At 39.7% G+C, this 72,089-nt stretch overlaps 1 protein-coding gene across 9 annotated transcripts; it reads left to right on the forward strand.

The window, feature by feature from the left end:
* Nucleotides 1-6,374: 6,374 nt before the first annotated feature.
* LOC110884226 lies at nucleotides 6,375-28,574 on the forward strand. 9 transcript variants are annotated; one of them, XM_022131908.2, is made up of 15 exons: nucleotides 6,375-6,538; nucleotides 6,777-6,807; nucleotides 6,891-6,958; nucleotides 7,528-7,567; nucleotides 7,679-7,731; nucleotides 8,189-8,317; nucleotides 8,483-8,684; nucleotides 8,891-8,997; nucleotides 9,085-9,240; nucleotides 10,220-10,342; nucleotides 11,493-11,626; nucleotides 11,732-11,817; nucleotides 12,580-12,728; nucleotides 13,736-13,863; nucleotides 14,504-14,732. In XM_022131908.2, the coding sequence occupies exons 1-15, from the start codon at nucleotides 6,515-6,517 to the stop codon at nucleotides 14,568-14,570; spliced, it is 1,497 nt and encodes a 498-aa protein (XP_021987600.1). In that variant the 5' UTR covers nucleotides 6,375-6,514; the 3' UTR covers nucleotides 14,571-14,732. The 9 variants fall into 9 exon arrangements, with proteins under 9 accessions (XP_021987600.1, XP_021987604.1, XP_021987603.1 ...); XM_022131912.2 differs by lacking the exons at nucleotides 12,580-12,728; nucleotides 13,736-13,863; nucleotides 14,504-14,732 and adding exons at nucleotides 25,506-25,597; nucleotides 27,570-27,697; nucleotides 28,330-28,574 and having other exon boundaries at nucleotides 6,376-6,538; XM_022131911.2 differs by having other exon boundaries at nucleotides 6,376-6,538; nucleotides 12,637-12,728.
* Nucleotides 28,575-72,089: the final 43,515 nt, after the last annotated feature.

Below are 72,089 nucleotides of genomic sequence, written 5' to 3' on the forward strand. Positions count from 1 at the left end.
CTATTTATAGAAGTCCGGGTACATGAATAAACAATAGTTTATTCATGCAATAAGTCCTGCATAAAGTAGCAATTTGACATATTCATTGAATCCAACGTTCAAGTTGCCTTTGTAATCATGATATCCAATAATGTCAGTTGCTTCGGTCATTGGTGGCAGGATAGAGCTTAGTTTTAGACAAGTGGGGTATTCATCAGAATTTCTGATAAACCACTTCATCAGAAATTCTGGTGAACAAATCATCAGAAAGTCTGATGATCAGAATCGTCAGAAACTGATAATATTTCATCAGAAATATCATCAGATCCATCATAAATGACCTTCTCTGATAATCCAAATCAGCTCTTTATCAACTTGTGATTCTTTGAATTAGATGCTGGCATTTCAGTTGTCCTATCTGATCTTCTTCTTTTTGCTGTGATCTTCAGGACTGTTATCTCTTCAGAGATCCAGTTGATTGTGATTTTCTTCAATACTTACAAATAAAGTTTCCTAACATCACCCACATGAGTTCAATCAATTACACCATCCTCATGTAAGTTTAATAACAATTACACCATTATCACATTTTATACCAAGTTCTTGCATATACATTCACCTTCTAACTTCACTTAGACATTTCTTCAAACATGTGATGTGCATACTATTCTCTAAGCACATTGTACAAGTATCTTATTCCTACCTTCCTAGTTCATAACATCAAGCATCATGAACGTTTCTTTAGTCGCGGATTGCACATGCAATACAATTAGACCATCCATATAACACCCTCAACTTTCTTATTTTTGTACAAGAAATTTGTTATAAATTGTTCAGTTTCAAAACTATAGTTCCCAAGCTCTGATCGGAATTTCCTTCGGAGGTATTAAAGATCCATATGCCAAAAAGCTACAGTCAAAATTTCAGCTCAATCCATCGGTCGGATCTTCGGGAAAAACTTTACTAGGTTGTATTTTAACTAAAACGGGAATACGAACAACTTTGAAAATGGGTTCCAACGTCGAGCTTAAACAACTCTATTTCTCATTTTCACCGTTCAAAATGATCATATAAGTGTTATGAACCTTATATAAAAAATCAAGAAGTTTCAAAAGTTAGATTTCGCGGTGACTTGGTTATAAAATAACATTCTGGACAGATTTGATTTATAAAATTTTAACAACTTTAAGCAAGGATTTAGGGAAACTGGAGCTTACCATCGCGTTCGTAGCATCGATAATTGGTTCCAGGTTGAATCCCACATATCCGACCACCTCCGGCCACCATCGGCCACCACGAATCGTCGCTAAAGGCCACCACCGGCCACCCCTCTTTCTCTAGTTCTCTGTCTCTCTTATTTCTCTCTCTAACTTGAGAGAGAATTCTGCCAAAAAATGAGCCAAAAGGGGCTTTTATACATTGGACTTTGGTTATTTACATAATACTCCCCTCATGTTTGATTTTTTTAGGACAATGGGCTTTCAAGCTTGGGCGAGTCACGATATGAGGTAGCCGTATTTTCCTGAACTGAACCCGTGATATTTATCGACATATATTACTAGAATACATTCCGTTACAATATGTTGCTACCCGACAAGTTATTTTCCCTCATTAATAATTCCCAACGAATTACAAAATAATATTTTATAGAGTGAATTTCAAGGATTGTCCTTTATCTTTATACCCATTTTCAGGCGCTGTCCTTTATGTTCAAAATTGATGAGTTTTGTCCTTTATGTTTTCAAATCATAAACGTTTTTTCCTTTAAGCCTAACCCAGTTAGTTTTTTAGTTAAATTTGGTCATGTGCTTTGCACATGAGGGCATTTTTGTCAATTCAAATTTGGTCTCTTCCACCCATCACCACCTCCAATCCACCTCCATCACAACCTGCCACCACCCACCCTACCCTACCTCCACCTCCATCAACCGCCGTCTTCACCACCTGCCACTAACCGCCGCAACTACCATGTGCCACCTTCCTCATCACCTGCCATCACAGACTGCAACCACCTTTAAGTTATTGGGGGTTATACCTCATCTGCACCATTGTTGCGGCCACGAGTTGTAATTGGAATCCAAACCCTCGGGTGATATATCTTCACCCAGCTTGGTTCTGAAAAAACATTGAAACTAAAACTAAAATGGATGCTTAGAAAAAGCAAGTAAACGAAATTAATGATGTGGATCTCACCTTCCAATTCAAAATCGATGTAGTCCAACAAAATCATGTTCTCGTTGAGTTTGATATCGTTGATCTGTAGAGAACAAAAAGTAGGTGGGTGGTATTGTTAGAAAGTATTCATTTCAGCCAGTTGCCCAACTTTAAAGCTTTGCTTCTCCATTGTGCTACCTGCACATCAACAATCTCCCTGATGAGGAACAATTTTGTGAACAAAAAACTCCTAAGTGTATCACTGTTTTATTTTCAATTCAGTGAATGACAAGAAGAAATCAAACCTTGAATTTAGGGTTTATTTCAACAACTTACAACTCGCCACCCAATTCCAACTGGTATCTGAACCCAACAACTTTCAAACCAAACAAAAACTACACTTAGTTAACTGTTGCGGCCATGAGTTGTAATTGTAATCTAAACCCGCAGGTGAGGTATAACCCCAAATTCGAATTTAAAGGTTGTTGCAGTCTGTGATGGCAGGTGATGTGGAAGGTGGCACATGGTAATTGAGGCGATTAGTGGCAGATGGTGAAGGTGGTGGTTGATGGAGGTGGATGTGGAGGTAGGGTGGGGTGGGTGGTGGCAGGTTGTGATGGGTGGAAGAGACCAAATTTGAATTGACAAGAATGCCCTCATGTGCAAAGCACATGACCAAATTTAACTGAAAAACTAACTGGGTTAGGCCTAAAGGACAAAACGTGTATGATTTGAAAACATAAAGGACAAAACTCGTCAATTTTGAACATAAAGGACAACGCCTGAAAATGAGTATAAAGATAAAGGACAATCCTTGAAATTCACTCTATTTTATAACTTCATCTGAAACGGGATATTAGCCTAATATTTTATTCCATGCTATACATGAAAAGGTGTTACTCAAATTTTAAAATTCGAGTTTTGAGGTGTTACATTTAAAAATTCTTTCATGAATGGATTTTTGTTGCTTTATTAGTTAAGGGTGGGGGGTATGGTTTAGGGCTGTTCACGAGCCGAGCCGAACCGAGCGGACCTTTGCTCGTGCTTGGCTCGTTTACAAACCGAACCGAGCGGAGCGGCTCATTTAAAACCGAGCCACAAATCAAGCGAGCATTTTCCGAGCAGTAAATATTTCGAGCGAGCGGCGAGCGAAATTCGAGCGATTTGGACAACCGTGACGCCCGATTTAAATTTGCTAAGAGAAATAGTGACTAGGGCTGTTCACGAGCCGAGCCGAACCGAGCGGACCTTTGCTCGTGCTTGGCTCGTTTACAAACCGAACCGAGCGGAGCGGCTCATTTAAAACCGAGCCACAAATCAAGCGAGCATTTTCCGAGCAGTAAATATTTCGAGCGAGCGGCGAGTGAAATTCGAGCGATTTGGACAACCGTGACGCCCGATTTAAATTTGCTAAGAGAAATAGTGACAATGTAGGGTCTCAAGTTATTATGTCTTAATAAACAAGCACATTGCATGGCATAATATTATTCTTATGAATAACAATATTGTGGCCGACGAGTCGATGATCATGTTGCACGAACAATGACGTTGAGAGCAAGAGACAGTTGACTTAGGGTAACGGCATAAAACATTGAGGCGATGAGCAGATTGTCGTTTATCTGTTTAGGGTTTAACTTTTAGATTTGATATTAATTTTTTTATTGGCGTGATCGGGTTAATACGTATAGATATAGTCCTAATTTGTATATAGTTGACCAAAATCTAATAGAGTAGTATATATAAAACTATAAATTTAATTTATATTTAAGTATATATGTATGTTTGTATAAATATAGGGGTGTGTGTATATATGTGTAATTTATATTTGTGTATATACATGTTTATATATGTATGTGTATATGTGTATATATATACTAACTAAAAATAATAATTCGAGCCGAACCGAGCCGAGCGGACCTTTGCTCATGCTTGGCTCGTTTACAAATCGAACCGAGCAGAGCGGCTCATTTACAACCGAGCGTCAAATCGAACGAGCATTTTCCAAGCAATTTCCGAACGAGCATCGAGCGAGCGACGAGCGCCGAGCGGTTTGAACGGCCCTAGTATGGTTAATCACTCTAGGGTGTTTGAGTGATTCTCTATCCAATAATATTATGGCATGTCAACTCCCAATTCCACTCCCCATTTTGCACTCAATCACTAGTTATGGTTCAATCACTCTAGGGTGTTTGAGTTATATAGTTTTTATTTTCTAGAAATTAAAAACTATGCATAAATTAATAAAACAAATTTTAAACTAAATAAAAGTACTTTTAATTAAAAAAAAAACACATTACATTTAAAACTAAAAAATTAAACCATAATAAACCTAATATTTAGAAATTGCATGGCCAATTATATTTTTTTGCGATATCTCGTTTCCTCGCCAGAATAAACGGCAACATCTCAGGTGAAGCATGGTCGTGTGGCTCAGTAAATGTCTTCAAATCCCGATCATACATAAGTTGTTTCACCACCTCGCGTTGTTCCGCCACTAACGCTATGGTGTCTTCCTCGCGCATTTCTTTCTTATATTCGTCAACTCTATCGCCCGTGCTTTTTTTTCTTCTTTCATAAGAGTGTATTGAGCGAGCTTCTTGGTGAGGGCCTTTTTGCTATCGTTTGATGATGTTGCGGGCCTCTTTTCTTTCTTTTTTTGTCTTGTTGGTGAGGGGTCTACGTTTATGTCCGGTATATCGCTATCGAACTCAGTTCCCGGTGTACCCGTATTGTAGTTATCCGAACTGGACGACTTTCTTTTTTGTCCCGAACTTTCACTATCTTCACCCAACAATGGTACCGGTGCCCATTTGTCATGTTTACGAACGACCTCCCATGCCTCAATATGTTGAAAACCACTCGGATATTTGGGTTTGAAATCACTTAAAGCCCTATTCATGACGTCGAGGTCGCTACACCCACTACCACGAATACGATCTTACATAGATAACAAATATAAAGTAAAAAATTTTTTTAACATAAACAATGTTATGGAAAATATTTTTTAAATGTTCAAATAAAATATTACCGCTTAATGCCAAAGACCGTTGAAGTGGTTTATCTTAGTCAACATAGGCATCCATTTTGAACGTACTTGATGAACTGTTCGAGTACTTCCGCCAACCGTTTCGTTGTAATGGTCGAGAACTTTTTTTTCCAAAAATTGTCCCCTTTTTGTTGGTTTCCTTGTTTCTTGTTTAAAGAACCATGAACCCATGCCTTGGATAAGGCTTCTTCTTGTTTTTTCGTCCAAATTTGACGCTCCTCCTTGACTCTCTTTTGTTTCTGCTCACTTGCTTCACCAATATCATCGTCTTCATCCTCATATTCTTCTTCGTCCTTGCCACTATCTACATCCAAATGTTGTGTTTCGGGGACAACCTCTAAATCTTGGTCTTCATCGTAGATAGAAAGTGGACGCTCGACATTCTCTCTTATGATTGAATTGGCGGGGTCCTAAATGCAAATGGATCGAACTCGGTTGTGAAGCTTGGGTGTGAAAATATTTGTGGTGGAAAATTAGGTTGGGTGCTAAAAAAGTTGGTTGTGAAGTTTGGGGGTAAAAAAATTGAGGTTGAGAGGTTGGTCAATATCCGTAGGAAGTTTGAACCGGTGCACTCGGACCCCTAAAATCACCTTGTCTCGTTTGCGAAACCTTTTTTCTTGAATCCGATCCTCGGCTAGTAGAACCTTTTTTCTTGGGTTCACATTTGTTTTGTTTATCCATATCGTTTGTGGGTGTAGAAAGAGAGATGTTTTGAAAGAGTTGTGTGTTTTAAATTGATTAAAAATTGTGGGTTTTATATAAAATATGCAACGGTCAAAAAAATTTATGCAACGTACAATATGGCAACGGTCAAAAAAAAATAAGCAACGGTCAAAAAAAATATGTGCAACGGTCGAAAATGGCACACCTTTCTCATCAATCAAATCGGTGACTATACCCCGATTTCCCTCACCGAAAACCCACTCACCAATTGTCTTCATCACGACGGTGTGGTCACCGATCGGTGACTCCACTTCCCCGAATGAGTCCCAGCAACCATACGGCTTGCCCTAAGGCTTGTTTTCAAAACTTCATAGTTTAGAAAACATGTCCTGCGACAACGTGCGAGCACAAAGACGAGTTAAATAACATTACGCATTTACGCTTGATCTAAAATTTATAATTGTGGACCGGTTTCTTATTTCCAAAATGGGCACTTATGGGCTTTATTCTAATAACCATAGGCCCAGCCCAATTCAAGTAAACAAACTTTGTGCCGAAAAAATAGGTGATGTGGCAAACACCTACCGGTTAATCTTCCGATACCAAGGGTTCCGCCGTGAATCGGCGGAGCACCGTCGTTGTGTCGTACTTTATTCTTCTCACGAAGCAGAGATGTGGCGGAGCACCGTATTTCCGGTAATCTATGTTTAAATTTCAACTTACTTTTGTAATTAACAGTCTTTAATTAGCTTGATAAACTCAAATTTGAGGTCGTTTAAGTTTAATGTTATACTAAGCGATAAAAGTTATAGAATCACGATCTATTTTGTGTATTTTCGAAATTGAGTAATAATTAGGTCAAAAGGACGTTTGAATTTCGTTGAATTTTGAATTTATCGATGCGAGTGAGTAAGTGATCGTTTGTTAATTGCAGGAAAATGAGAATTCTGATCAGAGTATATCAGGTAATGTAATTGTTATTATTGTTATTTAGTCTTTGAGTGTTTTGAAATGAAAATTTGAATTTGAATCTGTTGTGTGGTTGAAGAGGATGATGATTTGAGTGAAGAGTTGGTAGAAGATCATGTATCACTGGGGAATCCAGCTGAAAAGAAGGTTAATATTCTTCTGTGTGTAATTGTTTTTGTTTTTAAACTGGTTTGTTAGGTTAACTACCCTTAGGAGTTCTGGAGTTGTAGGTTTAAGTAAGGTTAAACACATATGTTGTAATTTTGGAGGATATAAGATAGGTTAATTTTATGATTTGAAGATAGGTTGTTCTCATGTGGAGTTATTTGGAGATTCTACTTCTTTGATTTGACCACATTTTAGTTTGTTATGCACATAGTAGTCAAAGGCGCTCCTAGGCACCCAACGCGGTAACACCGCCTTGCGGCTATCAAGGCCCATAGGCGCAAATTCCGGCTGCGTTTTGCAATAAAAAAAGAACTCCAGTACTGATTACTGAAACAGCTAAAACTGGTCTGAAACCACCTAGGTTATACATACTAGTATACTACTGATGATTGCCAAAAGTGTCAATCTGTCATGCATACTCACATGTTCAAGCCTTATCTCATCTTACATGTATCCTAAGGAAAAAGAAGACTGTTCCATCATACAACTATGTGTGTGAGACTGATGCAAGATTATTTAGTGATCTCATTATATGGTCTATTGGACAGGGTGAAGTACAAATTCTTTCTCAGCTTGATATGCTTAGAGGTACTGGTTATGCAATCTTTGTTTCACTGTTGGTTATAATGCGTATAATTTGTCACTTGAAATTGTTTATTGTGTGTGCCCTTTAAAATTCTATGTCGTGATTTGGTGCAGCAGATGCTAATGAAGTCATTCATGAAAGAAATCAAACTAGTTTACTGTGTACGGTATGTCTGCCAAAATAACATCATTTCCTAGTGTAGTTATAAAATTGGCTTCTTAAAAAATCTTATATGCAATTTGAAATAAGTCTTATGAACTAGTAGAACATTAGTATAAGATTCTTGAAGTGGGACGATAGTCGTTTAATATCCTTTTTTAATTGCCATTTGTGGTCTGCTACGCCTTTGTATTCGGTAAGAGGTCTTTTCGGATATGTATTTTTTTTAAAAAAAGGAAATGGGTCGATTGGGTTGAAAGTCTCCCAAAATGTTTTTCTTTTTTTTGTGTATAATGTATTTTTTTGTAATCATATTAACTTGAAAATTATTTATGAAAGTTGGACAAATAGTGTTGCGGGCGACCGGACCTGTCCAACCTGCCCAATATTCCACCTCTAGTATTTCTTCTGGTTAATTACCACATGGTGTACAAAAAGTTTATTTTCTACCATGTTGTAATCAGAGGCAAATTGATACCTGTGTTGAAGATGATGTCGAATTCCCAAATTTTGTCAACAAGGACGAAATCACATGCATCTTGGGGGAAGCTTCTGCATGTGATTCTGATGAAGAAATTCTCTTTAAAAATCAGGTACACATGTGTGGCTTTTGGTTTAAAGTAGGAATCACTGTGGGTATGGAGGATTCCCAGTTTTATGTGCATCAAACCCATATATAATTAAAGCAAACATACCAAAGACTAAATCCATACCCCAAAACCAAACATCCCTAAAAGTGTTCGCTTTGTGATTTTAAGGGGACAGGGGACTGCATGCAGTTGAGTACAAGCTTCACTTCTGAGGCTGATAATGATAACTACCAGAATATAAACCCTTTTACTTCTGGCGGAAATAGAAAAGGTGTTTGCACTTGGCTTGCAGAAAATGCAGATATTAACGTGACTGATAATTGTGCTTCATTCCATTCTTTATCTTCCAAACTAAAGAGGTCATCTAAAGGTAACTACTTAAATTAACGATTCATATAAACGGATGCATGGATCTTGTTTATCACTGCTCGGGGTAGCAATTTTGAACCATCTACAAATGAAAGGGTCGATTTGAACCATCTCCCCGACCCGTCCCGTTTTGAACACAGTCACATACTGACAATTTATCTTAAATTAAATGACAATCTCTCATTATGCTTAATCATTTACTGCCAGGTGGCCAAGGCAAAGCCAAACACAAGTTTTCTATTCGAACACTGTCACATAACGACAATTTAAATAAAGATTCAAGTGATGTGTACGAAAGTCACACATCAGTTAAGGTCAGTTCATCATGACATCATGTGACGTAACTGAATCCAATTTTAAACGAAATCAAGTAGTCATCCCAATTTCCTGAAGTTTTCCAGGAAAAAGAGATGGATGGGATGACGAATTCTATGACGCCAGCTAGATTTCCGATTTCACATACTCATTCCTCGACTTCAGTAGCAGAGCTCCTTTTACGGGTTCAAGATGAACATGATCTACCTGAAGGAAGTACTATAAATGTAGCTCTTGTAAGCGTATATACTTCTTTGCTCTTCAGCTTTACATAGAGATGGCGATTTCGAACCGTATATATATAACAAAAGAGGGTGTCTTAGGAATAGTTCCTAAGACGCAACCTCTATTTCTATTATTTTTCTTTATCAAATTTTCAAAGATTCCATCCAACACATTGTTTTTTTTTTCTTTTTTGTGTATTCAACCCTTCAACTTTTAGCATTGCCACTTACACCCCCTTAACTTTCTAAAAACTTTGTAAAATGTCATTTTGATCCCCCCTTGATTTTAGGTGCTTATTTTTATGTACGTGGGGTCAAATATAATATGCTTTTGTGCTTATTTTAATTGTACGTTTTTGGATGGTCTAAGTTTTGTTCGGAAACGAGTTGGGTCAAATATAATACGTTTTCATTAGGCGGAATAAATTTAAGTTACTTTACGTTTCGACTCCGCTACAACGCGTGCTTATTTTAAGTACGTTTCGTTATAAATCCAAGTTGCTTTACGTTTCGACATAAATTTTCTCGGTAATGAGTCAGGTCAAATATAATACATTTTCGTGCTTATTTTCATGTGTGTTTTCAGTTGGTCTATGTTTTGACGTAAATTTTGTTCGAAAACGAGTCAAGTCAAATGTTTGACGGTATAAGTTCAAGTTACTTTAAGTTTCGATGCCGCCGCAACACACAGCGGGTCAAAATACTAGTTAAAGATATTTGCTAAAATGGATCAAATGTCAATAGTCACCCAACATGTATTTTTAATGCATACAGCCGGTTAAATCATTTTATTCAAAAGTTTATATATCATTATCATAATAATTTTGTTTTTAATAATATTATATAACTTATCAGCTATTCATAAAATAATGATAAAAAGTGATTGTGGGTAAAACTTAACCTGAACCATACTAAAATTTTGCCCTTTTTAACCCCGCCCATTTTGCACCTGTAACTTTATATATCACACTTTTATGTTATATTTTATCTACTGCAGTACGATAAAACAAAAGGCCAATCCAAAGAACGAGCTGTCAAGAGACGTGTATTGTCAACGGATCATAGTGACATCGATGATGACCCTGATTGTTTAGACAGTGATTCATCAGAAGATAACGAGGTCTGTAATTCTATCTGCGCTTCACCATTTTATTTCTTAATGAGTTGCAAATTCAACCCATATACCTATGAAGTGGTCGATTCTGGTTGTGTTTATTTCACTTGGGCCAGTTAAAAATTATTAGCGAAAAGAGGAACGGGTCAGACGGGGTAAAGCGCCCCAAAGTCTTATTTCAATGCATACAACCTTCTAGATCCTACTTTTTTAGGATTTTTAGATTATTACACTACAGCTACTCATTTGTAAAATATAAAAAACAAATTGGACAAAAGGTATAGTACAGGTAAACTCAACGGCACCTAACCTGTTGTGACTCATAATAAAAAGTGGCCCATTTGATGCGTCATTAAACCCACTCAACCCGCTCATCTTGCGACCTCTCTAGGGCTGCAAATGAACCGAACGAACACAAACAAGGACTTGTTCGTGTTCGTTTGTTAAGGAAATAATGTGTTCACGAACTGTTCATGAACGTTTACCGAACAAGATTTTTTGTTCGTGTTCGATCATTAAGGAAATGAACGTGTTCATGTTCGTTTGTGTTTGTCTATTAATTATAGGTACTGGACAAAAGCGAATGCAAACAAAGACTTATGAACGTTCATGAACATAAACGAACACAAACGAACGCTCATGGTTACACAAACCAACACAAACAAGCGGTCATGAACAAAAATGAACACAAATGAACATATATTAAATTTCGAATAAAATCGGCATCTTGCATCACAAACACAATGTAGATCCGCCCGAAGTATACTAACCCAATTATTATCCAAACATACTTGACATAATCTTGATCACATAATTACCATAAAATAATGTCCAAAAAAACACAAAATGTCAAAATTATCATATTAAACTTGAAGTCCTGATTTAATCCACCCAATATAAACTCGAAGTCTTCATTTAATCCACCCAACATAATAGTTAATTAAATAAGTGAAATAATGCTAATATTTAATGCACTAAAAATTCTTGTTCGTGTTCGTGCATTTATTAAACGAACGAACACAAACGAACTTCCCGCCGAACAGTTCACGAACTGTTTGCGGAACGTTTGGTTCGTTTGTAGCCCTACACCTCTTGCTTTTTTCAGGATAACAGTTTACCATCAAGTGGATAGTTAACTGTTTTGCTTTTATTCTAGTATAACCATCAAATTCAAGAGCTTATCATGCCAGAATCCAAACAAAAGACTATAGCTGATCAATTTCATGAAGCTTTAGGTGCTGCTTCTACAAATGAAGATGATCCCGTGTATGCAGCTCCTCAACGTACAGGGTGAGTGATTTTCATTATAATTACTTGTTGTCTTGAACATTTCTATTGTTTACACGATATTAATTAATTATATTTCATGCTTTTCCTACAATGCCAAAATTGTAGTTTTGGTTTATTTGGAAAGTTGAAGCGAGTGATGCAGAGTGAGAAGGAAAAAGATTCGATCTTTTTGAACAAGTTATGTAACGAAGGTAATTTAAAGCATACGTGGTTTTTGTATTGAGATTCGAGATTCTATTGGTGAAGAAAAGATTGTGCACAAAATTTAAATAGCATGGTGTATGCTTCTTCTGTTTGAAGTTGTAATAATCATATAATTAAATGTTCTAGTGTTTGGAAAATTCTGATTATTGTAAAAATTAATAACAAGTGATATGTCTATAAGACTTTTTTTTTTTTTTAAATTAAAGGAGGCATTATGTTAAAATGGAACAGAAGTCTTTCAAATTATGTTAAAAGAAGGGTAAGTTTTTCAAAATTTACGAATTAAATGCCATTTTTGTTCCTGAGGTTTGGCCAGTTTTGCGACTTTCATCCAATGGTTTGAAATCTTGCCATTTTTTTCTGGCTTGTAACCTCGTTAGCTCCGTCCATTTTTCTTTGTGAAGTCAGGGGTATTTTCGTCTTTTTTGTCAACTTAAAGGGCAATTCGGTCTGTTTCACTTTATGTACAAGCATTTAGCATAATTTACAAGCATTCGAAACAAAACAAAGTATGTAAAAAGATGGAAATACCCCTGACTTAACGGAGAAAAATGGATGAAAATGGCAAGATTTCAAACCTTTTGGATACAGATGTGGAAAACAAACCTTTGGATGAACGTCGCAAAACTGGCCAAACCTTAGGGACGAAAATGACATTTTACTCTTTATTTTACTTTTAGGTAATCAGTTTTGATTCAGAAGATATGAAATTGATTGTTTAATTAAACAATTTAATCAATCCGAAACAGAATATGTTTTATCTAGACATCTGGAAAGTGACCAACTTCAGGCCTTTATGAATTCAGATGAAGCGGGTTGTCTGGATGTGAAGATACTGTCGAAGACTCTTGAAGGAAAGCTGACTGTTTGTTTATGTTCTTCCGTTGAAGATGACGAGGTCTGTTAAACTGACTAAAATATATACAGGTGGCATGATTTACAGGCCCGGGCATGTGGGTAATGGGTTAACCATGTTTGGGTTAAACGGTCATTTAACTACTTTTAAAATGGGCCGGCTTGGGTTGACCTTGAAACAGTTTTTGTTCCCTTAAAAATATATATATATAACTTACGAATGTGTTAGTTATGATTACTAAAACAACATTATTACAATACGGGTCAAGTTATTCTACAAAGGCTTCTAATTGTAAGAAGTGTAAGAAGGATTTATAGAGTGACAAGTGTCCAATAACCTAAAACTAAACCCACTACATCACCACCAAAAACCTAAACACCCCACCCCACCCCACCACCACCCAAAAACCTAACCACCCCCCCCCCCACACCCCCCAAAAACCTAAAAAAAAACTAAACACCCACCCCCACCCAAAAACCTAAACCCCCACCCCCTCGGCAATATATATATATATATATATATATATATTTTTTTTTAGGGTGGGTGATGTGGGGGGGGGGGTTAGGTTTTTGGTGGTGGTGGATGTTTAAGGTTTTTTTTTTTTTTTTTTTTTTTTTTTTTTTTTTTGTAGTGGGGTTTTTTGTGTAGTGGGTTTTTTTAGGTTATTGGACACTTGTCACTCTATAAATCCTTCTTATACTTCTTACAATTAGGATCCTTTGTATTTGATCCTAATCCATTACAATATAATTATAGTATTCAAGTAAAACAATTTAGGAGTTTGTGTGCATTGAGCAGGTCTGGTTGACCAACAACTTCTGCTTGTGCGTCTATTTTTCATAACTAACTAATGTGTTTAATATGACTATATTGTTAAACATATAATAATCATCTAATATTATGCGTTGAACTACACTTTGGAGGACTTTTGACCTGACCCGTTTAAATTTGAGCTTATTTTAACCCATTACAGATAAAACATACCACCCGTGTACCTATAAACGGACCATAATTTTGTATGATTAAAGAATTACTGTGTGCTTCTGCAGAGTTCAACAAGTATAGATAACAATCTAAGCATTGTAAAAAGGAAGAATACGACGATCATCTTTAGCTCAAGAGTATGTAGTGACGTAGAGCTTGATGTTGGAACACTGGTTCGAATACACCCTCCCTGGTACGTTAATTGGTAACTAGTTGAAAAGGGCCGAAGCTGGCTGGGTCGGTTTGGATTTTCACGCCAACACTTTTCGTCCTTTTTTTTAGAAAACAGTTACTTAGCAAATAATAGTAATCTAAATCTTGTACTACATGGTTTAAGAGGTTTACTGCATTAAATGAGACTTGGGTGACATTCAATCATTTGACATATTCAATCTATTTGAGATATGGGTTAAAGCGGAGCGGAGCGGAGCGGAGCGGGGCGGGGCGGTTTGGGTTGATCTAACCTTTTTTGTTCATTCTAATAATCAAGACTAATCAAGTGTTTAATTGTAAGTAACAAAACTATTTTGTTTAGCTAATGCCCATTTTAAAAATCAAAACGAATTAATTATTTAATCTGTAAATAACAAAACTGTTTTATTTAGCTAATAATCTTAATAGTTTTAATAACTGATTTCAGCGGTTGAATGCACTAAAATTACACTTGGGGATTTTAAACCCATTTGACATATTCGGCCCGTTTGACTTGCAAGACAACCCAAATAAACGAGCTGAAAGCGCCACCCCTACTTGTTCAGCACCTTGTGTGTGCAATTCGAGTTCTTTCGTATTTTCATAACGTCAGCCATATTTTGTCTCAATTTTTTATTCAGGAAAGAGGTAAGCATAAAGGGGAAAGATGAGACCGCGATTTTATCTACATATTTCTCTCAGATTTGAGCAATACACAGAACAAGTAGAATTATTTACCGTGTAATTGTTGTAATAGTAGTTCTCTTTAGAATCAGGTTAGATCGAAAGTTGTAAAGAAATGGACGTGTTGGATAAACAGGTCGGGTTGACTCGTATACACGATCTATCTTATGTGGAATAATTTAGGTATGTGCAATTAGAAAAACAAGATACAGGCCACAGAGAATGAGCATAACACGACGTACAAGTCAGAGATGCAGCAAAAAGATGACAAGGTACAAGTCATAGATGCAGCATAAGGAAACTACCTTGGAATCGGATCGCATGGGAGGGAGTCGAGGCAAAGCATCTCGATGATTCCCATTTTCGTGTTACGTTTTCTATACGAAAAGTTTGCTTTGCTCCCTCTTCCTTTTTTATTTAACTTTTACATTGTCATTCGATGTAGAAGTTGGAAGAGAGTGGCTGGGTTGCCGGGTCGGGTTACAAGTATAGTTGGGTGAGTGACTTTTTATACGAGTTTAAGACCGGAACTACCAAGAACTCGTCCTACATGAAACCTGTTATTATTATCCCTATTTATAGTATGATTTGTTGTGAACTAGAATTTCCCCACCAAGCGTTGTAGTGGAGAATCTGCGTACGAACCAAATGGTAAAGACCAATATGAAGTTACAAAATTTAAATGTGTAAAACAGAAAAAAGATAACAAAATGTAACAAATAGAAGAAAAAAATGATGATAGAGATTACCAACCGCAACAGCTACCACCACCCGCCACTCGTGGTTGACGCTGCAAGGTTCACTGGCCAAGAAGTTGTGTTCTAATATTATTATAGCAGCGGAGAGCGACCTGATATTTAATAAAATTTTAAATGGATACTTATTTAGATTTTGTAAAAAAAATAATAATACGTATTGATCGGGTCACTTACACATGTAGATCATGTTAAAACCTAGCAAACAACAAAGTTGATTCTTTAGTGCACGAAAAATATACAAAAAGTGAAAAATATATTTAACCATTAGAGGGAGCATTTGTTTTCATTTTAGAGGGGCCAAAGTTGTCAATCCTAGTCAATTGTCCACTCTCAAAAACGAAAAAGTCACTGGCACAAATGTATGTTATGACTTACGGTTTGATGTAAAAATATTGTTTTTTTTTTAAATATATAAACTAGTATATTGGACCTGTGCGTTGCAACAGAATCAATAAGGCGAACAAAAAATAGATGTAAAAACGTTGAATCACGCACACACGTTGCGACGTGTTAAATCACCAAATGCAGATCAAAATGTAAAATAATCATATGAAAAAATTGGTGCTTCATTAACTTGTACACTAAGCTTTAAAGAGTTGCAAAAAAAAAATAAATAATATATACCACTCACAAAAGAAACTTGTAAATTAATACATGGGATTAATTCAATAAAATAAATGGAAAATGGTATGCTTTATAAACTTATACAATAAGCTTTAAAGAGTTGTAAAGAAATGAATAGTATACACCACTCACAAAAGAAACTTGTAAATTAATATAAGAAATGCTGTTTTCTTTTTTTAATACATTTTTGGGTAGATTAATTTCATGTATGGTAAAACTTTGTATATGTATATTTTCTAGTCACATAATTTTATATTTATATTTTTAAGAGTAAATTACAAAAATCGTTCTTTATGTTGAAACTAGATTGCAAAGTGTGTTATTTGTCTTCAAAAAGTACAAAAACGTACTTGATTTTTGCAAACCCTTGCATGTTACACCCTTTAGCCCTAACTCAGTTAGTTTTTATGGTTAAATTATGTCTCATAAGGGTATATTAGTCTTTTCACCCATTTATCTAAAATATCTTAACAAGTCAAATGATAAAAAAATATATAACACTTTAATTTACAACGTATTTTGGCAATATGGTGTTGTACTACTAGCTTAATTGGTGTTCTTAGCAACAAAGTGTTGTAGTATAGGCTTTGTTTGTTTAATGTGATGTTGGTTGTTGTTCTTTTTCTTTGAAGGTTTGTACATTCATGCCACATTTAGGTTTCTTTACAGGCGTTGCATCTTCCTTCAATCATGTTCAGTTCTTCACCCTCAAACTTCACTTTCAACGTCTCTCCCTCGTCGCCGAAATCAAAGTTCAAGCTCTAACTTCCGAACCCTTAGCACAAATAGAAACAAACACACACTGACGGTTTATTTTTCCAAAATTTAGAGAGAGGAAGCCTTACATCTAAGAGAGAAAGAGCTAGAGAGAGAGAGAGAGAGAGAGAGAGAGATTGATGATGGTAGTGGTGGCTAGAAGACGATGGTGGTTGTTTTGTTGAGAAGTGGCGGTAGGGACAAGATTAGGGTTCCGCGACCGTTTTTGTCTTCCGGCAAAGCTCCGACTAAACTCGGGTATGTAACAACCCGACTTTTTCAGAAAGTCAAAGTACAAGTCAAAGTCAAAGTCAAGATATGGCAGCATTCAGATCTGTCATTTCTTACTTAATTATTGCTTGTACTCTCCGAGTCGATAATCGATATATTAGTTAACGTTATTTTATTCTACGATTTATTATTATGTGAAGTAACAATGCGATAAACGCTATTCTACTTAACGCTATGACATCGCAACTCGAATCGCAATTATTGGCACTGTTCTAGGTGTGTGTGCTACTATATGCTTTACTTTTGCATGTTTATATTTGTTGTGGGATGTATTCGTAAACGCAATCGCAACGCAATCTTATCGCGGACTCGAAATTAAGTTCTACTTTTATGTTGTGTGTTAGTTATGTTATTTGTGTAACTATAGTTTAATACTATTGCATCGCTTACTCGCAACTCGCTTACTCGCAACTCGCTTAAACGCAATGCAACGCTCAACGCACGAAACGAAAGTCGGAAAACCAACTCGCGAAAGCCAACCGATCGAACGACCAACCGGTCGAATGGACATCCGACCGGATTACCATCTGATCGGGTGGACATCCGACCGGATGACCATCCGATCGAACGGCCGCCGACCCAATCACTCTACACCGCCTTCTCACCTCTTCACCTATAAATACCCCTCCTGTCACATCAACTGTTCATTGATGTGACAGCTCCGTTCGACCCACGCACTCTCAAGCTCTTTTCTCTCGATTCCTCGCGATTCTTGTAAGTTTTCTTCCTAAATCTTGTACTTCCATCTTCATTACACACTTTCTCATCATCTTCTCCAACAAATCTCACATTTTCACTGTGAAATCATCTGATTTGAGGTTCTTCTAGAGTGACGTCACCATGGGTTCTCATGCACACTGAAGTGTGACCTTATCTCATCAAGAACGGTTCGGATCTAAAGGATTTCCATATGATTTTACACTAATTTCAACTAAATCTAAACGTTTTTCAACTGATTCAAACTTTTCTTCAACATCTTTCACTTTTTACTCAAAACCGTTAGAATCCGGACTCGTTCAGGCTCTCTACTCATTCTCTAGTGGAGAACCGGTCTGAGAATGGATTTCTACCGGAGAGACGACCGATTCACGGGTTGAACATGAAACTCCGTGAAGAACAGTTGAGTCTGATCGAACAGGGTGATTCCCATCCGATCGAACGAGTTGGACTTGATGTGATTTCCGTTGTTTAACACGTCGTCACGCCGTCTCCGTCAAATCGCAAACTTTTCAACTTAACTGATTTCACCAAGTTTTGAAACAGAAAATTGCTCAATCGAATAGCCGTCTGATCGGACGACCATCCGATCGAACGACTATTCGGCCAAGTAACTTGATTCAATAAGTTCAACACTTAAAAGAATATCAGTTTTCAATCGAACAGCCATCCGATCGAATGGCCATCCGTCTGGATGACCATAAGATCGAATGACTTTATTTATACTACAACGAAAACTTCAAAAGTTAAACATTTTCACAACACACTCCCTCAGTCGAATGACCATCCGAACGAACGGTCATCCGCCCGGATGACCATTCGTCCGGACGGTCATCCGATCGAACCAACATCCGATCGCCCGTCTCACCGACACGCTGTTTTACGCACTATACAACGCTTACACTATCGTTCTATGGTCAGGCTAATCTCTCAAGCGCTCCCTTCAATCCAAGACTGTGTTTATTTACTAAACACGAACTGTGAGTATACTCGAACCCTTTTTGCTTAACGCACTTTTGGGTGTTACATACGTACCTATATTAAATCACATCGACACACAACACAAACACTTTTATACGCTAACCGCCCTGCATGTTATACGTGTTTTCGATGAATGCTTGTATGTTATGTTTACACAGTGATTGTTGCCTGACACCTTAGCAACGATAGTACTATAGTTTGGACTCAGCACCTGTCGCGGACAGGGGTTGTTAAGGGTATTACTTCACGTGTCACAGTGGTGATATGTGTTGCGCATTCTACAACTCGCAGTCATGTCTGTGCATATGTCATTGTCAATAGCCTACTTGCTTCACATTTCTACGTGTTACATGCTGGTTATGCATAAATCGTTTTTCGCTACTATATGCTATTAAACTTGTGTACTCACATTTACACTATGTGTATTGACTTTATTTTAACGTATGTGACAGGTGTTTAGGATGCTACGCTATGTTTGCTGAATGTCATGGAATCAAGTTAGGTGGTCTAGAAACCCACGAATAATATTTGAGTTGTCGGAACAATTATTTATCTTTGAGAACAATATCTGTAATAACTATTTTTACATTATATGTTGATGGTATGGGACGTTAACACTTAAATATATTGTCATTAATAGTTGTTGTGGATTCTCTTGGACAATCTATTTCGCTCAGTGCCTCACCCAGATGTTTCCGTCATCGGTTGGGGTGTGACAGATTGGTATCTGATGAAACAATGGTTAACCGGGCAGGGTTAACACACTGGTCTCGTCAAGAAGGGTTAATCCCTTCCTCTCGAGGATCGCTGGCTGGATCGTCCGCCGGTTGATCTCCTGCACAAGGAAACAAGCCGTGACTCGTAACAAGGAGGATGGGGTGGGGGGTGCTCCTTGTTACCACTCTCCGGCGTGAGAATCAGTAATTTGCTTGGGAAGCAAAGTGTGAAAGTAGTAGTAGTGAGAGAGTTGTGAAGAGATACCTCAAACCTGGTTTGGGGTTGGTATTTATAGCCGAGGAGTGAAGGAGGAGCTGAAGGGACGGGCTGACGACGTGCTGCCCCTTTGTAGGTGTGTCAGGCTTGTCGGTTGTGGAGGTGAAGCCACATCCTACTGCAGTGTCAGTCCGCTGCTTACGTATGGCCTGACAGGCGGCTGCCAGTGGTGCCACTTGCTCTATGTTGTCAGTCCCACTTGCCTAGTGGGCAGGATGCGCTGCAGGCTGCATCGCTGCCTGCGGTAACCTTTGATGTTCCCATGCTCCATGTTCTGACAAAGATATATGCAGGATGCGGTGCGAAGCCGCATCGCCGTCTGTGGTGACTGTTGCTGTTGCCCAGATCCTTTGTCGTGACGAAAATGTCCATATGATGCGGTGCCAGCCGCATCGCTATGCACGTCCGCTTTCATACACAAGGTAAGGCTTCTTCTTATCCTTTGACCGATTAGATTCGAAGGATGCGTCCGCGTGGACGCGGTCCTTTGCTGGTGGGGGTTTTTTGATAAGGGTAATGGTCACTCGTGGTCAGGTGGCGCGAGATTTAGGACCATACCCCTTCAAGTCCCCCCAGTCTAGTGTTGCTGCCTCGTGCAAGTTGCATGTGGGAGGAGCACTGGACTATGGTGTCTAGAAGGTAGTTTCTAGCCTGGAGAAAATTCTAGGCCATGTAGATGGCATTCGCTTTTCGTAAATCAAGCTGGAGATCTGGTAGAGTCATGTGACGTCTCTTCCGTACCGGTGAGCAAGTTTCGTCTGATGCGAAATTCTCAGCCGTTTGGGTAGCGGGCTACCTTTTTCTGGTGTCATCAGGTTGGTTGCCACCTGTTGGTGTGTCGAACCAACCTCTGAGATCGTGTCTCCATCTTCGAACCAACCTTTGAGGTGGTGAATGAAGAAAAGAGGAGGCTTCGAACCAACCTTTGAGACGGTGGTCGAAGATATCTATGTCTGCAACTTTTGTTACCTCTGCGGTAGCTGATGCAATGCTGCAAGTGCTTTGCTCAAGCTCTATGTTCAGTAATTGGACATGTAATGATGATCCCTTTTTTGTGGGGTCTTCTTGTTTTTCAGTTTAGCTCTCAAGTAACCGCACGTCCTTTGCGGTTACCTCGTTGCGTCATTGTTTGGCCATGTTTGGTCGAACAATGTGAATCTGTACTATGGGCCAATAAACATGGTTATGGGCAAGGTTGTGCCCACCATTGTTTATTCTATGCGGCGCATAGGTGGGCAAACAAAGTCATAAGCAGACTTGTTGTAATGACGTGATGTCGTGGGTCACGCAAATTTAATCCCCAAAACAACTATAGATAGTGGTAAGAGGGTATCGAACTCAGGGAGTATGTGGAAGGTATGTCAATTGTATAGCTTTGTACTTAAACTAAAATTAAACTAAATTGCAGAAATTAAAATTCAAGAGTTTGGATTGTTGTTTTAGAAAACTAAATTAAAAACTAATTTCAAATCAAATGTTGGTTGTAAAACAGATTAGGAGAGAACAATGATCATCTTAGGTTTCAGTTTCTTTGAACAATTGTGTGTAATTCCAACTAGAAAGAGTTACATAGACATAACTCGTGTATAGATAATTGAAGTGATAAAAGGGAACAAAGTACTCGGATTATATAAACGCGAGGTTGTTTCCCGATGACCAATTAATCAATAACCAACCCTAACCCTTCCCGTGATATCTCGATTGCCAACGGCACCAAGAACGTACGATTAAGACTAGAAATTGCAATATCGATTAACAAATTATAATCAACCAAACATACACCATGATACTCAAGCAATGCAAGTTATCATTCTAGAAATTCAGAAATAAAACACACAAAAGTTCAAGAAACCTTCACCTAAGATGATCACCGAAGAGTTTAGCCGGACATGGCTTGGTGAATCATCATAATAGCAAATCCAATGTTCATGCGAATCGAAAATACAAACCGAATGATAGAAATTGTCCAAAACCAAGCAAGCACAGCCAAATTCGCCCCTAAGATGTTCTCTAACCGTCCAATGATGAAGAATGATGAAAAGACACCATCAAACTAACTTAATTGTGGCAGTTACACTTTTTCCGTCAGACACCACCGTAATTTACGGCTCCACCGTAAATTACGGTGGACAATAAAATGTTACGGTGTCTAGAGACTGATTTACGGTGGGGAACATATGAAATCCAGGTCCACCGTAAATTACGGTAGGACCGTAATTTACGGTGGTGAGCTGACTTGTCTTCTTTGTTTTGTCTCTTGTTCCACGCTCGACCCGTTCATCACCAAAGTCTCCAAAGCTGCATTTAATCCATCTTTTAACTCCCGAACCGCACCTGAAACATAAGCAACAGTAGTTATCTAATTCAAGATAATTACACGATTAAGTGAAGGATTATTTCATCTTTTAACATGCTTAAGGGTTGTCCAATGGACCACCCGTCATGTAACACCTCGAAATTTTGCGTCCTATAATGTATTGACACGTGTCATAGGTTTACACGTGGTAATAAATGCTAAATGAGGACTAAAGTTGACAAACATAGAAAGTATGTGAATCCGAGGGTTCAAATTGTCAACAAGGGATAAATATACTGTACAGTAACCCTAAATGATGCTCGTACCTTCAAACGAATAAATCATGGATCGTACGGAACGAAATATGGAAGAAAGTGAGAGATTTCAAACTACAGGGGTTAAATGTGTCAACATGTTTAAGTTATACCTCTGAGTGACCCTTTAACAAACCCGAGGCTTTGTAACAGTAATTTACGCTCACTGAAATATACGGTATAAATTTCGCAAGGTTCCGTTTTAAAACGAGAAAGTTATGATCGAATTCGTATGCGAGGGGTTAAAAGCGTCAACATTGAAAGTTAGGACTTTTCGGGTAGTAATAAATTAACCAAGGACTTAACGGCGAGGGTAAAAGTCACGAGGCCCTTATACGTAAATTAACGAGGCCCAAAACGCAAAGTTACCCCTTCAAATCGCCAAAGGCCAGCAGTAATAATTGAAAAGATTTGAAAAATCTTACTTTTTGGTCTCAGGCGGGCCGCGTAAAGGTAGCTAAAGGCTTTACGCGGGCCGCGTTGACAGTAGAAGATATGGGCTCTGACATAGAGATCCAGGCGGGCCGCGTAAAGGTTGTCTGACCTTTGACGCGGGCCGCGTCAGCCCCCCAGATGCAGAAAAGTCGGACAGAAGCACTGTTTGTTGTTTTAACCGACTTTGGGACAATTATGAGCAACATGGGCACCCCCTAAACGTCCCCTAGCACTCAGGGACACTTGGTGATCATCCAAGAACACTTGTAGGCCTTGTTGTAGTGATCTTATGCATCCTAAATTACTATAAAAGGCCATTGAGATGCAACATTGTTCTTCACACCTTCAACTGCTTTCTTGATCACTTCTGGAGCTCAAGCACTCTCCCTTAGCATCTCTGGTCGTGTACCAAACTTCTGTAAGTGTGTTTAACCCTTTGTGGTTTAGTTTTTGCATAGTTATAACTTAAAAGTCAATCCGTCGTAATTAACGATTGACTTAACGGTTAATCACAAATGGTCCAGTGATTAGCCGAATCAAAGGTAGTTATATGTTGGTAATTATGTGGGCTTTAAACCCTTAAAAGGGCACCCTCTGATTCCCACTCTAACTAGTCCAAATGTCGAGTCAAAGTTGCTTAGAAAAAGTCAACAGAATGCTAACTTTCGATTTTATGCATAATCAGTAATGTAGATGGCGTGTAACCTGTTTTATCACTCATATAACATGATAATAAGTATTATAACTGGTCTAAGCTTGTTTGATTCGACCATTTACTGTTTTGACCCGGTTCAGAACCGAAAGTCGCAAAACTTTGACTTTTGCTTTGACTTCAGTTCTGACCCGTTATGTTATGATTTAGATATGTCTTAGGACTCTCTTAGGACCAGGTTACATGATGGTATAACCCTCTGTGACCGGTTCGTTGTTTGTCCGAATCTTTTGCACATTTCCGTTAAATGCTTAAAAGTTGACCATAACGCCCTTTTCACTTTAAAACGAGAATTTTGGACATGTGAAAGGACAATAACCTTAGTTACTGATTTCTAAACATGTCCCTAAAATTTCATGTCAATCTGAGGTCTAGAATAGGAGTTATGCTAAATAGCGCAATTACGGAAACTTTAGTAATTAAACGGCGCAATTAGCATAAAGCCTATCTAAACCCAAATTTCGACACCAAACCTTTTACACACTGATGTAAAAAAATATTTTGGGATTTTTAAAGATTTTTAATTATTTTTAACCTGCTCATAACCTGCGGTTATGGCATTGATTCGGTAATTACCGAATATACCCTTTTCGAACATAAAATGAGTTCTACAAGGTATTTTGACCTGAATCCAGTTGCTACTAAATAATAAATAGAGTATTTTGGACTTTATAAACTGTTCGGAAAACTCAGATTTCCTGTAGAACTCGAAAACCTCTTTTATAATCTTTAAAATGACCGAAATACCCCTACGGGGCGTATATTAGGATTAAACTCGTTATGGGCATAATGGAAGGTATCCTACTGATACCACAACCTCTTTAGAGCATATTAACTTAGGAAACCTGTGTATGACTCTTACGGTTACCCGTTACGCCTTTTACGCGTACGGTTCGGTTTATGTAACTAGTTTACATAAATTAGCCGAAACGGGTCAAACCTTATCGTTTTTACTTCAAAATCCAGAGTGTGGTTATATTACCCATATGAAACAAGTCTTCAAACTTGTTGGGTCTAAACCACAATCCATTCCCGGTTTTCGCCTTTCACGCGACTAAACCGTATTTATCCTTCGAAACTGACCGTTCTAAGATAAGGCTAAATTAAAGACCCGTTAGGATTCTAATAGGTTGTTATAAACCTTCGTTCCAGAATAGGAGACCAGTAAAAGATACTTGCATTTGTTTATTGAGGATTATTACTTGCTCAGGTAAATACTTTTAACTTATTTTCCGTTATATGGGCTTGGGTTACGGTATATAAAAATACCGCTTGGTCGGGCAATTGACCCTAACTCATTAGTAGTTAGGTATTATCAATGTGACCCATTTAAAAATTGGTTTTGTTGGCTTTACGCCTTTGGGAGCTTAATGACCATGTCCCGGATATCCTTGACATCATTTTACGAAATGGCCACGACCTTAATACGCGGGTGTAGGCGTACACCCGACAATGTGTCTAAATTTATAAAGGTATAACCGTTGGCTTTCCCGCCACGGCTTTATGCTTTGTGGCGTGTCTATTAATCTTAAACCCGGCACGACCCGGGCGACTGAACGCATAGTGAACATGTAATTCTTTTACAAGATTAAAATTGATTAATTATCCCAAGTTATAAAGAGTTTGTGCCTTGTGCATTCAAATCAATTTTATTAAACCTTTTACAAAAAGTGTCGGTTGAATGTATTTACCAGTGTAAACTGACGTATTTTCCCCAAAAGATTAAGTGCAGGTCCTACACGAAATAGGCTGGCCACTCCTTAGCATCGTTAGAGTCTCGAAAGCTTGGGATGCCACTATCTGTTGAACAATATTTCTATTTTTATTTTGATCCCCTGTGGATTTATTTCGACTACTTGTGATACTTGGATATTACATTCGATGGTTGAAATATATCTATCTTTATGCTTCCGCTGTGCATTTAAATATTGTGTGTTTTGACTATATTGTTGCCAACTACGTCACGGTAATCCCCCACCGGGCCCACCGGTGAAACGTGTGGAAATCGGGGTGTGACAGATTGGTATCAGAGCCAACGTTGAGTGAATTAAAGTAACCAACTTCAGGCCTTTATGAATTCAGATGAAGCGGGCTGTCTGGATGTGAAGATACTGTCGAAGACTCTTGAAGGAAAGCTGACTGTTTGTTTATGTTCTTCCGTTGAAGATGATGAGGTCTGTTAAACCGACTAAAATATATACAGGTGGCACGATTTACGGGCCAGGCATGTGGGTAATGGGTTAACCATGTTTGGGTTAAACGGTCATTTAACTATTTTTAAAATGGGCCGGCTTGGGTTTACCTTGAAACAGTTTTTGTTCCCTTAAAAAATATATATAACTTACTAATGTGTTAGTTATGATTACTAAAACAACATTATTACAATATAATTGTACTATTCAAGTAAAACAATTTAGGAGTTTGTGTGCATTGAGCAGGTCTGGTTGACCCAACAACTTTTGCTTGTCCGTCTATTTTTTCATAACCAACTAATGTGTTTAATATGACTATATTGTTAAACATATAGGGTAAAGTTCTTGTACAAATAATCTTAACATACTAAACATACAAATTGAAGGAAAACTCAAAAGGACAAGGTGGCATTTTTGTAATTATCAATAACTATCAAAGTTACTCTACAAATACCTCTAAAAAAACCTAACCACTCTCCCCACCCCCAAAAAAAACCTAAACCCCCCACCCCCAAAAACCTAAAAAAAACCTACCCCCCCCCCACCCCACCCCCCAAAAAACCTAACCCCCACCCCCAAAAACCTAAAAAAAACCTAACCCCCCCCCCCACCCAAGCTAAAATGCTAAAAACTAAACCCCCTAAAAAACCTAAAAAAAAAACCTAACCCCCCCCCCCCCACACCCCCAAAAACCTAAACCCCCCCACCCAAGCTAAAATGCTAAAAACTAAACCCCCCAAAAAACCTAAAAAATCTAAAAAAATAAAAAAAACACACAAATTATTTTATTTTATTTTTTTAACATTTTTTATTAAAAAATCGCTACTTTTAGTAGCAGCAAAAAAAAAAAAAAAAAATTTTTTTTTTTTTTTTTTGCTAACGAAATGTAGCGATTTTTTAATAAAAAATGTTAAAAAAAAATTGTGTTTTTTTAGGTATTTTTGGTTGTAACTTTGATAGTTGGTGGTAATTACAAAAATGTCACCTTGTCTTTTTGGGTTTTCCTTCAATTTGTATGTTTAGTATGTTAAGATTATTTGTATTTGATCTTTTGCCTAAACATATAATGGCAAAAGATCAAATACAAATAATCTTAACATACTAAATATACAAATTGAAGGAAAACCCAAAAAGACAAGGTGGCATTTTTGTAATTACCACCAACTATCAAAGTTACAACCAAAAATACCTAAAAAAACACAATTTTTTTTTAACATTTTTTATTAAAAAATCGCTACATTTCGTTAGCAAAAAAAAAAAAAATTTTTTTTTTTGCTGCTACTAAAAGTAGCGATTTTTTAATAAAAAATGTTAATAAAATAAAATAATTTGTGTGTGTTTTTTTTTAGGTTTTTTGGGGGGTTTAGTTTTTAGCATTTTAGCTTGGGTGGTGGGGGGGGGGGTTAGGTTTTTTTTAGGTTTTTAGGGGTGGGGGGGGGGTTAGGTTTTTTTAGGTTTTTGGGTGTGGGGGGGGGGGGGTTAGGGTTTTTTTTTGGTTTTTTTTTGGGGGGGGGGGGGGAGGGGGGTTAGGTTTTTTTAGGTTTTTGGGGGGTGGGGGGGTGGGGTAGGTTTTTTTAGGTTTTTGGGGGGTGGGGGGTGGGGGGTTTAGGTTTTTTTTGGGGGTGGGTGGAGTGGTTAGGTTTTTTTAGGTATATTTGTAGAGTAACTTTGATAGTTATTGATAATTACAAAAATGCCACCTTGTCTTTTTGAGTTTTCCTTCAATTTGTATGTTTAGTATGTTAAGATTATTTGTACAAGAACTTTACCCAACATATAATAATCATCTAATATTATGCGTTGAACTACACTTTGGAGGACTTTTGACCTGTTTGACCTGACCCGTTTAAATTTGAGCTTATTTTAACCCATTACAGATAAAAATATACCACCCGTGTACCTATAAATGGACCATAATTTCGTATGATTAAAGAATTATCGTGTGCTTCTGCAGAGTTCAACAAGTACAGATAGCAATCTAAGCATTGTAAAAAGGAAGAATACGACGATCATCTTTAGCTCAAGAGTATGTAGTGACGTAGAGCTTGATGTTGGAACACTGGTTCGAATACACCCTCCCTGGTACGTTAATTGGTAACTAGTTGAAAAGGGCCGAAGCTGGCTGGGTCGGTTTGGACTTTCACGCTAACACTTTTCGTCCATTTTCTTAGAAAACAATTACTTAGCAAATAATAGTAATCTAAATCTTGTACTACATGGTTTAAGAGGTTTACTGCATTAAATGAGACTTGGGTGACATTCAATCATTTGACATGTTCAATCTATTTGAGATATGGGTTAAACTGGGGCGGGGCGGTTTGGGTTGACCTAACCTTTTTTGTTCATTCTAAAAATCAAGACTAATTAAGTGTTTAATTATAAGTAACAAAACTATTTTGTTTAGCTAATGCCCATTTTAAAAATCAAAACGAATTAATTATTTAATCTGTAAGTAACAAAACTGTTTTATTTAGCTAATAATCTTAATAGTTTTAATAACTGATTTCAGCGGTTGAATGCACTAAAATTACACTTGGGGACTTTAAACCCATTTGACATATTCGGCCCGTTTGACTTGCAAGACAATCCAAATAAACGAGCTGAAAGCGCCACCCCTACTTGTTCAGCACCTTGTGTGTGCAATTCGAGTTCTTTCGTATATTCAGTATTTTTTTTTTTACGTCAGCCATATTTCGTCTCAACTTTTTATTCAGGAAAGAAGTAAGCATAAAGGGGAAAGATGAGACCGCGATTTTATCTACATATTTCTCTCAGATTTGAGCAATACACAGAACAAGTAGAATTATTTACCGTGTAATTGTTGTAATAGTAGTTCTCTTTAGAATCAGGTTAGATCGAAAGTTGTAAAGAAATGGACGTGTTGGATAAACAGGTCGGGTTGACTCGTATACACGATCTATCTTATGTGGAATAATTTATGTATGTGCAATTAGAAAAACAAGATACAGGCCACAAAGAATGAGTTATGAGCATAACACAACGTACAAGTCAGAGATGCAGCAAAAAGATGACAAGGTACAAGTCATAGATGCAGCATAAGGAAACTACTTTGGAATCGGATCACATGGGAGGGAGTCAAGTCAAAGCATCTCGATGATTCCCATTTTCGTGTAACGTTTTCTATACGAAAAGTTTGCTTTGCTCCCTCTTCTTTTTTTTCATTTAACTTTTACATTGTCATTCGATGTTGAAGTTGGAAGAGAGTGGCTGGGTTGCCGGGTCGGGTTACAAGTATAGTTGGGTGAGTGACTTTTTATATGAGTTTCAAGACCGGAACTACCAAGAACTCGTCCTACATGAAACCTGTTATTATTATCCCTATTTATAGTATGATTTGTTGTGAACTAGAATTTCCCCACCAAGCGTTGTAGTGGAGAATCTGCGTACGAACCAAATGGTAAAAGACCAATACGAAGTTACAAAATATAAATGTGTAAAACAGAAAAAAGAAAACAAAATGTAACAAATAGAAGAAAAAAATGATGATGGAGATTACCAACCGCAACAGCTACCACCACCCGCCACTCGTGGTTGACGCTGCAAGGTTCACTGGCCAAGAAGTTGTGTTCTAATATTATTATATTATTATAGCAGAGGGGAGCGACCTGATATTTAATAAATTTTAAATGGATACTTATTTAGATTTTGTAAAAAAAATAATAATAAGTATTGGTCGGGTCACTTACACACGTAGATCATGTTAAAACCTAGCAAACAACGAAGTTGATTCATTTAGTGCACGAAAAATATACAAAAAGAGAAAAATATATTTAACCATTAGAGGGAGCATTTGTTTTCATTTTAGAGTGGCCAAAGTTGTCAATCCAGTGAAAGTCAATTGTCCACTCTCAAAAACGAAAAAGTCACTGGCACAAATGTATGTTATGACTTATGGTTTAATGTACAAATTTTGTTTTTTTTTTTAATATATAAACTAGTATATTGGACCTGTGCAAGAATCGTTAAGGCGAATAAAAAATAGATGTAAAAACGTTGAATCAGGCACACACGTTGCGACGTGTTAACTCACCAAATGCAGATCAAAATGTAAAATAATAAGCATATGAAAAAATTGGTGCTTCATTAACTTGTACACTAAGCTTTAAAGAGTTGCAAAAAAAAAAAATGAATAACATATGCCACTCATAAAAGAAAGGGCTATTGGATTTTAACACCTCAAACTTTGAAGAATTGGCCGATAACACCAGCAACTAACACTTTGATCTGTGACACCCCAAACTTTTAATTTTGTTTGTCATTTCACCACTCAGTTAAAAAATGAGTAACTGAGTTAGTCTTCCATCCTAGCTGGCATCATTAATCCTACATGGCACCCATGACGTGGCTAACACATGTTATAAGAAGCAAAATCCTACATGGCATCATTGATCCTACATGTCAAATACTGTCCACCAACCATCTCCCTTTTGTTTGTCATTTCACCACTCAGTTAAAAAATGAGTAACTGAGTTAGTCTTCCATCCTAGCTGGCATCATTAATCCTACATGGCACCCATGACGTGGCTAACACATGTTATAAGAAGCAAAATCCTACATGGCATCATTGATCCTACATGTCAAATACTGTCCACCAACCATCTCCCTTAACTCTAATGACCCATTGATCTTCTGAACAATGTAATGAACATTATTTAAAATAAACAAATGAGCCAGAGAATTGTCAACGACAGTTGCTCATCGAACTCATCAAAATCCATTTCGGACTCCGATAACATTCCTCGAAGAACTGCATGTTCAGACTGCATCAAAATCCTGGAGAGTATCTCCGGTGCCTGAATTCTAATCGATTCAGCCGGTTTTGAATCGAAAACATCATCAATATCAGGCAACAAATCGAGTAACGAATCGTGCAAATCTAAATCTTAAACAACTTCTCCGGCGATCTCCGGCTAATACTAATCGCTTTAACGAAATTGAACCGTTGATTCGCCGGAACTTCAATTGTTTCGATGAAACACGCATCATCTGCAGCCGTTGATCCGAGATCTTCGAAGATCTGATTTGGGTGAATGTGGGTTGGGAATGGTGGTGGGGTGGATTGAGATGGTGGTGTAGATGATTGATTGGGGTTCATGGTGGTTTCCATTGAAACCCAATTGTTTGTGCAGGGTTAATCGAAGCAGAGCATGGGTTTTATACCTATGAATGTGCCACATCGTCAAAAATAGTCCACGTAGGATGCCAGCTAGGATGGAAAACTAACTCAGTTACTCATTTTTTAACTGAGTGGTGAAATGACAAATAAAATTAAAAGTTTGGGGTGTCACAGATCAAAGTGTTAGTTGCGGGTGTTATCGGCCAATTCTTCAAAGTTTGAGGTGTTAAAATCCAATAGCCCCAAAAGAAACTTGTAAATTAATACATGGGATTAATTCAATAAAATAAATGGAAAATGGTATGCTTTATAAACTTATACAATAAGCTTTAAAGAGTTGTAAAAAATGAATAGTATACACCACTCACAAAAGAAACTTGTAAATTAATATAAGAAATGTTGTTTTCTTTTTTTAATACATTTTTGGGTAGATTAATTTCATGTATGGTAAAACTTTGCATATGTATATTTTCTAGTCACATAATTTTATATTTATAATTTTAAGAGTAAATTACAAAAATCGTTCTTTATGTTGAAACTAGATTGCAAAGTGTGTCATTTGTCTTCAAAAAGTACAAAAACGTACTTGATGTTTGCAAACCCTTGCATGTTACACCCTTTAGCCCTAAATATGGTTAAGTTATGTCTCACAAGGGTATATTAGTCTTTTCACCCATTTATCTAAAATATCTTAACAAGTCAAATGATAAAAAAAATATATATAACACTCTAATTTACAACGTATTTTGGCAATATGGTGTTGTACTACTAGCTTAATTGGTGTTCTCAGCAACAAAGTGTTGTACTATAGGCTTTGTTTGTTTAATGTGATGTTGGTTGTTGTTCCTTTTCTTTGAAGGTTTGTACATTCATGCCACATTTAGGTTTCTTTACAGGCGTTGCATCTTCCTTCAATCATGTTCAGTTCTTCACCCTCAAACTTCACTTTCAACGTCTCTCCCTTGTCGCCGACATCAAAGTTCAAGCCCTAATTTCCAAACCCTTAGCACAAATAGAAACAAACACACACTGACGGTTTATTTTTCCAGAATTTAGAGAGAAAGCCTTACATCTAAGAGAGAAAGAGCTAGAGAGAGAGAGAGAGAGAGATTGATGATGGTAGTGGTGGCTAGAAGACGATGGTGGTTGTTTTGTTGAGAAGTGGCGGTAGGGACAAGATTAGGGTTCCGCAACCGTTTTTGTCTTCCGGCAAAGCTCCGACTAAACTCGGGTATGTAACAACCCAACTTTTTAAGAAAGTCAAAGTACAAGTCAAAGTCAAAGTCAAGACATGGCAGCATTCAGATATGTCATTTCTTACTTAATTATTTCTTGTACTCTCCGACTCGATAATCGATATATCAGTTAATGTTATTTTATTCTACGATTTATTATTATGTGAAGTAACAATGCGATAAAGGCTATTAAACGCTATTCTACTTAAAGCTATCATATCGCAACTCGAATCGCAACTATTGGCACTGTTCTAGGTGTGTGTGCTACTATATGCTTTACTTTTGCATGTTTATATTTGTTGTTGGATGTATTCGTAAACGCAATCGCAACTCTATCGCAACGCAATCTCATCGCGGACTCGAAATTAAGTTCTACTTTTATGTTGTGTGTTAGTTATGTTATTTGTGTAACTATAGTTTAATACTATTGCATCGCTTACTCGCAACTCGCTTAAACGCAACGCAACGCTCAACGCACGAAACGAAAGTCGGAAAACCAACTCGCGAAAGCCAATCGATCGAACAACCAACCGGTCGAATGGACATCCGACTGGATGACCATCCGATCGAACGGCCGTCCGACCCAATCACTCTACACCGCCTTCTCACCTCTTCACCTATAAATACCCCTCCTATCACATCAATTGTTCATTGATGTGACAGCTCCGTTCGACCCACACACTCTCAAGCTCTTTTCTCTTGATTCCTCGCGATTCTTGTAAGTTTTCTTTCTAAATCTTGTACTTCCATCTTCATTACACACTTTCTCATCATCTTCTCCAACAAATCTCACATTTTCACCGTGAAATCATCTGATTTGAGGTTGTTCTAGAGTGACGTCACCATGGGTTCTCATGAACACTGAAGTGTGACCTCATCTCATCAAGAACGGTTCGGATCTAAAGGATTTCCATATGATTTTACACTGATTTCAACTAAATCTAAACGTTTTTCAACTGATTCAAACTTTTCTTCAACATCTTTCACTTTTTACTCAAAACCGTTAGAATCCGGACTCGTTCAGGCTCTCTACTCATTCTCTAGTGGAGAACCGGTCTGAGAATGGATTTCTACTGGAGAGACGACCGATTCACGGGTTGAACATGAAACTCCGTCAAGAACAGTTGAGTCTGATCGAACGGGGTGATTCCCGTCCGATCGAACGAGTTGGACTTGATGTGATTTCCGTTGTTTAACACGTCGTCACGCTGTCTCTGTCAAATCGCAAACTTTTCAACTTAACTGATTTCACCAAGTTTTCAACCAGAAAGTTGCTCAATCGAATAGCCGTCCGATCGGACGACCATCCGATCGAACGACTATTCGGCCAATAACTTGATTCAATAAGTTCAACACCTAAACAATTTTCAAAACTTCAACGAATATCAGTTTTCAATCGAACAGCCATCCGATTGAACGGCCATCCGTCCGGATGACCATCCGATCGAATGACTTTATTTATACTACAACGAAAACTTCAAAAGTTCAACATTTTCAAAACACACTCCCTCAGTCGAATGACCATCCGAACGAACGGTCATCCGTCCGGATGACCATTCGTCCGGACGGTCATCCGATCACCCGTCTCACCGACACGTTGTTTTACGCACTGTACAACGCTTACACTATCGCTCTCTAATCAGGCTAATCTCTCAGGCGCTCCCTTCAATCCAAGACTGTGTTTATTTACTAAACACGATTTGTGAGTATACTCGAACCCTTTTTGCTTAACGCACTTTTGGGTGTTACATACGTACCTATATTAAATCACATCGACACACAACGCAAACACTTTTATACGCTAACCGCCCTGCATGTTATACGTGTTTTCGATGAATGCTTGTATGTTATGTTTACACAGTGATTGTTGCCTGACACCTTAGCAATGATAGTACTATAGTTTGGACTCAGCACCTGTCGTGGACAGGGGTTGTTAAGGGTATTACTTCACGTGTCACAGTGGTGATATGTGTTGCACATTCTACAACTCGCAGTCATGTCTGTGCATATGTCATTGTCAATAGCCTACTTGCTTCACATTTCTACGTGTTACATGCTGGTTATGCGTAAATCGCTTTTCGCCACTATATGCTATTAAACTTGTGTACTCACCTTTACACTATGTGTATTGACTTTATTTTAACGTATGTGACAGGTGTTTAGGATGCTATGCTATGTTTGCTGAATGTCATGGAATCAAGTTAGGTGGTCTAGAAACCCACGAATAATATTTAAGTTGTCGGAACAATTATTTGTCTTTGAGAACGATATCTGTAATAACTGTTTTACATTATATATTGATGGTATGGGATGTTAACACTTAAATATATTGTCATTAATAGTTGTTGTGGATTCTCTTGGACAATCTGTTTCGCTCAGTGCCTCACCCCGATGTTTCCGCCATCGGTTGGGGTGTGACAGATTGGTATCAGAGCCATAACTATAGGGAATTAGGAAAGACACGACCTAGTCCGGGTCTGCTGTCTTACAAATGACCTAGTCTATAGTCTAAGTACCAATAGACCGCCTTTTGCGAACCCAGTAGGGGTTCTGCACGAGCCTATCTCTGTTACTCTCTCGTACTCGAAAAGGAAAGGTTGTTCTTGTGCGAAGTTGTTAAGCCCCGCACGGACATACTACACTCTATCGACCTTTCCTAAGGTCGAACACTACCACTTAGCCTTTCCTAAGGCTGACAACATGTGATTTTCGAAAAACAATCGCATAACACAAAAGAGTGATCTTATCGAGATTAGGTGTGAAAATCGCAAACTCTCGCTTAGATTGCTCGCCCGACGCGCATTTTTACTATAAACACGAGAATTTGCGTTGAGTCAGGAGTGAAACCCATATCTCGACGAAACTCTCCCTATCTCTCTCGTGGTTTTACCGCACAACTAGGAATGAAAGTTGTTAAGTTAGGGGTGAAACCTGCATCTTAACGACTTATTCCACTCTCTATTTTTGGTTTTGCAAACTCTCACCAAAGTCTCGATGGATTCAAACGACTCAGTTCATGTAGTAACCGAAAGGATGAGTGCCGTTCACCATATGTCGGTGAGAGAGCACAGTCTATTCGGCCAAAATGTGTACTCAAAGTCGTTGTGGATAGTCAAATCACTTTGGGTAGTCGATGTCTATCACCCAAGACGCTCTATGTTTCGATTTCTAGCTCACACTCGCTGATTTTACGCCTATCGCTTTATGTGTGATTTTATTTTTACGTGTTTTATGTGGTTTTATGTGTTTATATGTTTCGATTTTGGAGATTTATTCGCTTTCCACTCACCGCTCTGTTAACGCGCACAACTCGCACTGCACATTTATCTCAATACGCTAACAATCGCAGTCAATCTATGAACCCTCGCATGCTATGTTGCTCGTTTATGCTACTCGCTATCGCTACTCGCACTTGCAACTCTTGAACGCGCTCGCGAAACTTGAATGATAGGTGAATACATGCAAAATATAGTTGAATATGTGCTTCTGTGCTTACGTGCTTCTATGCCTCTGTGCTTATGTGCTTATGTGCCTATGTGTTAGGCGTGTTCCTGATGCTTTATCAAGTAGTAATAAGTATGTTGTGTGGAAGATTCGATTATATCGCGTCTGAATCCTATGACGATGTCTGTTGCAGACAGTGTCGTCATTTGGATCCCATACTTCTCGCGCTACCCGCCGCAACCACGCTGACAAACGCATTGCATCGCTAGTCGCCAAGGAAATGGCCAAGGTCATTCCGTAAATCGTCAGCGAAATCAACGAAGTCGGTAGCAAGACCTCTGAGGAATCTAAGACTGACTCTCCAAAAGCTACTTTTAGCTTCAAGCAGTTCAAGGCCTGTGGCCCCAAAGACTTCACTGGTGAAGACAGGCCCAACACCATGTTTCAATGGTTTAACTCGATTGAAGTCACTCTTCGTCAAAGCGGATGCCCAGACAACCTCCGCACTGTTAACACAGCTGGCGTTTTTCAGTCCAGGGCTCTGAACTGAAGGAAATCATGATGAAAGAATTCTGCCCCCCCCCCCCCCCCCACATGAGCTCCAGAAGCTGGAGAACGAGTTTTGGAATATCAAGCAAGAAGGTGGCGACAATGCTGGTCTTACTGCTCGCTTTAAGCAGCTTATTATCATCTGTCCTGGCCAAGTCTCAACTCCCGACATCACAATCAAGAAATACATTCGCGCTCTACCTGATTGTGTTGCCGATTTTATTCAAGCCGCCAAGACAACCACCATCGAAGAGACTTATCAACTCGCTGCTAAAATCAATGATAAGCGAGTTATGGCTGGTTACTTCAAGAACACCACCAAAAGTCTTCACCAAGTCACCGTGTCACACCCCGACCACGAAAAACAACAAATCGTGGCGGAAACGTCAGGGAGTGTTGTAACATAATCATTGTTTCATAACACATGGATTGAAGTTCTGTTTTATTAAATTAAATGTATTACATTACATTGAAATTAGAAACAAAACATGAACAAATAGACTTTCATTGTTATTTAAGTCACTAAGGCCTCGTCCGTTCCTATGTGAGCATGCATCAATATCATCATCAAATATCACCAACTATGGTACCTGAAACACATGTGAAAATACGTCAGCATAAAATGCCGGCGAGTACATAGGATTTTATGAGAGTGTCAGATTCATGGCTCGTTTATGTTTTGAAAATATAACTTAAACATCCTTGTAAATTGATAATTAGAAAACCAAGTTTTGTAAAATGTTTGTAATGTAAATTGAAATAACTGAGTCAAAACAGATTTGTTTTATAAAACCTCGATACCATGAATCTTAACTCCAAAACATTTGTTCATATAAACCCAAATTGTAAATCGCTTTTGAAATAAAACTCGAATGTTTTATATTGTTAGAAAAACCTTGTAATATAACTTTATTTTAATAAACTTGCCTAAGTGATCTAGATAACGCAACAATATATAATGTATTAAAAGCACTTATATATAGGAAGTACCAGCGGCGTATCCACCAAGCTTTTAACACATTACACCCGCCCCGTTACCTAATCACTTCCCTAACCCAACGGTTCAAACAATGCCAGACGGTTCACACAATCAAACAGTTACAAACGGTTCATATAAATCAAACAGTTACAAACGGTTCGTATAAATCAAACAGTTACAAACGGTTCACATAATCAAACAGTTACTAACGGTTCACATAAATCAAACAGTTCCAACGGTTCAAAATGTAAAACAATGTGTCCATATGCTGAGTGAACATATGCAACAAAATGTAATATACAAAAAATCAATGTGCTAGCATGTTAAGTGAACATACATAGCAAAACATAATGAAATCATGTACTATATATGTACTAATGAACATAACAAGCATATGATATAAAAACATGAAAAACATGAAAGTAACAAGTAGGCACATGTGTTTCACCCCAAAATGTTTGAAAAACAGTAAAAGAGGGGACTATGTACTCACTTGAGAATGCTTAGAAGTCTTGAATAACAACCAAGCAAAGCTAGAGGGATCACAGAAATCAAATGGCACCTAATATAGGTAACTAGGTTAATAAACCGGACCTAAATCGGAGGATCGGATAAAATGAGGTTTCGTAAACCAAATGAGTGTAGGGACTCATTTAATATGGTTTAACAAAGCCTACATTCTAAAACGAAACCTAACCTAAGTGCTTACGACCCATTACGACTCGTTAAGGTAGCTTACGCCACTTTAAAGCGTCGTTCGCGTAAAACGCGTTCAGACCGCCTAATTAGTCCCATGACAAGTATTATATGCCTTAACATGTCTAATAATGTTGCCTAATCAGTTTAGATGCCAAAATTTATGTTACATATGCATAAAATGAATTTATGCATAAAAAAGGGCATTTTGGTCATTTTCCTAAGGCATATAAATTACCTATCATACAACTACTTAAATGAAGTGACCATAAGGTATAACCCCGGAAGGTTATTCCCTATACAACCATGGTCACAATAAATGCTTGGTCGGATCCTAATGATTGACCAAACGGGTCGGGTTTGAAAGTCTAAGCGGTTGTTTAGACCGCTTATCTTACGACCCTATATAAGCACTAAACTAAAAGTGACGAGTTAAACATGTTAAAACATGTTTAACGAAGTTAGAAAACAAGTTTGATATCAAAACAAAAGGTTTTGATACCTAAGAATACTTTGGTTGCAAAATACGCATGAATACGCATTTTGACCGAAACTATGACTCGTCACTACACCTAATCAACGTGGTAATCAGTAGGTATAGTCACAAGGGATTATAACCACATGATTACACTCACATTGCAAAGTTCAAACGAACTTTGTGTTGACCATAACCTGGTCAAAGCAGAAAGTCAAACACAGTTTGACTTTCGTGCTTAAAAACGAATAAAAGCATGAAAGAAACTTACAAAGGGTCCAAGCTAGGAAGAACTTGTTCTAAATACTCAGGTATGAAGCATAAAGCTTCAATTTAGAGCATAAAATCAGATCAAGGTTTGAGGAAAATGGAATGAGAGCTTGGGTATTTATAGATTTCGGAGAACCGTTAGGATCGTTTCTCGCATTTCGTGCCTTGATCTTGACCCTCCATGTGGGCACATGGTATTGCATGTCACACCCCCAAAATCCACACGCGGAGTATCACCGCTTGGGAGCGTGACTGACCAGGATCAAGCCACCAATCATATTGAACATGTAATTAATATTAAGTAAAATAAATGTAAACCATCCATTCAGTATGATAGGTGTTCAAAACATAACCATAGTTTTAAAGTGTAACGGAAGCATAGTAAATAAACCAACAATAGTTAATAGTTTTAAATGTCATAATAGTTTCAACGTAGAAACCACGATCCTTGCCCACAACGACCCGCTTCTCCAGTGCAAGCTCCAAGTACCTAACGATCTGCAAGGCATGTAACAGAATGATCAACAAACTAGTTGAGCGAGTTCACAGAAAGTAAATGCGTAATAGTAAGTTCGTTTGTAACAGGTGGCTCTACTGGGCCGTTAGTACGTTCTATTGGTGGGGGCTTCCCATGTTGTATAACCACTAGACTAATCGTATCTATAAGTATCCTTCACAACCGAGGATAGTGATCAGTATAGGTATCCTGCACATCCGAGGATAGTGATCAGTATAAGTATCCTTCACAACCGAGGATAGTGATCAGTATAAGTATCCTTCACAACCGAGGATAGTGATCAGTATAAGTATCCTTCACAACCGAGGATAGTAATATGGTAGTCTAGTCATAGTGTCAGTAGTGTATCTATTCAACCTTATCCTTTCAATCCCATTCCCAACACCCCGGGAATCCCATGCCTTGGTAAGAGTGTGAACTCACCTTGGTTTGCTCGGTATGCTAGGTTATGCACTCACAAGTAATTAATCACGTCCTATTGTATGCACGTATAACAAATCAGTTCATGTTCACAATGATACGCATGCAATTTAATGTTCACATAACAGTCAGTTTGCATATCGGCACAACACGTATTATTTCACATTAAATCATCAGCTAGTGTGCACGAATACAAATGTTAACGTTCATCACCAAGCATGGCATGCCAAATAAATCAAGCACATATTCCATCATTCAAAGTATGTTCATAATCCCTAATATCTTTCGATCCAACTGTTATCTTTCGACACATTAGTGATCTTTCGACACACAGTTATCACAGTTATCATTCGGACCGAATGTTATGTTTCGAACCAATGTCATCTTTCGGTCAATGCTATCCTTCGGTCAGCACTACTATGGTTCGGTCAAAGCTATCCTTCGGTCAACACTACTATGGTTCGGTCAAAGCTATCCTTCGGTCAACACTACTATGGTTCGAAGGACAAGTATCTTTCGGTTCATGTGCTATCTTTCGAATAACTAATATCTTTCGACAAATAACAGTTACGTTTACACAAAGTTTCCAAGTTTATCCGTGATTATCAATTAACACAAATGCAAGTATTCGGTTACCTCAGAATCGATCAAACAGGGAGTTTCATATTAAACCTCATGAACCCTAATTTAACCACATGAACAATAATAACACTTAATCATATTATGTTCCGGTTCCATGAATAATAACAATTCCGAATTGCATAATACCACAGCCGATCCACAAAACATTATCATTAAACATCATCACAACAGATCCGATTAACATACATATCCGATTAGCATCCATATCCGATTAACCTACATATCCGGTTAACATACAAACAATCCGGCCGATTAAGCAAATCTGATTATATGTCCGGCTGATCAATCAAACATGTTCGGCCGGCTACATCTAATAGGCTCATGTTCGATTCACACATTCATACTCGATAAATCAAAAACACATAATCACAAATCAATATAGGCACTAACCGAAAATCTGGATTACGGAACGAAATCCTTCGAACAGGGAAAGGGTCTGCTATGCCGTCACACACACACAAGGGAACTAGGGTTTTTAGAAGTAACTAACTGTTGACTTACATGCATTCACGTATTTAAATCGTATCACAGGAATGGGCCAAGCCCATCAGAAAGACTGGGCCGAAAGATGTCGAAGGATATGTTTCGTGATCCTTCGGGCCGAAAGATGTCGAAGGATCCTATCTTTGCTCGAAGGGTATGTTTCGAGATCCTTCGAACCTAAGGTTATCTTTCGTGATCCTTCGATCTGTATGTCATGTTTCGTGACCTGGACTAAGTGTTTTAATAATAATTCTAATATTATTTTCTACCACAGCAAGTAATCACATATAGGCAAAACGACAATACGTTTCATTAAAACACAACGCGTACAATTACAAGTCCACAATCCAAACAACTAAACAGTCAAAGTCAACGCGCATCTAATGCGAAAGTGAAAGTCAGAAACTCGAGTTGTCACATTATCCCCAACTTAAAAGAAATTTCGTCCCGAAATTTGGTACGCACTCACTGAGGAAGCTAGGTAAGTCACATCGTTCACTGGTTTTCCTGGGGTGTCACATCATCCCCCCGTTGATTTGGAATTTCGTCCCGAAATTCAGTAGTAGTAGCTTCAGCCTCAGAAGTGGATGCATTGGTTTCGAATAGCTGGGGGTACTTTTCTTTCATCTGGTCTTCGCGTTCCCAGGTATACTCTGGGCCACGCTGGGAGTTCCAACGAACTCGAACAAGAGGGATTCTCTTGTGTTTGAGGACCTTAACATCCCGGTCCGTGATTTCAACTGGTTCCTCGACGAACTGCAACCGCTCGTCGATAGTGAGTTCCTTAAAAGGAACTATAAGGGTCTCATCTGATAGGCATTTCTTCAGATTCGACACGTGAAATACATTGTGAACTGCACCGAGTTCAGCTGGTAGGTTTAATCTGTAGGCTACTTTGCCAATCTTCTCTAAGATTTCGAATGGTTCGACGTACCGCGGATTCAGTTTGCCTCGTTTACCAAATCGAACCACACCCTTCCAGGGTGAAACTTTCAATAAAACCCGGTCCCCGACCTCAAATTCCAATGGCTTTCTACGCTTGTCCGCGTAGGCTTTCTGACGGTCGCGTGCTGCCGCCATGCGTTGTCGTATCTGCGCAATCTTTTCTGTGGCGTCCACTACAATCTCTGGACCCGTAATTTGACTATCCCCCACCTCTGCCCAACAGAGAGGTGACCGGCATTTACGTCCGTACAATGCCTCGAATGGAGCGGCTTGAATGCTGGCATGATAGCTGTTATTGTATGAAAACTCCACTAAAGGGAGGTGCTTTTCCCAGCCGTTGCCGAAATCGATGACACACGCTCGAAGCATGTCTTCTAAAGTTTGGATAGTTCGCTCAGACTGCCCATCCGTCTGAGGATGATATGCTGTGCTCATGTCTAATCGTGAGCCGAAGGATTTGTGCATCGCTTGCCAAAGCTCTGACGTGAATCGTGCATCGCGATCCGAAATAATAGAGGTGGGCACTCCGTGCCTCGAAACAACTTCTTTCAAGTAGATGTCTGCTAAGGTAGAAAACTTATCCGTTTCTTTGATAGCCAAGAAGTGAGCAGACTTTGTGAGTCGATCAACGATCACCCAGATAGTGTCATTCCCACGCTGGGATCTAGGTAAGCCTGTAACGAAATCCATGGAAATTTCTTCCCATTTCCACTGTGGTATCCTGGGTTGTTGAAGTAGGCCTGCTGGTTTCTGATATTCAACCTTGACTCTCGCACAGGTTAAGCATTTTCCAACGTACGTAGCGATGTGAGCCTTCATACTAGGCCACCAATAAGTAGTGCTGATGTCGTGGTACATTTTATCCGACCCTGGATGTACCGAATAGCGAGACTTGTGAGCTTCATCCATTACAAGTTCGCGTAAACCGCCATAAAGTGGGACCCAAATACGCCCCGTTACATAGTAGGCGCCGTCTTCCTTTTGTTCCATGCGTTGCCTTGAGCCGCGTAAGGCTTCAGCTTTGACGTTTTCGGGTTTCAGTGCTTCTAACTGAGCAGCTCGTATCTGTGCAGGAAGACTGGACTGAATAGTAAGCTGTAGCGCTCGCACGCGCTTAGGTAGAGTGTCTTTCCGACTGAGGGCATCAGCCACAACATTGGCCTTGCCTGGATGATACTTGATGGCGCATTCATAGTCGTTTAGAAGTTCAACCCATCTCCGTTGACGCATATTCAAATCCTTTTGCTTAAGAATATGCTCGAGACTCCTGTGATCGGTGTAAATCGTGCACCTGGTACCGTACAGGTAGTGTCGCCATATCTTAAGCGCGAAAACAACAGCTCCCAGCTCTAGATCGTGCGTCGTGTAGTTTCGTTCATGAACCTTGAGTTGCCGCGAAGCGTAGGCAATAACTTTATCCCGCTGCATCAATACACAACCTAGCCCCTGTATCGATGCGTCACAATAAACCACGAAGTCATCCGTGCCCTCTGGCAATGAGAGAATAGGTGCGCTGCAAAGCCTATCCTTTAAGTACTGAAAAGCGGTCTCTTGCGTATTACCCCATCTGTAAACGACACCTTTCTGTGTTAGCATAGTAAGTGGTTGCGCGATCTTTGAGAAGTCTTTAATAAATCGCCTGTAGTAACCCGCCAAACCCAAGAATTGGCGTATTTCAGTCGGTGTACGCGGTGCTGGCCAGTTTCTGATCGAATCAACCTTGGATGGATCGACATGAATCCCATCCTTGTTCACCACATGGCCTAAGAAGTGGACTTCACGAAGCCAGAAGTCGCATTTTGAAAACTTTGCGTACAGTTGCTCCTTTCGAAGAAGTTCCAAGATAAGACGTAAGTGCTGCTCGTGTTCCTCCTGACTCTTGGAGTAAATCAAAATGTCGTCGATGAATACGATAACAAACTTATCAAGATAAGGTTTGCACACCCTGTTCATAAGATCCATGAAGACTGCAGGCGCGTTCGTAAGCCCGAATGGCATGACAAGAAACTCGTAATGACCGTAGCGAGTTCTGAAAGCGGTTTTGGAGACGTCCTCATCCCGGACTCTCAGCTGATGATACCCTGACCTTAAATCAATCTTGGAATAGTAACATGACCCTTGCAACTGGTCGAATAGGTCATCTATGCGCGGAAGAGGATAACGGTTCTTCACCGTCACCTTATTGAGTTCGCGGTAGTCGATGCACATCCTGAACGTACCGTCTTTCTTCTTCACAAATAACACTGGAGCTCCCCAAGGCGAAGAGCTTGGACGGATAAAGCCCTTTTCCAAGAGCTCTTGTAGCTGCTTCGACAGTTCTTCCAGTTCGGTTGGAGCTAAACGATATGGTGCGCGGGCTATTGGTGCTGCTCCAGGAGCTAACTCAATCTGAAACTCGACTTGACGATGAGGAGGTAAACCAGGTAAATCTTCAGGAAACACTTGAGGAAAATCACGCACAACTGGTATATCCTCCAGCTTCTTTTCCTTTGCTGATGCGTCAGTGACAAGTGCCAGAATGGCAGTATGCCCCTTTTGTAAACATTTCTGCGCCTTTAAGAATGAGATGATGCCAACCACAGCACCACTCTTGTCACCTTGTACTTCGAGAGGTTCCTGACTGGAGCGAGGAATACGTATAACTTTTTCTTTGCATAAGATCTCCGCGTGATGTTGGGATAACCAATCCATACCGATGACGACGTCGAAACTACCCAAAACTATGGGTATGAGATCAATCGAGAAAGTCTGACCCGCTAGAACAATACTACAACCCTTGACTACCTGTGCGGCTTCTACACTTTTACCATTGGCTAGTTCTACGACGTGTTTGGTGTCTAGGGGTGTTGGTGTACGTTTTAATAATTTACTCATTTTCAATGACATATAGCTTGTATCAGCACCCGAATCAAATAAGACAGTAACATAAATATCGTCGAGAAGAAACTTACCCATAACCACATTGGGATCATTCACTGCGTCACCCCGACCTAGCACAAAAGCACGACCCCGAGCTTCGTTGCCATTGTTGTTGTTGTTTCCCCCGTTATTGTTGTTATTGTTCCCGTTGCCCTGATTGTTGTTGTTGTTCTGATTCCTGTTCAGCTGAGGGCAATGCCTTTTGAAGTGACCCTCTGCACCGCAATGAAAACACCCTTTGTTACCCTGCTGCTGATTCTGCTGTGCTTGAGGTTGCCGCTGATTCTGATTCGCAGGTCGAGCGCTTCTACAATCTTTGGCCTCATGACCCATCTTGAGGCATCTTTGACAACGAACCTTATTACACTGGCCACTGTGATGTTTGTTGCAGGTGTTACACTTTGGAAGGTTTCCTCGATACCCTCCCTGTCTGTGGCTGCCTGAGGAGTGCTGACTTGGACTCTGGTAACTGTCTGTCTTTCGCTGTTGAGCTTGCGACTGCACTGAAGCTGATCCCTTGCTAGAATCCCCATCCCATTTTCTCTTACTTTCACTGGGAGTAGCAAGTGTAGTAGAAGCAGTAGCGGTAGCAGTAGCACTGATACGCTTAGGCAGTTTATTCTGATCCACTGCCTGATCGGTGATGCGATGAGCGAGACGCTGGATTTCCTGGATGTTGTTGAGGTTAGCCGAGGTAACGTGGCTCTGTATTTCTGGTGCCAAACCTTTGAGATACAACTCAATTCGCTTGTATGGAGGGTCCACCATAGTTGGACATAACACAGCCAACTCATTTGATCTCTTGGTGTAAGCTTCGATTTCCGAACCAACCATTTTCAAGTTATACAACTCGTCCTCCAACTTGTGAATGTCTTCTCTAGTGCAGTATTCCCTCTTGATCAGTTCTTTGAAATCATTCCAGGGTGTGGCGTTAGCAGCTGCCAACCCCAAGATCTGCACTTGTGCGTTCCACCAAGTGAGCGCAATCCCTTCAAGTGTGCCAGTGGCGAACTTCACCCTGCGAGCCTCAGGGCATTCACACATTTCGAAAACCGACTCGAGCTTTTCAAACCAGTGGAGGAGTCCAACTGCTCCCTCCGTGCCACTGAACGAGCTAGAACGACAATCCATGAAATTCTTGAAGGTGCACCCAGGTTGTTGCTGAGCGGGTTGACCTATTGTGTACGAATAGGGCAAAGTTAAGTACGAGAATTAATGTAGGATCTAAAGATCCTAGTGTCTATACTGCAGGGTATACTACCTGCTTGGGCGGCTGCAACTGCCGCAGCAACGAGAGCCTCTAGCTGGGCTTGAGTCATGTTAATTCGTGCGGCCATTGATCTTCACATCAAAGGCAACATAAGTGAGAAAGGTTCGCGAATAGTGCGATGACGGAAGAGTGTAAGCACATAAGTATTTTCATGCAATGACAAGTTGTGAGCAAGGTAATGTAAGCATACTACGAGCAAAGTTCTATGCAAATTCTAGCATGTAGGCAATAAACATAAACCTTATTACCTAGGAAGTTGAGTCTTGCACGTGGAGCGAAGCGTCGTTGTGGATCGTTGAGAGCACTGTTCTGGTTATAGTCTGGTTTTAATAAAAACGTTTTTCCATATTAAAACCAAGTTCTCTATAACCAATGGCTCTGATACCAATCTGTCACACCCCCAAAATCCACACGCGGAGTATCACCGCTTGGGAGCGTGACTGACCAGGATCAAGCCACCAATCATATTGAACATGTAATTAATATTAAGTAAAATAAATGTAAACCATCCATTCAGTATGATAGGTGTTCAAAACATAACCATAGTTTTAAAGTGTAACGGAAGCATAGTAAATAAACCAACAATAGTTAATAGTTTTAAATGTCATAATAGTTTCAACGTAGAAACCACGATCCTTGCCCACAACGACCCGCTTCTCCAGTGCAAGCTCCAAGTACCTAACGATCTGCAAGGCATGTAACAGAATGATCAACAAACTAGTTGAGCGAGTTCACAGAAAGTAAATGCGTAATAGTAAGTTCGTTTGTAACAGGTGGCTCTACTGGGCCGTTAGTACGTTCTATTGGTGGGGGCTTCCCATGTTGTATAACCACTAGACTAATCGTATCTATAAGTATCCTTCACAACCGAGGATAGTGATCAGTATAGGTATCCTGCACATCCGAGGATAGTGATCAGTATAAGTATCCTTCACAACCGAGGATAGTGATCAGTATAAGTATCCTTCACAACCGAGGATAGTGATCAGTATAAGTATCCTTCACAACCGAGGATAGTAATATGGTAGTCTAGTCATAGTGTCAGTAGTGTATCTATTCAACCTTATCCTTTCAATCCCATTCCCAACACCCCGGGAATCCCATGCCTTGGTAAGAGTGTGAACTCACCTTGGTTTGCTCGGTATGCTAGGTTATGCACTCACAAGTAATTAATCACGTCCTATTGTATGCACGTATAACAAATCAGTTCATGTTCACAATGATACGCATGCAATTTAATGTTCACATAACAGTCAGTTTGCATATCGGCACAACACGTATTATTTCACATTAAATCATCAGCTAGTGTGCACGAATACAAATGTTAACGTTCATCACCAAGCATGGCATGCCAAATAAATCAAGCACATATTCCATCATTCAAAGTATGTTCATAATCCCTAATATCTTTCGATCCAACTGTTATCTTTCGACACATTAGTGATCTTTCGACACACAGTTATCACAGTTATCATTCGGACCGAATGTTATGTTTCGAACCAATGTCATCTTTCGGTCAATGCTATCCTTCGGTCAGCACTACTATGGTTCGGTCAAAGCTATCCTTCGGTCAACACTACTATGGTTCGGTCAAAGCTATCCTTCGGTCAACACTACTATGGTTCGAAGGACAAGTATCTTTCGGTTCATGTGATCTTTCGAATAACTAATATCTTTCGACAAATAACAGTTACGTTTACACAAAGTTTCCAAGTTTATCCGTGATTATCAATTAACACAAATGCAAGTATTCGGTTACCTCAGAATCGATCAAACAGGGAGTTTCATATTAAACCTCATGAACCCTAATTTAACCACATGAACAATAATAACACTTAATCATATTATGTTCCGGTTCCATGAATAATAACAATTCCGAATTGCATAATACCACAGCCGATCCACAAAACATTATCATTAAACATCATCACAACAGATCCGATTAACATACATATCCGATTAGCATCCATATCCGATTAACCTACATATCCGGTTAACATACAAACAATCCGGCCGATTAAGCAAATCTGATTATATGTCCGGCTGATCAATCAAACATGTTCGGCCGGCTACATCTAATAGGCTCATGTTTGATTCACACATTCATACTCGATAAATCAAAAACACATAATCACAAATCAATATAGGCACTAACCGAAAATCTGGATTACGGAACGAAATCCTTCGAACAGGGAAAGGGTCTGCTATGCCGTCACACACACACAAGGGAACTAGGGTTTTTAGAAGTAACTAACTGTTGACTTACATGCATTCACGTATTTAAATCGTATCACAGGAATGGGCCAAGCCCATCAGAAAGACTGGGCCGAAAGATGTCGAAGGATATGTTTCGTGATCCTTCGGGCCGAAAGATGTCGAAGGATCCTATCTTTGCTCGAAGGGTATGTTTCGAGATCCTTCGAACCTAAGGTTATCTTTCGTGATCCTTCGATCTGTATGTCATGTTTCGTGACCTGGACTAAGTGTTTTAATAATAATTCTAATATTATTTTCTACCACAGCAAGTAATCACATATAGGCAAAACGACAATACGTTTCATTAAAACACAACGCGTACAATTACAAGTCCACAATCCAAACAACTAAACAGTCAAAGTCAACGCGCATCTAATGCGAAAGTGAAAGTCAGAAACTCGAGTTGTCACATTGCAATACAAGGGGACATGAAATACCATCAAATTTTAGCCCATAGAATGCAAAACCAGGGGTTAAAAACCATCAAAACATCAAAATTGGACTAGATACAATGAATCTGGTCATTTGGGCTCTTTTTGACGCTTTTAGTCCCTGTTGATCAATAAGTTTATTTTTGCGCACCAAAACACCTCAAAGCCTATTTCTAAGCTATGTAAAGTATATTTAGGTCATGTTTAACTTATGATCAAGTTCCGGAACGTTCGTTACTATACAAATCGGTATAGTTTCGCAGTTTGACGCAAATAGTCCCTGCGATCGAACAAACTTGATTTCGACACACCAAACCATCCAAAACTTATTTCTAAGTTATGTAAAGGTTATTTAAGGTATTTTGAGCCTATGTCACTATCCCGGAGTGTTTGTCGCATTAAACTGGTTATATTTACGCATCAGTTTGCGTATAACCTTCCAGAAAGTGATTTAAAGCTCGAAATCGAACATGAATTGATATGTGCATATGATACACATATTTATACAAATCTCAAGTATGAAACACAATATATCATTGATTTGGTATTCGTTTGATGGTCGCAGAGGCACAGGTGTCACAGTCTCCCCTACTTTAGGAAATTTCGTCCCGAAATTTATTCGTAGGAGTCTGTCTGTGAATTTGTGTTAAATAACCACCAAAGATATGCAAGGCATAATCCTGTCATTTCCTCAACGGACATTCTTCAGAAACGAAAATGAACGGACGGAGTCATTTTTTTTAACGGGTGCTTCCTCAGAAATGGAAATAAAGGAATAATCAAAAGGATATTCATTTCCTCAACGGACATTCTTCAGAAACGAAAATGAACGGACGGAGTCATTTTCAACAGGCGCTTCATCAGAAATGGAAATGAAAGAATAATCAAAAGGATATTCATTTCCTCAACGGACATTCTTCAGAAACGAAAATGAACGGACAGAGTCATTTTCAACAGGTGCTTTATCAGAAATGGAAATGAATAGAATTAACTCAAAAGGATATTCATTTCCCTCAACGGACATTCTTTAGAAACGAAAATGAACGGACGGAGTCATTTTCAACAGGTGCTTCATCAGGAATGGAAACGAATAGAGTTAACTCTAGACACATGACAAAACTTGCTGTGGTTTCTGTGCACTAAATTCCATAATTATGTATGCATCCATAATTATGAAATTCCTTGCACAGTCCACACAGTGCATTTCATAATGTGTAGGGGAAGAAAAATCAAACCTGTGATGAGTGTGACTAGACTACCATAGGGTCCTTTTAATTAGATCGACAAATGATCTCTTTAAATAGACCATCAAGGAGTCTTTTCAGCTATATCATCACATGACATTCCTAACCAGATTTTTGGATCAATCTGTTTAACTAGACCACTCAAGGGGTCTAATTATGGAATAGTACCTTATAATCCAAGGGTCTTAACTATTACGTAGAAGCCCATTAAGGATTTGAGGTAGTACCTTTGGATATCCTACTATGAATCCCTTATACGAAGATATAGAAGATTCTACGAGGATTTGGATAACGAAAAATTCGGATCACGCAAAAACATAAAAGAGAACATATAAGCACATAATCACATAATTGTTTAACTTGACCTTTAATTTGTTATCTTTGGACATGGATATTTAAAGCATACCAGAAATCCAATCCGTGGATTTCATTTGGCACTTTAATCATTTTCAAGAATCTATCTATGAAGATAGGATGATCTTCCAAAAAAATCGATTTTTGATTACAAGGAATCTTAACATTCGAATTAAGGTACACAACAATTAAGGACTTACGGAAATACCCTTAGGTACCCTATTAAGGATTGGGTATTCATCCAGAGTTGTAACTTGTGCCTTGTACTTCGTTTCCTTGGAAGAAACGGGTACTTAGGATTTTCGTGGAAAACACAAGAGATCATAAAATGGAAGAATTTTGGGGGTAGTCTGTTCTTTAAGGGATACGATTCCTTGATTGTCGGTATTGTAGGGGATATGTTGTTTATACATGCAACCACATAAATACATTGCAATGTAAATAAAAGATTTATTTATAAACAACAACAACAACTGTTTCACAGACCTTGACAACAAAAGAAAATAATACATAAAGCTTGATTATTTCTAAACAGCGTTGTCTTCCCATCGGTCAGATGCTCATCCCTGCACTAGATTTGCATTAACAAGCTTTGGGCAATTCCTTTGAAAATGGCCCATCTCGCCACAGTTGAAGTAAGAACATCGTAGAAAACAAGTTTGAGCAGGATTGTTGCCAGCTTGATTTGGTGCAGCTACAGTTGGGTAAACTCTTGCAGTATGACCTATAAGTCCACAAATTTGGCATTTGGGGCACTTTACACTAGCATGATGATGAAGGCTACATTGGTTGCACAAGGGTGCAGTTCCGTTGTATGGCTTCCTAGCAGGGGGTTGAGCTGGTTGGTTGGGGACGACTTGATCATTGTGAGCAACCACGGCGAAGTTCTGGGAAGCCTTTCGCTTCTTTGACTTTTTGGAGGATCCAGTCTGTTCATCCTTGGGTTTCGATTCCTCGATTGGTTTCTTATACCCTTTTGGAAGAGTTTACCTTTCCTGATCTAGGATTCAGTCAAGGTAGCGGATAGCTCGATGGCCTGTCTAACTGTAGTGGGGTTACTACCAGTAACAATATCTTGTACTAAGTCAGGGAGGCCATCAATGTACTTTTCGATTGCCTTATCCAAAGGCGTGACCATGTTCGGGCATAACAGGCTTAACTCTTCATAACGGTCCGTGTAAGCTCGATGCTCACCGCTATCTTGCTTAAGATCGTCGAATTCCCTTTCCAATGCCCTAATCTCATGACGAGGACAGAATTCCCTCATCATTAGAGCTCGGAGCTCTTCCCATGTTTGAGCCAGTGCCATGTCGGCACCCCTATCTCTCATCACACCATTCCACCATGTTAAAGCTCGTTTCTCAAAGACGCTAGATGCGAATTCTACCTTTCGCTCGTTGGGACACTGAACATGTATGAAGGTGCTCTCTAGACTCTCGAACCATTGCAGAAGTGCAGTTGCTCCTTGAGACCCAGAAAATTTTGATGGCTTGGCAGAGTTGAATGTCTTGAAGTTGCATGGGGCATTATTGTTGTTATTGAGGGCTTGGTTACATTGAACAATGATGTTTAGGATTGCAGCAGCCATTTGTTGTGTAATGATAGCTGCCAGTTCTTCATTAGGTATCTGATTGTCGCGAAGACATGCTCGCCTATAAGTGGACACTCACCCCAAGAGTTCCCAGGTAAGAGTGACTGGTCCGATACTGCGGATTTGTACGAACACTCTAGCTTTAGACAGAAAACTCAGGGTACAGGCACCCACCCTTCCAGTTTGCACGTGTTCACATTATTTAGCCCCAAACCTTGACGAGAATTTGAAAACTTTGAAGGTTCAAAACCTTATAATAAATCAACCTAGAACAGATGATTAGTTTTCAAAGTAGATTCGAAATTTGTGTTCTTATTGTGGTTGTCACCTAAAGATAGGCGACGGTATTGTTTTATGACTAAACGCAAGTAAACTCGCGTTAGGGTCCTAGGAAGGTTATAGACTAGGTCAAAGCATTACTAATAACCTAATTCCCTATAACCATGAGCTCTGATACCAACTTTTCTGTCACACCCCGACCACGAAAAATAACAAATCGTGGCGGAAACGTCGGGGAGTGTTGTAACAGAATCATTGTTTCATAACACATGGATTGAAGTTCTATTTTATTAAATTGAAAGTCGTTCACATAGTCGGCTGGGTTGAATTGTCTTGGAGAGTAGGGGGATTCGGAATGATGAAATGAATGAGATTGCAAAGAGTTATGCGGTGGGTATGATTCATGCGAGTGGTGAGATTGGTCCGAATGGTGAGAGTGTTCGGGCTCATTTGGAGCAAATGGTCCGAAAGACGGATGAAAAGATGGTGAAGAGCTAAGCAAGACCGAGTGTCTTGCCAGCTCGAAAGGTTGACCCCACATATCGCGGGAGTCGGAGGTGGAAAAAGACGCCGATGGAGTGTGTCTGTGTGATGGCCCAGCAGATGACGGTCCTCCACGCATGGGACCCTTGCCACGTCCTCTTAGTCTTGGAGGCATGATGGTTAACTTCCTATTGAACAAGAGAACAAAATAAAACAAAACATAAAAGTAACAAAGGAAAGATAAAGATGCATCCTAGGTCATTTGCCTAGACTTGAGAGTCTAAGGAATGTGCTTATTGTGTCATTGAGATTAAACACAAAAGGTTAGTGTTTAATTCACTCAATGTTGGCTCTGATACCAACCTGTCACACCCCAATATTCCACGTATTACCGGTGGGCCCGGTGGGGAGTATCGTGACGTAGTTGATATCATCATTGTCAACACACACAATAATATAGCACAACGGAAGGCTGGGTAAATAAACTATTACAAACCATATTGTCTGTCGATGTTCGAATACAAGAAAATACAGACTGGAATGTAATAAGATCCACAGGCGGATCATAAAGTACAAAGAAACAAAAACTACAGACTCAGGGTATCTATGGGATTTGCAAGATCCTCTACAACACCCTATAGCTCCAGCCTATTTCGATAAGTACCTGTCAAAATAATCTTTAGGAAAATACGTCAGTATACACTGGTAAATACAATTTAACTGACTCGGTTTGAAAACATTTAAGAAAAATTGGTTTAGATGCACAAGGCACAAATCTTTTATAACTTGGGACAATTTTATTAAAATCTTGTATACAATTTTACATGCTTGTCATACATGTGGGGCCGGTTTGTAAGCCGGACATGATTAACTGACTCACCACTTATAGAACCCACAAAGGAGTTATCCCCAACTTGTGGGTACATTAATATTTAGCATTTGCATCTGTCGGGTGCATGCCTGCACCCCGTGCATGGTCGTGGCCATTAATAACTTAAATGAGCCAAGGATATCCAGGACACGGTCGTTAACCCCCAAATGTTTATGTTATCAAACAATACAGATTAAAACGGGTTATGCGGATTTATTAAATCACAATCCGACATAATAATCCCATACCCGACCAAGCGGTATTAATATACCGTATCCCAAGCCCGTATAGGGAAAATAAGTTAAAAGTATTTACCTGATGTAGCAGTAAATTCCTAAGATTCTTGAAAGATACTTTTTACCGGAAGCTATAAATCTGTATAGAAGGTTTAATTATCTATTAGGATGCTAATGGGTCTTTACTTAAGTCGAAGACTTAGACCAACTAGCTAGAAAGAAACCTTACGGACCTAACCAGTAGATTAAACGGAGACCGGGATAGAATGTGATTTAGACCCGACAAGCTTCGATACTTGTATAATATGGGTAAACTAAATACATTCTGGAAAATGAGGTTTTAATGACTAGGTTAAGCCCGTTTCGGCTATTTTACGTAAACTAGTCACGTAAACCGATCCGAACGCGTAGATGCGTAACGGGTAACCGGACAAACTATAAACAGGTCTTAATCATTATTATGCTCATAATATGTCAATATATCAGTAGTATATCAACATTTATGCCCAAAAAGCAATTTAAACCAAAATAAGTCCCAAAAGGGCATTTTGGTAATTTTGATGCTCATAAAAGAATTTATTTATAAAACTGAGTTCCAGGTCTGATTAGATTAGTAAAGACATGTATTTTATTAAGTTATATCAGTAGGATACTTAATATATGGAAAATATACCTTTTATAACCAATTATGCACCGTAGGGGCATTTTGGAAATTTTACATAGGCTTTTAAGGGTTTAAAATAAGTTTCTGAGTTTAAAACATTAGCTTACTGTAATATTATGTAAATTAGCTTAAAACATCAGTAAGTTATGAGTTTTATATGATAAATATAGTTTTGACTCATACTAGGTGCTAAAAACGCTAAATATGCGATTTAAAGGACTAATATGGTAAAAATGGGAAATCTGATATTTTGGTCAGTTTATTAGGTTCAAAATAATACATTTATCATTTAGGATCAGTAGCAAAAAGTTTGGCTTCATAAAGTTATGTAAAACTCATTTTATGCATGGAAAGGGTAAAATCGGTAATTACCGAAACTAGGCTATAATCCTATGTTAAGTTCAGCTTAAGAATGAATAAAAATCTTTAAAAATCCCAAAATATTATTTAACATCAGTAGGTGAAAAGTTTGGTGTCAAAAATCGGGTTTAGATGGGCCTTATGCTAATTACGCTTTTTAATTACTAAAAAGTCCCTTAATTACGCTATTGATCATAACTCCCATTCTAGACCTCAAACTGATGTCAAATTTTCGGGACATGTCTAAATATCAGTAGCAAAGGTTTTAGTTCATTCACATTGCTAAAAATCTTGCTTTTATGTAAAAAGGGCATTTTAGGCATTTATGAGCATAATTACGATCAAGAGCATGAAGTACAAACGATTAGGCACCATGCAATATAACTTTAGAGAGTTATACTACAATGTAATATGGTCCTAATGGAAGCTTAAAACATGGAAGAAATAAGCTTGAATGGGTCAGAACTGAAAGTCATAGCAAAAGTCAAGCTTTTGCGACTTTCGGTTATAATCTGCCCTTAGATGATTAATTGTCGGATTAGGACTGATAAAACATGTTTATATAATCATTACCAAGTCATTAGAATGTTATATTATAATTTAGAACCTCAGGTTTATTAATTTTGATCAATTTAGTCAATTCTGTCCATTTTCATCAATTTTGTCAAACTACTTTGACCCGACAATTAACCAGTCAAACGAGATAATTAGGAGACACCCTTCCACGGGTTAATCACCTATACTAATGTGGTTTCATAACCACTTTCAATTTGATCAGTGGTTAAGCCACACGTAAACAAAACGAAAGTCAAACTAATTAGGCACTAAGTTTGACTTTTAGGTAATTAAACTAACTAAACAACTTAAAGGAGTAATTAGAAGCTTACTACAGGTCCTAGCAATCTTTTCTACACTTCAAATCTTCTCCAAGTCCTTAGCAAGCTCCAGAGGTAGTCCTTTGAAGTTGTTTACAATTGATGTGCCAAGAACAATAGTCTAGCTCTCCTTATATAGTGCAAGAATTGATCAAGGATTGCTTCCAGGTGTTGTTTGGGGCTAGGAGATCAACCCAGGTGTCCAAGCTACTAAATTAAACCGACTTACAGCTCCCTAGGTCGATAGGAACTAGGTTAAGGCGGTGGAACAGGCCAAACCCGCACCTGGCATGAATTTTCTGTATCTGATAGTCTGACGCGGCCCGCATTAGATTTAAGGGGGGCCTTACGCGGGCCGCATGAACCGGGCAAACTGGTAAAACAGGTTTCAAAGCTGGCAGTTTCAGTCCCTGAACGTTTTAAACCCTTTTTGGCTTCGTTTTTGGCAATTTAGGCCCTTGTAGTTAATTTCTTGGAGCCCAAGGATGTGCAAACAAACTTCGTTAGCCTGGGGTTCGTTAAATTCCTTTGTAAATGCAAGTTTCATCAAGTTGACGCTTTTAGCCCAAAGTTTAGAAAACATGCTTAACGATCTCGGAATCACGTGAAATTTTTATCACACATTCTCGGGAGTATATTTGAATATTACGAAGCCTCGGTTTCGTTAAAAGGCCACTCAGAGGTCAGAATTGACATATTGACACTTTTAACCCTTGTAATTTATAATCTTCCAATTATTTTCACAAACGGCTTCGCATACCCAATCAATCACCCATTTAAGAATATTTTCTCCATGTGTGGTCATTCAGAGGCTCAAGTTTGGCATGTTGACACTTTTAGTCCTTTCGTTTACATATTTTCACTTGTTGTCAACTTTAGTCCCTTAAACTCAATCTTTCACATAACCGGAGTTTAGGACACGTGTCTATGTATAACTGGACACGTTTTTACGTGGTGTTACATCCTCACCCCCTTAAAAGAAATCTCGACCCCGAGATTTACTGGAACAAGTGAGGGTACTTCTGTTTCATAGTGGACTCAACTTCCCACGTATATTCGGGACCTCTACGAGCGTCCCATTTAACTTTTACTATCGGTACATACTTTCTTCGGAGCTTCTTGACTTGCCGATTCTCAATTGCTATAGGCTTCTCAATGAATCTCAAGCTTTTATCAACTTGCACGTCTTTATGAGACATTGCTAAAGACTCGTCGGCTAAACATTTCTTGAGATTACAAATGTGGAACACATCATGAATTCCACTTAACTCCTCTGGCAGTCTTAGCCTATATGCTACACTGCCAACACATTCGAGGATCTCGAATGGTCCGATATATCTGGGGCTCAGCTTCCCCTTTTTACCAAAACGCATCACACCTTTCCAGGGTGATACTTTTAATAACACTTTATCGCCTACTTCAAACTTTAGAGGCTTTCGCCTCAAATTAGCATAGCTTTTCTGCCTATCCCTGGCAGCTTTTAGGCGATCTCGAATTTGAATAATCTTTTCCGTTGTCTCAAGGACTATATCAGGTCCAGATATCTGAGCTTCTCCTACTTCGGCCCAACAGACAGGTGTTCTGCATCTCCTACCATACAGTGCCTCAAAAGGCGCAGCCTGAATGCTGGTATGATAACTATTGTTATAGGAGAACTCAATCAAAGGCAGGTGGTCGTCCCAACTACCACCCAAATCCATAACACATGCACGAAGCATGTCTTCTAAGGTCTGAATAGTACGCTCACTTTGACCATCGGTCTGAGGATGGTAAGCAGTACTAAAATTCAGACGTGAGCCTAATGATTGTTGAAAACTTCTCCAAAAGTGAGAGGTGTATCTAGTATCTCTATCAGAGATAATTGCCACCGGTACCCCATGAAGAGCTACAATCTTATCGACATACAACTGGGCTAACTTATCGGAGCTATGAGTCTCCTTAATGGGCAGGAAATGAGCTGACTTTGTCAGTCTATCAACAATAACCCATATAGTGTCATTTCCGTGCTTCATTTTGGGTAACTTGGTTATAAAGTCCATGGTTACCATTTCCCATTTCCAAGTGGGAAGTTCCGGCTGTTGTAGAAGTCCTGATGGCTTCTGATGTTCGGCTTTAATCTGAGCACATGCCAGGCACTTAGCTACATGGGTGGCAATGGATTTCTTTAAACCTATCCACCAATAATTGGCCCTTAAATCTTGATACATCTTGTCACCTCCCGGGTGAACCGAATACTTAGAATTGTGGGCTTCCTGAAGGATTACATCCCGTAGTCCTCCTTGAATAGGAACCCAAATTCTGCCATTCATCCTAAGAATTCCATCTTTTCCAGGTGTCAACTGTTCAGCAGTTACACCTAACTTTTCATTTGAAAGATTATCTTCCAACATGGCATCTTTTTGTGCAACCAACAGTCTTTCGTTCAAATTATTCTTCAACTCAATGCTCTTTGCATTGATTCTAATCGGCTTAACTCTTTCCTTCCGGCTTAAAGCATCTGCGACCACATTCGCCTTATCGGGATGGTAGCGAATTTCGCAATCATAATCATTTAACGTTTCCATCCAACAACGTTGTCTCATATTGAGTTCTTTTTGATTGAACAAATGTTGGAGACTTTTGTGATCTGAATAGATCACACATTTAGTTCCATACAAGTAATGTCTCCACAGCTTTAGTGCAAATACTACGGCACCCAATTCCAAATCATGAGTGGTGTAGTTCTTTTCATGCACCTTTAGCTGTCGCGATGCATAGGCAATCACATTGCCCCGTTGCATAAGTACACACCCCATGCCGGTGTGTGAAGCATCGCAGTAAACAACAAAGTCTTCAATTCCTTCCGGTAGCGACAAAACCGGAGCGTTGCTCAATCTTTGCTTTAAAGCCTCGAAGGATTCCTACTGCTTGGGACCCCAGATAAATTTCACATTCTTACGTGTCAAGAAAGTCAATGGTGCAGCTATTCTTGAGAAGTTCTCAATGAATCTCCTATAATATCCTGCTAAACCCAGAAAGCTGCGAATTTCTGTAGGTGTCTTAGGTGCTTCCCAATTCATTACAGCCTCTACTTTGGCAGGATCCACTTGAATACCGTGTTCACTGACCACATGTCTAAGAAACTGGACCTTGCGAAACCAAAATTCACACTTAGAGAATTTGGCATATAACTTCTCCTGTCGAAGTAGTTCTAAAATACATCGAAGGTGCTTTTCGTGCTCCTCTTGGCTACGCGAGTAGATAAGTATGTCATCTATAAAAACAATGACAAATTTATCTAAATATGGTTTGCAGACTCTATTCATGAGGTCCATGAATGCTGCAGGCGCATTAGTGAGCCCAAAAGGCATAACTAAGAATTCGAAGTGTCCATATCTTGTTCTGAATGCCGTCTTCGGAACGTCTTCGGTTTGAACCTTATGTTGATGATACCCAGATCTCAAATCTATCTTTGAGAAGTAACTCGCTCCTTGGAGTTGATCGAACAAGTCATCGATCCTGGGTAAAGGATAACGATTCTTGATCGTTACCTTATTCAGTTCACGGTAATCAATGCATAAACACATTGATCCGTCCTTCTTCTTCACAAATAAAATTGGAGCTCCCCAAGGCGAAGAGCTGGGTTGAATAAAAGCTTTTTCCAATAACTCATCCAATTGAGTTCTGAGCTCTTTCATTTCGGTAGGCGCTAAACGATATGGAGCTCGTGCAATCGGCGCAGATCCGGGGAGAATGTCGATCCTGAATTCTACTTGCCTCTCAGGAGGTAATCCAGGTAACTCGTCAAGGAAAGACATCTGGATATTCTGAAATGATTGGAATATCTTCGATCTTCGGCTTCGGTTCATTAACAGTCACTTGTGCCACGTAAATAACACATCCACCCTTCAAACACTGGGATACTTTAAGAATAGACACATTGCTGGACAACCCGTACTGTGTGTCTCCTTGGATAGTGACTGACTCACCGGAGGGGGTTTTGATAATGATAAGCTTTTTATCACAGGCAATTTGAGCTTGGTTATGCTATAACCAATCCATGCCTAAAACTATATCAAAACCAGCCAATTTCATTGGCAGGAGGGACAGCGGGATAGAATGGTTCTTGATGGATATTGAACATCCATCAAGAAGAGTTGAAGCAGATTCTAAGGTACCATCAGCAAGTTCTACCTCATATTTTATGTCTAGAGTCTTAATGGGCAAATTCAAAAGCTTACAAAACTTATGATCTACAAAGGACTTATCAGGACCGGAATCAAATAAGACTCTAGCATAAATATTATTGATGAGGAAGGTACCTGTTATGACGTTATCATCAGTCACCGCTTCCCTTGCCTGCATCTGGAACACTCGGGCATTGTTCTTCTTAGCCTCTTCAGGCTTCTTCGTATTCTTGGGGCAATTGGTCTTGATATGCCCCTTTTCGTTACAACCATAACAGGTTGCATCCTTAATGTTTCGGCACTCAACAGACTTGTGCCCTTTCTTCTTGCATATCCCACATGGTTTGGCCTGTGATTCCTGGTTACACTTGCCAAAATGCCTCTTATGGCAATTCTTGCACCTGGGCTTGTTATCAGTTTGCCCTTTCTTGGAACCAGAGTTCCCTTTTCCTGTCACACCCCCAAAATCCACCTGCGGATGACACCCGCTTCGAGGGCGTGACTGACCAGGATCCAGCCACCAATTATACTGACTAATTAGATTGATAACAAAAGTAATACTTACTAAACATACGATTAGCAAATATCAAGTTCAGAGTTTAAGGTTTCAAGTTTTAAACAGTAACAAGTAGCGGAAGCATAAATAAATAGTTTTAAACAATGTTTATAAGGTAAGCATGATAAATGCCCAACACACGGGCAGACGACCACTACACATCCCAAGCAGCTGCTCCAGTCACTGGCCACCTGCAAGCATGCAGTAAGGGGTCAACAATAATGCTGAGTGAGTTCACTAGTTGTCCAGTTTTAATTACCAAAAACTTGTTTCGCCAGTTAATTTACCCGTTTATACATGCCATGGGGAGCTACCCCAAAAGTTAGCGACTAAACTGTTTTTCCAATACCGAACACTAGGTAACCGTTTGCGTTTCCGCAGGATGCCCCGATGTCAATGTTCTATCATCATTGACGGATGCCTGAGTACATTAGTTCACGACCGATCCCATACCATGGCACGGTGTGAGGCTGGTAAGACCTAAATAGCGCTATCAACTAATAACCCGTTCGCCTGGCACCGGCGACTAATCGGTATTATGTAGTAGGGACTTGAGTGATAGAGTTGCGTTTAGTGCCGTATGGTTGCATTCCGTATAAACAGTAATTAACTAAAAGGTTTCCCAATGACAAGGGAAGGAAAAGTAAGTTTGTTCCCAATGACTAGGGAAGGAATGTAAATGGTATCCCCTTTACAAGGGGATAGGGTTGTTCTAGTCTCGTGTCCCAAACCACCGGGACGCATGCTTTTAAGTTGTGAACTCACCTTGGGTTGCTCGGTATGATACGTTACTTGGTTAAGTATGTTGGTCACCACGTCCTAGCATGGTTACCAAGCATGGGTCAAGTTGGGCACAAGTAAACACGTATAAAACACACTTATCATAAATGCAAACAACCACAGTAGCAGGTATATATATATGCAGCCCAGTCAACAGAAAGTCCAACATACAACAGTGGGGTTATTGGGCCTAAACAGTAACAGATACTCAAGCAGTCCAGTTAACAGATAATCCAACAAGTTCTTTGGCCCAATAACAGCCCAGTCGAGACGAGGGTGACTCGCAACCAAGGTTGCGACTCGCAACCGAGGTCTCGGTTCGTCACGCTTTGGTTACGACTCGCAATCAGAGATTCCGACTCGCAACCGGCGGTTCCGACAAAGCAGTTGTGGTTACGACTCGCAATCGGATTGTACGCGTTGATTACGACTCGCAACCGGGAGGTCTCGACAAATCCTGCTGTGGTTTCGAGTAGCAACCAAAGGTTGCGACTCGCAACCGTGATTACGTGCACATGAAGACCTTCTAGAACCTGTCTTGTACTAACCAATAGAATTGCATTTTCATGAAACAAATATGTACTGTCCACTAATATTGCATAAACATGTTTTCTTGTCTACAATAGGCATAAATCGGATCAAACTAAGCATATTTGAAATATTCAAGTGACATTCATCAAGTTCATCATTTATTCAAACCACATTCAAACAACATTCAAACCCAAATACTATGCATAAAACCCTCTAACCAAACCCTTATATTTCTCGGACAACATCAATGCACACAAACAAGTTATCAAAACAACATTTTATCATGAAGGTCCTAAAATCAATTCTAAACCAAACCGACTCACATGGTGTCACACATATGCAAACCGGTTAACACAATCATTTCATATTCAAGACCCTTAATCATCACATAAGCATTATTTGGTATTTAGTAGTCACTTTCTTTATCAATCAAGTGCTAGATCACTAAGTTTTTGCTTAAACAACAATAATAGCATCATTATACAAGATAAGGCACATTTGTCATGCATAACATTTAACAAGCAAACACAAGCAATATCATCTTCACTAACCGGTTAGATGTAAGGGTGTGAAGATCCGATGAACCGACTGTCGGGTGGTGATCTTGAGCTCGATCCGAGGGTCTTGGTGTCTCCGGTTGGTTCCGAGTAGGAAGAGAAGGTGAGAGGAGGTTGATGATCTTGGTTTGCTAGGGTTTTAGGGTTTAAGTGTGAGAGGAGAGTGTGAGAGTGTAGTGAGATGAGTGTTGTAAAAATGGTTAAGGGAGGGGTGGGTTGGTTTATATAAGGTTCCGAATTGGGCTAGTGGGGATTCCGGCTTGGGTTTCTAGGTCACAAGGCCCAAACCGGCCCATTGCTACTGTTCACTCGAGACCGTGGTCTCGAGTCGGGTTCTCGGGTTTGGTTGTGGTTTCGGGTTCCGGTTCATCTCACATACACACCCACTCTCTTATATCTATTTATATATATATATATATAATACATACACATTTATATCTATATACACATTTACTTGAATAGCATGTAACACAATAGTTCAAATTTTCATTTTAATAGAATCCATGTACACACAAGTTACATCGAAAGATTGTCCGGGAAGACCCGAAGTGTCACATTATCCCCAAGTTTTAAGAACTTTCGTCCCGAAAGTTAAGGCAGCCACTGTCAAGCTAGTATGAGTAAAAGCGTTTCAACGGGGTGTCACATCATCCCCCCGTTAGTTTGGAATTTCGTCCCGAAATTCGTTCGTAGCTTCAGTGCCGGGATTTTCGTTTGGGAACAACTGGGGATACTTGTGCTTCATCTGGTCTTCCCGCTCCCAGGTATACTCTGGGCCACGTCGCGAGTTCCAACGGACTCGTACAAGAGGTATCTGGCTACGTTTGAGGATTTTGATCTCTCGATCCGTGATCTCAATCGGTTCCTCAGTAAAGTGTAGCTGTTCATCAATCGTTAGTTCCTTAAAAGGAATCACAAGTGTTTCATCCGACAAACACTTCTTCAGGTTGGATACGTGGAAAACGTTATGTACCGCACTCAGTTCTTCAGGCAGGTTCAATCTATAAGCAACCTTACCGATCTTCTCGGTAATTTCGAATGGTCCGATATATCGTGGATTAAGCTTGCCCCGTTTACCAAAGCGGACCACACCCTTCCAGGGTGAGACTTTAAGTAGAACCCGGTCACCGACCTGGAATTCCAATGGTTTCCTACGCTTATCAGCGTAGCTCTTCTGACGGTCACGAGCTGCCGCCATGCGTTGTCTGATCTGGGCAATCTTTTCCGTTGTATCTACCACCATCTCTGGGCCCGTGATTTGACTATCACCGATTTCTGCCCAGCAGAGAGGTGACCGGCATTTACGACCGTACAATGCCTCAAAAGGTGCCGCCTGAATACTAGTGTGGTAGCTGTTGTTGTATGAGAACTCTACTAACGGTAGATGCTTTTCCCAGTTCTTGCCAAAATCGATCACACACGCTCTAAGCATGTCTTCTAGAGTCTGGATGGTGCGTTCAGACTGTCCATCCGTTTGCGGGTGGTAAGCAGTGCTCATGTCCAAACGTGAGCCAAAGCATTTGTGCATAGCTTGCCACAATTCCGAAGTAAATCGAGCGTCTCGGTCTGAAATAATCGAGGTTGGCACTCCATGCCTCGAAACTACTTCCTTTAAGTAAATCTCTGCCAAGGTAGAAAACTTGTCTGTTTCCTTAATAGCCAGAAAGTGCGCGGACTTGGTCAATCGATCTACTATTACCCAAATAGCATCATTTCCGCGTTGAGACCTAGGTAGCCCTGTAACAAAATCCATGGAAATCTGCTCCCATTTCCATTTCGGGATTTCTGGTTGTTGGAGTAGACCTGCTGGCTTCTGGTATTCTGTCTTGACTCTTGCGCAAGTCAAACATTTGCTGACGTATGCTGCTATGTGGGCCTTCATACCAGGCCACCAATATGTAGCCTTCAAGTCGTGGTACATCTTGTCCGAACCCGGATGTACTGAGTAGCGGGACTTGTGGGCTTCATCCATCACGAGTTCACGCAAATCCCCATAGAGAGGGACCCAAATGCGCCCTGTCACATAGTAAGCACCATCTTCTTTCTGTTCTAGTTGCTGTCTCGATCCTCGCAGGGATTCAGCCCTGATGTTTTCCGGCTTCAATGCTTCAACTTGAGCATTTCGAATCTGGGTAGGGAGGTTAGACTGGATGGTAAGTTGTAGTGCTCGCACGCGCTTTGGTATAGTGTCCTTTCGGCTGAGGGCGTCTGCCACGACATTGGCCTTGCCCGGATGGTATTTGATGGCGCATTCGTAGTCATTCAAGAGTTCGACCCATCGACGTTGTCTCATGTTCAATTCCTTTTGCCTAAAGATATGCTCGAGACTCCTGTGATCGGTGTAGATTGTGCACTTGGTACCGTACAGGTAATGTCTCCATATCTTAAGAGCAAAGATCACTGCTCCCAGTTCCAAGTCATGCGTCGTGTAGTTCTTTTCATGCGTCTTGAGTTGTCGAGAGGCGTAGGCAATAACTTTCTCGCGTTGCATTAGCACGCAACCGAGCCCATGAATAGACGCATCGCAGTAAACCACAAAGTCGTCAGTGCCTTCAGGTAACGAGAGAATAGGAGCGCTACAGAGGTTATCCTTAAGTCTCTGAAAAGCAGATTCCTGCGCTTCATTCCACTTGTAGGCGACGCCTTTCTGAGTAAGAGTCGTGAGGGGTTGTGCAATCTTCGAGAATCCCTGAATGAACCTGCGGTAGTAGCCTGCCAAACCCAAAAATTGGCGAACTTCAGTGGGAGTCTTAGGCGTAGGCCAGTTCTTTATCGATTCGATCTTAGCGGGGTCGACGTGAATTCCGTTCTTGTTAACCACATGGCCGAGGAAATGGACTTCTCGAAGCCAGAAGTCACATTTAGAGAATTTGGCGTACAACTGCTCGTTGCGAAGGAGTTCCATAATAAGACGTAGGTGTTGTTCATGCTCTTCTTGACTTTTCGAATAAATCAGGATGTCGTCGATAAACACAATCACGAATTTATCGAGGTACGGCTTACATACGCGGTTCATAAGATCCATGAACACTGCCGGCGCGTTGGTCATTCCAAAAGGCATGACGAGGAACTCGTAATGACCATAACGAGTCCTGAATGCAGTCTTGGAAATATCTTCATTACGAACTCTCAGCTGATGATAGCCTGATCGCAGGTCAATCTTAGAATAGTAGCCCGATCCTTGCAGCTGATCGAATAGGTCGTCGATGCGCGGGAGAGGGTAACGATTCTTGATGGTAACCTTGTTCAGCTCACGATAGTCGATGCACATTCGGAACGTGCCATCTTTCTTTTTGACAAAGAGTACTGGTGCTCCCCAGGGTGATGAACTAGGACGGATAAATCCTTTATCCAATAGTCCCTGTAATTGCGTAGAGAGTTCCTTCAGTTCTGCAGGGGCTAGACGGTACGGTGCACGAGCTATAGGTGCTGCTCCGGGAGCTAGCTCGATTTGAAATTCGACCTGACGGTGGGGAGGGAGGCCGGGTAGTTCCTCAGGAAATACCTCGGGGTAATCTCGTACAACGGGAAAATCTTCAATCCTCTTTTCATTTTCGTGGGTGTTGGTGACGAGTGCTAGGATAGCGGTGTGCCCTTTCTGCAAACACTTCTGGGCTTTTAAAAGCGAGATAATGCCTGTGACTTCTCCACCTTTGTTGCCTTTGACGATGAGGGGTTGACCAGAACGGCGAGGTATACGAACTGCTTTCTCTTGACAGAGGATCTCAGCGCGATGTTTGGATAACCAATCCATACCAATGACAACATCGAAGCTTCCAAGTTTGACGGGAAAAGATCGATACTAAACGTGTGGCCAGACAATTCTAGGTTGCAGTCGTGGATCATGTGCGTGGCCTCGATGTTATTACCATTAGCTATCTCGACGATGTGCTTAGAACTTAATAATGCGGGCGAGTGCTTAAGTTTCTTACTAATGCGAAGGGATACATAACTGGCATCGGCACCGGAATCAAATAACACAGAAACATAACGATCATCAAGTAGGAACTTACCCGCCACGACGTTGGGATCGTTCCTTGCCTCTCCAGCTCCAATCACGAAAGCTCTTCCCCTTGCACCATTCCCAGCATTGTTGTTTTGCTCATTGTTCCCAGCTCCCTGATTGTTGTTGCGATTCTGATTCAGTTCAGGGCAATCCTTTCGCATGTGCCCTGTTGCCCCGCATTTAAAACATGCTCTGTTGTTTCCCTGCTGCTGTTGCTGTTGGGGTTGTTGCTGATTCTGTCTTGCCGGGAACTGACTTCTACAATCCTTTGCTTCGTGTCCCATCTTGTGGCATCGCTGACACTGACCCTTGTTGCATGCCCCATTGTGGTGCCTGTTACACTTGTTGCACTTAGGGTAGTTTCCCCGGTAGCCACCCTGTTGCTGAGTGCCTTTGTTGTTGTCAGTTTTCCTTTGCTGAGCTGGGGCTTGAGTAGGGTTAGCATCCTTGCCCTGATTTCCATCCCACTTTCGCTTGTTGTCACTAGAAGTTCCGACAGTAGCACTGATTCTTTTGGGCAACCTGCCCTCTTCCACAGCCTGATCAGTGAGTTTGTGAGCAAGTCGAACGATCGGCTGAATGGTAGTGTGGTTGGCTGAAGTTACATGGCTTCGAATTTCTGGAGCCAGACCCTTGATGTACAGTTCGATTCTTCGATACATAGGTCGAGACATGTTTGGACAAAGAGCAGCATAGTCGTTGGATAGCTTGGTGTAAGTCTCAATCTCTGACCCAACCATCTTGAGTTCATAGTACTCATTTTCCAGCTTGTGGATGTCATCCCTGTGACAGTACTCTTCCTTGATCATATCCTTGAAATCTTCCCACGCAGTAGCGTTTGCAGTCTCCAAACCAAGCATTTGAATTTGCGCCTTCCACCATGAAAGTGCGCTTCCCTCTAGAGTACCAGTAGCAAACTTCACCCAATTAGCAGGGGGACACTCGCAGACAGCGAAGACAGCTTCGACCTTCTCGATCCAGTGTAGAAGACCTATGGCACCCTCAGTGCCACTGAACGGAAGAGGCTTGCAATCCATGAAGGTCTTGAAGGTACAGACACGTGGTTGCACAGGTGCAGGCTGACCTGTTGTGAGGAGTGAAGCGAAATAGGTTTAGAGGCGAAAAGACGATGTGGCGGTAGGATCTAAACATCCTAAAACAACGAGTTTACCTATCGGGTGAGCTGCGAAAGCTGCAGCCACAGTGTTGAGCAGGTTAGTGAACTGAGCCTGAGTCATGTTGACGTTTCCTCGTCCGCGTCCACTCATTGTCTTCATAACCAGAAAACATAGTATGAGTGCGTGATAGCGAGAATAAGATAGAAGAGAGAAGATGTATCTATCTAATCAGGCAGACCAGTACGTATAGTAAAGCGGAAAGCATAAGACAATTAAGCAAGTAACTATGGGTCCGAGCTATGAGGTCAGATATGTCGAGCCTTGTACTTGGAGTGTAGTGTCGTCACGAGTCACGGGTTATAGTCTGGTTTTTCCCAAAAAGATTTTTCCCCTTTTTAAAACCAAGTTCACTATAACCAATGGCTCTGATACCAATCTGTCACACCCCCAAAATCCACCTGCGGATGACACCCGCTTCGAGGGCGTGACTGACCAGGATCCAGCCACCAATTATACTGACTAATTAGATTGATAACAAAAGTAATACTTACTAAACATACGATTAGCAAATATCAAGTTCAGAGTTTAAGGTTTCAAGTTTTAAACAGTAACAAGTAGCGGAAGCATAAATAAATAGTTTTAAACAATGTTTATAAGGTAAGCATGATAAATGCCCAACACACGGGCAGACGACCACTACACATCCCAAGCAGCTGCTCCAGTCACTGGCCACCTGCAAGCATGCAGTAAGGGGTCAACAATAATGCTGAGTGAGTTCACTAGTTGTCCAGTTTTAATTACCAAAAACTTGTTTCTCCAGTTAATTTACCCGTTTATACATGCCATGGGGAGCTACCCCAAAAGTTAGCGACTAAACTGTTTTTCCAATACCGAACACTAGGTAACCGTTTGCGTTTCCGCAGGATGCCCCGATGTCAATGTTCTATCATCATTGACGGATGCCTGAGTACATTAGTTCACGACCGATCCCATACCATGGCACGGTGTGAGGCTGGTAAGACCTAAATAGCGCTATCAACTAATAACCCGTTCGCCTGGCACCGGCGACTAATCGGTATTATGTAGTAGGGACTTGAGTGATAGAGTTGCGTTTAGTGCCGTATGGTTGCATTCCGTATAAACAGTAATTAACTAAAAGGTTTCCCAATGACAAGGGAAGGAAAAGTAAGTTTGTTCCCAATGACTAGGGAAGGAATGTAAATGGTATCCCCTTTACAAGGGGATAGGGTTGTTCTAGTCTCGTGTCCCAAACCACCGGGACGCATGCTTTTAAGTTGTGAACTCACCTTGGGTTGCTCGGTATGATACGTTACTTGGTTAAGTATGTTGGTCACCACGTCCTAGCATGGTTACCAAGCATGGGTCAAGTTGGGCACAAGTAAACACGTATAAAACACACTTATCATAAATGCAAACAACCACAGTAGCAGGTATATATATATGCAGCCCAGTCAACAGAAAGTCCAACATACAACAGTGGGGTTATGTCACAACCCCCGATCCCTAGTTCTCGGGAACGGCGGTCGCGAGCCAGTTTTGGTGGTATCGCATTATTTAATTAATTTGGCAGCGGAAATTTTCATTAGGACCGTAGTTAGGAAATATTAAATCAGAGTAAACCACCACATTTTTATTTTATAATCATATGGGTAAAACCCAAGTTTTCATTACAAACTGATTTAAAGGGATAAATCCCACTTTATTGAAATAAACATTTTCTTTTATTTAGGTAACTTTTATAGCCACTTTTCTAAGCCTTCAGTGCTCTCCAGCTGGCTTTATTCTGATTGGCTTTCACATTTTGTTACCTGAAACGCGTGTTTAAAACATTTTATCAGCAAGAAATACTGGTGAGTGAATCCCAGTTTAATCAAGAAACATTAATTCAATTTAAACAGTATTGAGGGCGATTACAATGTTTATATCTACCCAATTACTCATTCAGTAGTGTCAAGTCTGACTGAGGGTCATATTACACATTGGCTAACTCTTTGTCCAATGGTAACGTTACTCCAATTTTGTATACAAAACCCCAACATACCGGCAGTAATTGTAGAATTACAAAGACTCAATCACTGCTAAATTGCATTGTAAAAAGGTTAAGGTTTTGTAAAAACTGTTAACAAAAAGGAGATTACTCACATTGCTATTTTAGGTATTTCCTTTGTGGCTTCCTGTTTATAATCTAGTTGAATAAACAATGCACACGCGTTAGTATAATAACCCATTTTAACATTAGTAATACCCTCCCCGAGACGGCATTCCAACGACTACGTCGGGCAGAACCACGACAGCCGTTACGGAACCCTAGATCAATCGGGCAGAGTATCTAATACGTATCCAGGGGCTATGATACTTACAACGAGGCAGAGCTTCGCTAATTAGGGGTATAATACCCGTGTATTATAAGCCTACTATCAGAATTGAGAGAAAAAGAAACGTTTGTGAGTAAATCAACTGAAGATCCGATGGCCTGCTTTTATAGGGCTTCACCTGGGTTTTCTCGCGGCCCGCGTAAGGGTAGACCAAAGTCTACGCGGCCCGCGTCAACGCTGGTCAACAGCGTAGGTGATCCGAGTCATAGCCTAGCTTCGACATGTGTTGGGCCACGTGGCGGCCCAAAGCTGCGCCACCTTTTGGGACTCTCGCGGCCCGCATGAACTTAAACGGGATCATACGCGGCCCGCATGAACTGAAGAATTCAGCGGAGTCCGGTTACATCCTCACACGGCCCGCGTTAAGTTGAGGTGAGGTCCTACGCGGCCCGCCTCAACTTATTATTTCTTGTTTTTTCATTATTTTCAATGTTATATTATATTTCGGGTTTAGTTTTCACATACGGGGTGTATTTTAGGAAGTGTAGGGTGTCAGAAAAATATTCGGGAGGGTTGTTATATTTCGGGTACAACTCCGGGATTATTTAATAAAATATATAGTGTACTCACATTAAGTATGGTAACCCAATTACACTTTATCCCTACGTCACGAGACAGAACCCCAACGAATTTAGGCAGAGCCTTGATATACGTTACGGGGCCCTACGTCACTTGGACAAGGTATCAGTGGTCAAGGGTTAAAACACTTAAAATGGCATAGCTTTACTAGAATAAATATATATATATCTATGAAAAGAATGGAAGGGTGGCACAAGAACTAGAAAATGAAAAGGGACAGATTATTCGAAAAGCTTGATTCATTTTATAGTTTCCACCAACCTTGGAGGCTACGCTAGTGAGTCTGATATTTTCAGTTTTGATGACACGTCCACCATTCCTTAAATGCGTGTCCACCTATATTTAGAATTCTATTTAATTCAAATGATACGAAAATTTTCATTTGAATTGTTTAGTTAAATTTATTTTATTATTCTTTTAGTAGTTGTAAAGGTATACGTAAGATATGTAGGATTTAAGGGATAATTAATTTCTTCTTTTTTTTTTCTTTAATTATTTTATTATATATATATATATATATATATTAATTCAAATGCTTACTTATTTGGCGCTTATAACTTATAAAATATGATGTTTTATAAAATAATGAATATGTCATTTAGAACGCGAATATATTTGTCTACATTTTGAACCAAGTTTCATTAAAAACGAAGTAGGCTCAAATATAAAGTATTTAATTATGAAACGGTTCCTACATTTGTCAAAACACTTTATATTTTTATTGGTCAACTTACCCATGATGCATCCTTTTAATAACATAAGGTTTATATATTTATATGAATAAAAATTTTGGGAATGTTACATCCTCCCCACCTTATTTTAAATCGCGTCCTCGAGATTCCCTGAAATATGGAGGAATATTTTTACATAGTTTAACTTCTAGGTATATTCTGGTCTTTATTTTAAATTTCACTTTTACTTTGACCAGAACTATTCTCTATGCTTTGAGATTCATACCTTTAATTTGTATGATCTTTTAATGGATTTAAAATTTTATCTCTATAACTTTGAAGAGGTACAACTAAAGATTTATCAGTTAGGTATGTATTCCTGTCATTCCAAATAAATTTAAGGTTTCCGAATGGTAAATCTTAGTAGAATTATAGGGAAAAAGAGTTATTGTAAGAATATCTAGTCGTGGTTACTTGTATTTTCTCAAGAGCTCTTAATAAAGGTAAAACGACTCTCTATTAGTTTTTAGATGTTTTGTGTCTTAGCACAACTTTTGCTTACAGGCTTCCTGCATTAATAATCGCAAAGGGAAATCTTATACTTTTCATGGCATCCCAACTTATAGGGTTCCCGTCATTCTTCTTGTCACATGAGTTTCGAGACTGATGATCAAACGAAATAGTGTTTGATATCGAAATTATAGACGTATACGAGAGATTCCTGATTAAATCTAAAATTGACACACCTGTTCGTGATTTATCCCTAATTGTCAATCATTATGGTCTTTGGATTTCCTCATAGATATACATATCTATATAATCATATATTTCACATACTGTAATATACACACCATTCATCAGGTTAATGTATTTAACATATGTATATTTCCAAAAACAGGTCAGACATCAAGTCATGGTACTATTTAGGGAATTTCATTATTATCACACATACCCCATCTTACCCGGTCTTGCCGGAGAGGTAACCCCATCTCACCCGGTCTCACCGGAGAGGTAACCCCATCTCACCCGGACAAGCTGGAGAGTCTACCGCACCATGCCCAGTTTTACCGGAGAGGTAGTTATTATGGTATTTCCCATAAATAGACTTCTCTTAAAGCAGGATTTTGAAAGTACATAGTTTATTATAGTTTGCATCAAGAAACAAGGAAATCAGTATTCTCATGATGGATCATATTCTAGAACCGAGTGGTATCAATAAACAAGAAATAACAGTGGCCAGTTGTTATTGCTTATTTATCATACAAGCACTGTTCTAGTCATCATCCTCACGGGATACTAATAACCATCACACTTTATCTACACAAGTAATTGGCTTATCTCAAAGCTTTTATACCAAGGCATTCTTCTTAGGTTCAAGTCTAAATACTATCCTGGTTGTTACCAGTGAATATCAATATCCCAACTCTTTCATTTAAGCATAGATTATTATTATGGTTGTGGTTTTCCTTTGGTTGGAGAATAGAGTTTT

This window comes from Helianthus annuus, chromosome 10 (assembly GCF_002127325.2).
Source record: "Helianthus annuus cultivar XRQ/B chromosome 10, HanXRQr2.0-SUNRISE, whole genome shotgun sequence".
NCBI lineage: Eukaryota > Viridiplantae > Streptophyta > Magnoliopsida > Asterales > Asteraceae > Helianthus > Helianthus annuus.

What these genes read in the sequence shown, in the direction of transcription:
- LOC110884226 (XM_022131908.2), top strand. Translation starts at nt 6,515, where the DNA reads ATGTGGCGGAGCACCGTATTTCCG. An exon ending in GGAATCCAGCTGAAAAGAAG is followed by an intron (nt 6,959 to 7,527) that starts GTTAATATTCTT and finishes TCTATTGGACAG; the next exon opens with GGTGAAGTACAAATTCTTTC. An exon ending in CTTCCGTTGAAGATGACGAG is followed by an intron (nt 12,729 to 13,735) that starts GTCTGTTAAACT and finishes GTGCTTCTGCAG; the next exon opens with AGTTCAACAAGTATAGATAA.